This window comes from Anguilla anguilla, chromosome 9, assembly GCF_013347855.1.
Source record: "Anguilla anguilla isolate fAngAng1 chromosome 9, fAngAng1.pri, whole genome shotgun sequence".
NCBI lineage: Eukaryota > Metazoa > Chordata > Actinopteri > Anguilliformes > Anguillidae > Anguilla > Anguilla anguilla.
The window spans coordinates 49,029,394-49,086,030 of record NC_049209.1 but is presented as its reverse complement, the minus strand read 5'-3'; the positions used below and the strand labels follow the sequence as shown (position 1 = coordinate 49,086,030).

Genomic DNA, 56,637 nt, shown 5'->3' with positions numbered 1-56,637 from the left:
TCACAAGAACAGCTCCAGTCTTTAAGGGGAAAACTTCAAAATGGCCTCTATACTTGCCCTAGCAGGGATTTTTAAGTACTTCAAGGCAATGTTTTTTTTTCCATCAGATTTAGAAAACATTCACAACAGGTGCTACACAAAATGTTCATTTCCTCCAACCGGGCTGGACTGTTCCTTTCCTTTAACCGGGATAATGTCAAGTTCCTTGTCAGAGAAATCCCATCATCCTTTGCATCACCATGCCCATAAACTGTCTTCATCACGTTCACATGAACTACACCAGATTTTAAGTCACGCAATGCGTGTACTATCACATGCACGCACACAAACACACACACCTCACATTCTTGCATCATTCTTGCATTCCTGCTTGCACCATATCAACCGAATAAATCATTTTGAGCAATAATTATTGACACAGAACAGCGCATTCTTTCATGGAAAATAATAAAGGGACAGTTTCAGAACTAAATCTAATTCACGATTAAAAAAAAAAAAACATTGTTTCAATTACTGTATGGCGTACAATGCAGTATTTTTTTCAGGGAAGAATCTTTGCATTGCAAAGATAGATTTCCTTAGCAGAAAATGGCATCACACTTAAAACAAACAATAAAATGCAAGGGAAATGGCTTTGCTTCCATTGAAAAATAATGGGATTATTCCCCCTCCCTCTAATCTGTTTACAATGAACACATTCACGGTATTCCGTAATAACCTGTACTGTGTCCAGGAATCATAGATATGCATAAGCTAACGCTAGAATTACATTTAATTAAATGTTAAGTTAATGCAGTTAGCTTCCTGTAGAGGCAGTGGTATTACTACATCAAGAATTATGAAAACCGTCACTAAAAAGTGTGAAGGTAGAACAGGGTAACTCCTGACTTTGGCTTGACATACGCAAACAATGGTGACTGTTTTTTTTTCTGAGGCGAAACCTTTGAAATTGCATTGTTTGTGCATCTTTGCTAACGAAAAAAAAAAAAAAAGAAAGTCCCACAGGAGTCAAAATCGAATAACCCTTAATCGAATTTTCTACGAGTTGGGCATGCCAAAAAGTGTTCTTGTTTCTCTTGTTCATTTGAAATAAAGACAGTTTACTTTGTCTGCTTAATATGGACATTTAATGAGATGAAGCTAATGTTGATAACCCTAACAATATCTCAGCAAAGCAGTCATCTGAGGAATCACAAATCTTATGGTCTTTACTTGGGGGCTTTTTTTTCTCTTGAGGCGTAAAATAATAAAGAAATGTACAACCAGGGTGCTAAATATCATGACAAGATTGCAAGCGCATGGCACACATATGCTGAACGAGGATTGTCTTCAATTGCTACGTGCGTTAAGGCCATTAAGCTGGTGAAGCCAGACATTATAGTGCCACCCAGTGGCAGACATAATACAAACACTCCAATCGCACTACTTGAGAATGACAAAAATTTCTAATCGTTTGGCGGTACCTGCTCCTCAAAAAAACGTCTGTGGTGGTCTTCCTGGAGGAAACGGGCAACGAAAACAAAAATGAGGAGAACAAAGGAAGGTAATGCCGAACGCATTCCCTAATAAGCACCGACAGTGTTCTGGGGCAAGCCTCTGGTCTTCACCAAAAGAAAGGAGAATAAAAGAAGAGTGCTATGCTCTTTTTTGATTAGGGGAGTTTTCTTGCTTGCTGCGGGTTTGGAAAAATGCTAATGTGCGTAGTACGGGCGTACGTACGTATAAAAGAGATCCTTTTCCTGGCTGGATCTTAGAGCTGGGCACTTGAGTGGGGGTTTGGGGGTAGGTGGGGGGGGGGGGGGGGATGTTGATCAAGGCAGCTACTTCGCAGTTGTCTTTCCGGGGTCCCAAGGCCCCCCCTCCCACCTCACTGGATCTGAAGGAAGCTATCCTTAGGCGCGAAGCGGACCTTGTACTTGTCGAAGAGCTTGACCAGGGAGGCGATGTACATGGTGTGGTACTGGTCCACCACTTCCTGGCTGGGCTCCTCGATCTTAGGCACGGTAATGGGCTCTCCCACTGAAACACAGCCGTTCAAAAGCCGTTAAAAATCTCAAAATTCAAACAAAAAAAAAATACAACTGAAAGTGCACTCGATGGTTATTCACTGAGTTGACAGTTGACAACATTGGCTCATGCCTGGCCTGATGCCTGTAGAAGATTTAAGTTAAACATTAATTTGACCTTGACCTTGGTCACTGCAAATATTGACCGTGGACCGCGTTGACCGCAAGACTGCTGTGATTCATCCTTGAGCTGCTTGTTTAATAGCTATTTCGAGAGCAGCACACAAAGAGGGGTCCTGATGTTGTCTAATATGGTCTGATATGTTCTAGCATGTAAATAAGAAACACACAGAGACGGGGTGGTTCTGCTAGAACCATGACAAATATAAATGTCCACCCTGTAAGAGCTATCTTCCAGGATGTCATTTTCTATCAAAAACATCTGATTAAAACATTTGATAATGCATTTATGAATCATACATGTATATATCAGAAGCTTACTACAAAAACTATAGGCCATTGTTTTTATTTTGTACTGAATCTATGTATGGTTTTTTTTATTGATTTTGGCTGAGTTACCAATTGTAGCATAGAGGAACACTGTAAAGGCAATGCTAATGTTCGTAATTGATTTTTCACAAAAATGACAAACAGACAGGTCTATCTCTCTTTAAGACAGGGCCCCAGGTGAAGGTTACTCACCGACAGCAGGGATGGGTTTACCTTACAGCACCAGACCCAGATAGAGGTCATTCACCGTCAGTGGTGATGGGTTTACAGACCCAAGTGAAGGGCACTCACTGACACTGGCGATTAGTTTAGCTTAAGGCATCAGACCCAGGTCAAGGGTACTCACCGACAGAGGTGATGGGTTTGCAGGTGAATGGTACTCACCGACAGAGGTGATGGGTTTGCGGGTGAATGGTACTCACCGACAGTGGTGATGGGTTTGCAGTAAGGCACCAGGCCCCAGGAGTCCTCGGAGAACAGGCCGCAGCCGTGGAACAGGCAGGGCGCGAACCCCACCAGCTTCTGCAGCTTCCGCTGGGCCAGCCTCCACCAGGACCCCTCCTCGAAGATCACCTGCTTGTAGGCCTCGTTTTCCCCGAAGGAGTACACGGGCACCAGGTCCGCCCTGTCAGAACGCGGCGCGGAAAATTAGGGGCTTCCCTCAAATACCGCCAGGATCCAAAGCCCCCTGCTGTCTGCGACGGCACAGCAGCCTCACACATTCACACTGACCAATGGGAACAATGGCCACACAATGTATCTCACACAGAGCCAGCTCGACCCAGGAAGCCACATAAACAGCTGCTTAGGACCTCCTGGCCACCAGGGGGTGCCATAATTATTCTAAAATACATTATTCATAATGTTGGGCTGGGGGGCTGCCAAATGAAATCCTGCTTAGGGTCTCTCAAAGGCTAGGGCTGGCACTAATCTAAGGCAGGCTACACACAACAAAAAAAAACCACCACACATCACAGCTGCAGCACCAGTTTTCCCAGACTTCCATTCGGCAAATGCCCAGTGCCAGACGAACTAAACATTTCCCTGTACAAACAACATCAGCCTAAGTGGTCTAAGAATACTTGTGAGCGTCTTGTGAATGCGGAAGACCAGGGCTAAGTTGCTTTGGAAAGCATTAGCTCGTAATCTTCTTTGAGCCTGGAACATTCTGGATTTCCAACGGTACGCTGCCAGGCCCTGCTCTGATTCATTTTTGTCCAATGGCGAAGAAGCCGAAATATCGTTTCGTCTCAGAGATCTTAGCACTGGCACAGGTTTGCCGGGTCATTCCCTGTAACCCAAGGCTTAATACAGCCGAGTCATAGTGCTTTATCCCCACGTCCTGCGCCAAGGACGGAGTCACGCTTCTGGTACACACACACACACACACACACACACACACTCACACACACACATACACTGACACACGCACTCACACACACACATAGTGACACACACACACATACAGGCACGCACTCACACACACAGACACAGTTCTCAGAAGGGTCAGCCAGTGTGAATACAGTGGCTGTTGTTTTGTTTTTTTAGTTTTTTTTTTTCCACTGCAGTCTTACCCCTTTTGCAGGGCCAGTTTCACGAATCCCTTGCGGTTCTTGAGGGTGACGGAGTTCATGCCGGGGGCGCAGTTCAGGGACTCCGCCGCCCCTCCGATGACGATGACCACGGCGTTGCCCGTCCCGTTCCGGGACAGCATGTAGTCGATGGAGTTTCGGTTCACCGGACAGATGCCTGCGTTAGCATAGCAGCAGAGTTAGCGGTTGCGAAACCAGCAACGCTTTCTAGTTTTTTCCACCGTACTGTATCGTTATTTACTGATACATATTCCTATTAATGTACATAAAGTCTTAACAGTGATAAGACTTTATGTACATTAATGATTGATATTGTATTTTTTAGTATCTTGAAATTGGCTAATTTGCTCACGTTCCACGCACTAGAATTTCACGCTAATAAGCAACGGCTAGCATTTTTAGACCTAAAATCCGAGTTTCCTTATGCTTAAATAAAGAGGGCCAAGGGAAGCATTTTCGGAGCAATGATCAATAAGCAAACAGGCCAGATTTCGACAGCCATGCGCGGCTGCATTGACGTCAGCACGTATAGCCGGCAATGTCCGTTCAGTTGCACAAAGGGACAAAGCTCAGAGTTAGACAGATTAGCGTTTGTCAAGGCAGCAGTTCTGTTCGCGATTCATGATGTAAGGCTCAAGTCCTTTTTGGCAGTGACTAAGTGGCCCCAGATATGGTTAATGTAGTTCTTTACCGGAAATCCGTCTGGAAATATGTCACTCATTGTGTCTACGTCTAATTTAATACAATTTTAATGCAATTTTAATACAATTTTAAGATGGCAAATATCTGCAATACGGGTGCAGTCACACCCTCAGAGAGCGGCTCAATTGTCACCGGTTCACCGAGGGATTCCCACGATTCCAACTCACCCCCGGACATCAGGTAGTCCCTCAGCACTGGCATCCGAAAGTTCCCCGCCAGCGTTGCCAGGGAGGGCCGGATTCCAGGGAATTTCTTGGAGAAGCCCGTGGCCTCCGTCCCGAAGTTGCAGAAGGCCCCGAAACAGAAGATGCCGTGGGGGTGGTAGCCAAAGATGTAGTTCCGGCTGGGCAGCAGGTTGTGCGTCTTAATGAGCTGGTGACACGAGAGAGAAGGCCAGTGTGGCGTTATCAGGCTGCTTCACTGCAGGAATCCATCCACAGTGGAGAGTAATATATACTGCACAGTGCAGTTTGTAAGTGTTTGGGATGGTAACACAATTTTTTTGTTGTTTTGGCAGTTGGCACTGTACTACAGCACATTGGATCTAAAATAAATGAACACCAGGTTAAAATGCAGACAGTCAGCTTTAATTTGAGGCCGTTTACAGCCATTTGAGGTGATCCGTGTATGAATTACACAATTACACCTTTTTTTTTCTTTTTTCTTTTGGAATTCCCCCCATTTTAGGGGACCAAAAGCAACTGGACATTGGCCTGCCCATGCTCAGCTCACGTTTCTTGGCGAGCTGTGTCTTGTTGCATCATTTGTTAATGTACAATAAAACAAGCAAAAGTTCTAGGGTTGATTCTAGACCTGCCATTTATAACTGGAGTCCATAGCTGTTGATTCTCTACATGAGGACCAATCCTGTCTATACCGGTAAAGCAGACCATAATAAAAAATCAGACATAGCCAAAACTTTGAGTGAGTCAAAATCACCGGTTTGATACATTGTTAAGAAGCATGAACACAGCGGTGAGCTCAGCAGTAACAAACAATTTGGTAGGCCAAAGGAAGACCACTGTAGTAGATGACCTAAGAATACTTTCAATTGTGACCAAAAACCCCTTTTCAAGTGTTGAACAGATCAGGGGTCCCCCCCCCCCCCCTCCCCCATGTATGCTGATTTTCCTTCCAACCGTTACTGCACTACCATAATTTTAACAAGCTGTCTATTTTTCTAATTATACACTTTTTATATTCAGAGGGATTATTTACCCTCTGAAGCCACATTGTGTCAGAAATAGCTATGCATTCCATACAGAACAGAAGTCCCACGTTTCCCATGCTATTGTGCTTATTGTGCTATATTGCAAAGAATAACATAAAGAGGCTACAAAAATGCCTTAGCTCATCAAATTAAAGGCTGGGGTGAATCAACAGGCTCCTAATTGCTGAAAGTGTGGACAGCCCGGCCACTGAAACAAACCATTTGGTAGATAATGAGGAATTCGAAGACAGAGGAAATGAAACAAGCCAAAAAACTGCAATGTGCTAACAAGTTTGAGGGAAAAAAAACATGGAAGAACTTAAGCACATGTGTTCAACAACCTTAATTAAGCAAAAAAATTGTCTGTTATAAAAACGAGCATAAACAGGGGTCCCCAGGACGAAGAATTAACCACTGTCTTAGTTCATATGTCTACATTAGACAGGGAATCTGAGCTGTAGTCACATATAGTTCACCTTTAAATTGCTTCTCCTTCAGGTCTGTTATCAATGATTAAATAAATATGGCTCATTAATCTGTGTTCATGTCAAACATAATTACAGATCTGGGCATGACTAGTTTTGGAACAACGCCATGTCACCAATATTTCTGCAGGTCAAGTAGCCACGCTTTCCCGGACGGTCTCAAAAGGATGGGCTAGAGCCAGGTATCTGAACGGTACACACGGGAGAAATTACGCATGCTTATCACAAGCGACCCCTTTTCTTTTTCTTGGAACTGGGACAACGTTATCGGGGCACTGATACGCCCTATCTGTGTACTCGTGCAATAAACTGGCAGATCGGTAAACAGGGATCTGGTTCCCTACCCTTCGCGAACACGGCTGGTTGGGCGGCCAGCTGAATGTACCCTTAACCCTTTAAGCTGTGGGATCACAGTGTCCTTACCTGAACACTCTGATGCTGATGTCACAATCACTACTGATAATTGAAAGCGCAGAGGAGTTCTAGAACACTGGAAACATTCCAAAAAAAACCAAACTTATTTTCAAAGGGTTAATGATGATGCATTCCTTCAGGCGTGAGGATGGAAGGAATGTCCATTTAGCCTACTTAAACGCCTCAGCCAAATCACCTGTGCAAAGTGGCGGGGGGGGGGGGGGGGGGGGGACTTAATCCGGTGAGGAGACCTACCGCCACCCGCCACTCAAGTAGAAACTGATGATGCATGCACACAGAACGTGCACCGAGCTAATGACCTGTGCACACAGTCCTCAGCAGCAAGTCAAACAAGCCAGTTGTGAAACCACTTCACTGCATTAGGTGTCGAACAGGTGCCAGAAAGGAGGCAGAGCTGAAGCAATGGGAAGATGAAATTGCAGGAGGGGAAAAAAAAACGGGGAAGAGAAATTTAGGGACGGCAGACCTGCGTTTGGGTCACCTCTCCCCAGCCAGGCAGCCAGCTGGCAGCGTACCCAAAAAAAGTTGCACAAACTCAGGAACACTGAGCCATAGATCCGGACTTTGATTCCAAAACACAAAAAAATAAAAATAAAAAATGAACACACCAGTGTCACTGAATGCACACATGCCCAGCGACTGCGCTAGCTTGCTGCCTAGGCAAGTCAAACACCGATACCCACGGCGGACCGCACCAGGATGTTCACGGCGGCCATTTTAGCCCCCGAATGCTGACCGCAAATTTGCACTTTCTATTGCGTGTTTCCATGGCAGCCACAGTCATACCTGTGATCTCACAGACTAGCAGAAAATAAGGATCTGGCCTTATCTTGCCAGTGAAGTAACCGCATAGCCCAACGTAGGGCACGTACAGGGAGAAGGAAGACAAAGTTCGAGCCCAGCTGACAACACGCAGCTGATTTCATCTGTGTTAGTCATCAACACATCACAAACAGGAAAGCTGACCTTTACCCTACCCAGAATAAATGATGCCTGGAACGTGTAAAATCCTATTTGAATATTTTCTGTGAAAAGTGTCACAAAAAAACCATTTCTTGAAAATAATCTTTAAAAAAGTTACTACTTGCAGTTTTAAAATATGCCACAGAATTCTCCTCTCGGTGACAGAAATGCAGTTACACAAACCAAAAATGAGGAACTGGGATTACTTCATTTAAAAAAAAAAAAAACTCTCGGAAGTACAGTTTCACAACGCTTTCTCTGGGGCGAAAGGGACCCTCAAATCGACCCCGCTCGCACTGATTCTCCCGGCTGTGTGGAAACGCTGGACAGGCGATCGCCCACAGCCGAAAAAATGCCGGGCCGTTAAAACAGCTCGCCGCTGGAAGCCGGGCGGAGCATCTGTCCCGAAATTCACCCCTTTACCAAGAGGACATCGGGGCTGGGACGGCCAAAACAGTGACGGCTGAGACCGTCGCCAAATGACGGAAATGTTTAACCATGCCGATCAGACGGCTACGACAGTCACCATTTCCTTCCAGACAGATGGGTATTTATAGGTTGGCATATTTCACTTCCAGAATATAATTTGAATATACAGGAACCACTCTTGGTCCTGATGGTCGAACCCACCCCGACTTGTTCTAAAAAGACTGTACCGATGGCTTTGTTGCGATTCGACCGAGATTTCTGCTCTCAAAGCAGCTGCGTTCATGTGCTGTTTTTTAACATACCTCCATGTCCAGAAAAGGACAACACATTCTATGTTACTTTCAACACAGTCTGAGTTGAAAGAGTTGAAAAGTCTTCCTTTTGTAACACATAAATTGTATATTTGAAACACAAAAGTCGTAACTTTGACTCAAAATGCTTTAAAGGTAACACAAAAGTAATGACACAAAAAAGGGTTGGAAATTAACATATCCTTTTTGAGAGTGCACACACCAGTCTACCCTGCTCTGTGTGACAGGGGACCCATCTCTCTAGTTTAAAGACCGACCTCTGATACAAGCTTCCAGGGAGCAGAGGAGGCACACACAAAAACAGCACCTCACCGACAGCCCTCTCTCTCTCCCTCTCTCCTATCAGCTGTACAAAGTCTACGGGGCTGAATTAAGCCCCGCCCACCACCCCTAAACCAGGCAGCAAGGTGCAAGGAACTGCATGGAACAAACAGAGCTAATATTGGATTCGGGGACTGAGATAGAGTTATCTTTTATCTCTGCCAGACTAGGAACTGCTCCAACAGCATAATCAATGACTCCAATACTCTGCACCTTCACACACAAAAAAACCAGATAAATAAAACAGCCCCGATCTTGCTTAAAATCCTCGGTGTTCTTTACCCGTGCAGGGAAGATAAATCAAACCCAGAGGGGCACGAGGACCTGGACAAAATTTTGGATGCTGAGTCACAAAGGATTCAGATCCTCACCTGGTGGAATTCACACGGGGTTTCCCTAGAAAGTAGTGTAGCTATTCTACTCCGTTTCTATTCAAAATAATAACTGCTTACATTTTATTTGTCTAAGGCAGGGATCTCAAAGTCAAAAGCCTGGAGGGTCGTTGCATCTGCTGGTCTTTGGCATGTTCCTGCACTTAAGTGCATAATTTGGGCCAATGATTGGGTCAAAGAGTCTGCACACCTTGTTTCCAAGGTCTAAACTGGCAGCCGACTGAAGGGAAATCGCAAAAACCCGGGAGAGACGGCGTCCCTCCAGGACTGGAGTTTGAGACCCCTGGGGCTAAGGGATTGGTGCACATTTTGTTTTTGGCGTGGAAAAACGTACTCTGATGGGGAAGTAGTCTCTGAAGTAAGACCAGACGGTCCAGTTTCTGACCCACGAGGACCGGCGGCCACCTGCGCAGACAGAGAGGATGAGAGAGAGAGAGAGGGGGGCGGGGGGGGCGTCTGGATTAATAAACCGGAAAGTGCCTCAAAAAACAACCGTAATAAAAGCGGACCCGTCTCCGAACAAGTCCTGTGTGCGCGACCCCCGTCCCGGAGGACGTGTCGGGACGGGTGGGGCGTGGGTGGCTTGCCTTCTTTCGGGGTGTTCCAGTCGAAGATGAGCCAGGTGGTGTACATGGCGGCAATCAACCAGCAGTCGGTCCAGAACATGTAGATGAGCAGCACCGTGCAGGCCGCACCTACGGGGGAACCGGAGATGTCAATCAATCAACCAATCAACCAATCAGTCAATCAATCGATCAACCAATCAATCAATCATTCTTTCAATCATTTAATCAATCCATCTTTCTTTAAGTATAGTGTCATGCACAAACAAATATTATACTGTATACTTGTTTGTATGTGGCATTGTTTAATCTTCTACTGAGATTCTTACAGTTGAAATTAATTATCCACCGTGTTCATTTCAAATAAGATTCGGCATTTTCACCCACACGAAGTATGGCATATTTCATTTGAGTGTTATGGTGTTGAGCAGATCCAAATCATTGTATCTCTGTGATAGGTGACACAGCCTTCTTTTTCTCATTTGTGATTCAACATATTCACATGTTCTTTTTCTTCCACGGACATTTGTTCTATCTTTTTCTTGTGCCGTTTATCAGAATGAGAATCTCATACGTGAACGTCCTTTCTATAGATGTTTGAAAGCGAGATAAACAATCTAATAAACCTTTTATCCGAACGAGAGTGGGAGTTTTAACCAGGAAATGACGCGAGCTGTGCTCACAACTTCAAGAAAAAAGGGCAGCATTAAACCAGCAGAAATCTAACGGCCAGTGCTGTTCTATTCATTCAAAGTATGAGGCGTGAAGGAGCAGGTCAGCTGTTTCAAATCGCTCTGAATCGGGATCTTTGATGCCATTAAAATCGGACTCTTTTTCCTCACGGAAACGACGATGCCGTTCCAAACCACCATGCGACAACTTTCCCTGATGATGACGCGGGACAGGGGCGTCGTACGAGGGGAGAAATTTAGGAAAGATTCCAAGGGCCCTAACTGACAGGGGCCCTCAGAAAACTGCACAGGAGTTCTCCTGGTTTTTATTTTCACCTTAGAATCTAAAACCAATTCAGGCCCATAAAAAAAGGTGGGAGACTATTTAACCATCATATTTAACCAAGCAGAATGACAACAAACACCAGTAGACCCTGCTGCTCTCCAGGATAAGGGCTGTCGAATTTCTGGCCGATTTTGCAATCGGGAGGGCGAGGGCGGCGCGAAATCCCGAAACGGACCGGCGCGGGTCGAAGCGCCCCTGTCGCCGAGGGGACGGACACGCCCCCCCGAGCGAGCTCTCACCCAGCATGAGGAAGGTGAGGACCCACTGCAACACGGAGATGACCTGCAGGTGCTTCTCCACCTTGGAGCGGGACAGCCATGGAGCAGAGGGCAGGTCCTGCAGGGCCGAGAGGATGCTGGAACCGGTGCCTGGAAGCGCGGGGGGGGGGGGGGAGGGTTTGGGTGGGGCAGGGGCAAGGTGGGGTGGAGAAAGGGTAGGGTTCAGAGAAGAGGGTTGTTCAGAGCAAAACACTTTTATTCTACGGACAGACACTGACATTTGCAATTCCTTTAATATTAGTCTAACCTCCTAACAGTCAGAAAATGCTGGAATCAGAGATCACATCATTCTGGTTAGCTAATAAATAACAGTTTGGGATTTACAGAACTGTCTATGTTACAGAAATTCAAATCTAAAACGTGTTTCCATCACTTTACTTTCTTTCAGAAATGAAAGCCCAGCTCACCATTATACTTGAATTATACTTGCACGCACACACGCTAATATTATACTAAGATGTAACGCTGTCACGGCTGCTAAAGAGAAAACTAGCAAGTGCTGGCTACACGAAACGGAACTTCTGACTATAGAAAATGCCAATGCTCCGCGCTAGACAGAGCTGCCTGCGTGCCAAACGTCGGACGCGCAAAAGGTGCGAATTGCACGCTGTTTTCTTCGAAGGTGCGCTGCGCCGTTCGGATAGATTCTAACATAGCATCTGTTTACGGCAGGGATTAGTAAACAAGCTCTCAGTCAAATCCAACACACTATTCTGAAGGAACTGCTATAGAGCAAGCATTCGTGTACTTTTCACTAAATGATCACATGAATCCAAAAATGTAGACAAATGAATCTCTTCGCTATGTTTAAACGCACCCATCTCCAGAACTGAATATTTAACAAGTATAAGCACAAGTATAAGTTTGTAAACATCTCAGTAAAATATGAAAAAACATTAAGTTTTCTGATGTTAAAAATATGGAGGAAAGATGTGGGTATGTTGTTAATATTCCAGAATGATATCAGACGTGAAAGCGGATTTGCCCGTTCATTTCGGGACTGAGTGCATGCCATGCAAATATCTGCACAGACTTTTAGGCAACCGTCCTTCACATTGCACGAGACAGACAAGCAGGTGACAGTTTTCAAACAACTTATTGATTTGGTGAGGGGGGGAGGGATCTGCATTTAAAGGCAGCATTTAGCATTGGTTTGCTTTCTAACAAGCTACAAACTTTTGTCGTTACAAACAAAAGATTACTGTTACGCAGGCTTTCTGTGATAACAACAATATAATTTGTTACAATTAATTCCGACAAACAGTATGCCTGAAAAGTTAAGAGCAGTTCGCCAACATTTTGGATTCAATGACAAAAGTTTATTCGTGCCAAGCATTCAGAATTCACAAGTTCGTTTGCAGGCTATTTACTGTAGCTTTAATGATTATGTGGTAGGCTGTCGCGAAGTCCAGGTCAAACGGGACACACAGGCTGCAAGTGAGCGAACAGCGCTGATGCCATATTGCCGAAACCTTCGGAATTTCAACCAGTTAGGCTACCGACTGCTGTTAGGTATGTTTAAAAAACCTATAGCAACCGAGTACTAGTCTACAGTAAATAGGCAAAACACATGAAACGTAAATAAACCACTTGTTCAATTTCACGTGATCTGATCTAACTAAAGAGCGGGCTCTGATATCTGACACTTGAGCATCAACTCCAGCTACTAAGTTAAATACACTTATGACAATTCTTTATTTTCTTTATGTATCCGAGGTAGAGCAATCCATGGCAATTGACAGTGATGCATAACGCAACTATGAATTCAAACAACTATGAAATAGCCCTAAGAAAGGGGGGAAAAGACTTCGATGTCTTACCTCGCAAGACACCGGAATACGCAGCAAGTATTGTCTTCATATTTCTCCCGCGAGACAAACTAAATATAAAAGACGCAAGAATACTTGCTGCTTCGAAGTTGTGAGAACCTACAGCACCTCCGGCATGACCGCCTTCGACTACCTCCAGCCACGCTCTGATCGAGGATTTAACCGGCGTGGGAGGAGCTTGGAATCCGCGTTGTGGTAACTGTGGAGTCTAAAAGCGTGCGGTGAGTGACTGACTTGAGACACGGGCCCTATAGTTCGGACAGTTGCCTAATGTCCAGAAAACGCCAGCGGGGTCTCTCTGAAAATAATATAGTGTCAAAGGTGCGCAGGTTAAACCAATGAGATGCCAGAATGAGTGTTTTGACCGCATAATTTATTAACTCCGCCAAGGCATGGGTGTTGATTAACTTCTTGTTTATTGCAAAAACAAATTTAATTTACCTACATCATAAAATGAGTCATAAACTTTATATATTGGAGAATATATAAATCAATAGGCTATACACTACGCATGTTTCTAGAAAAGCATTCTTTACACTCGTACATCCCTATATGCCACATATTGCGTAAGTATTTGGACAGTGACACCATTTTTGTTGTTTTGGCTCTGTAATCCTGTGCAATAGAATTTTAAATAAAACAATGAACGTGAGGTCAAAGTGCAAACGGTTAGCCTTAATTTGAGCATATATGCATCCATATTGGGTGATCCGTGTAGTAATTACAGCTCTTTTTATTCATAGTTCCCCATTTTAGGCGAGTATTGAATAAGTGTCAATGCCAATTAAGCAGGCCATCATGAGGCTGTAAAATCTGGAAAAATCAGAGACATAGCCAACATATTTGGTGTGTCAACATCAGCTGTTTGGTACACATTTTAGAAAGCAAGAATGCACTGGCGAGCTCAGCAGTAGCAAACAACCTGGTGGACCATGGAAGACCGCTGTAGTGGATGACCGAAGAATGCTTTCAATTGTGAAGAAAAACTCAACAACACCCTCCAGGATGTAGGCATAGACGTGTCCAAGACTACCATAAAAAGAAGACTACACCAGCATAACGTCTGAGGGTTTCCCTTAAGTTGTGACCCTCTGGTATACCTCAAGAATAGAATGGCTATGTTAGAGTGTGATAAAAAAAAATTATTAATAATACATTAGTTCTGGAACAAATTCTTATGGACAGGTGATATGAGTAATAACCTGTACCGAATTTATGGAAAGAGGAAAGTAAGGAGAAGGTAAGGAACTGCTCATGATCCAAAGCACACCGCCTCATCGGGGTGACATAGCTCAGGAGGTAAGAGCACTTGTCTGGCAGTCAGAGGGTTGCCGGTTCGATCCCCAGCCCTGGGCATGTTGAAGTGTCCCCGTGCAAGACACCTAACCCCTAATTGCTCTGGAGAATGCGAGGCATCAATTTTAAAGCGCTTTGGATAAAAGCGCTACATAAATGCAGTCCATTTACCATTCATCTGTGAAACATGGTGGGGTTAGTGTTATGCCAGCGTGTATGGTTGCCCCTTGGACTAGCCCATCATCTTTGATGATGTTGTGACTGCTGACGGCAACAGCAGGATGAAGTGCACAGAAATATTTGATCAGATCCAACCAAATGCACTCGAAACTCATTGGACGGCGCTTCACCTTGTAGCAGGGCAATGACCCCCAAACGCCCTGCTAAAGCAGCTGCAGTGCTTTCCAGGGCCAAAAACCAGACTGGCCCATTCAATCACCCATCCTGTGTCCAACTGAACATGTGATTCACTTGCTGAAGTCAAGACTTGAAGACGAAACACTTCAGAAATAAGCAGGAGCCTAAGATGACTGCAGTACAGGCCTGACAGAAAATCACTATGGAAATCTGTGTGTGGCAGACTTCAGACAGTCATCGAATGTAAAGAATCTGCAAACAAGGCCTTACTTTATTTTAATTTGTCCAATTACCTTTGTTCCCCTAAATGGGGGGCTATGTATAATAAAATGAGCTAATAAAATGGATTACCTTAAATACCCTTAAATTAGAGTTAATTTAAGGGTAACGCAATAATAAGGCTTGATACTTGAATGATTGTGAAACACAAACCATTCATGTGTTGGACACAGTCAGTGTTGAGCAAGCGCAGTGTTAGACTGCTACTCAGATACACTGACAGTAATGTCACACACACTATGCTGAAGAAGTCAGAAACTCGCAATAATACTGCAGTGAAGAACCTGTCACCTCTGTGACATCACATGGGGGAGTGTGTCGCAAATGCTGTCACCTGATTGGTCACACGGTGCAAATATTTTATTAAGGTTTCCACAGGCAAGGATGAGTGTTTGTTGCTTAAAATAGTGCTCGATCACTATGTGTGCTTTATCTTCGCTAGATCAAATAAGATGGCCTGCTATGTCTAAAGCATATTAAAATGGTGTGATGTTATTTAAATTGTATTATTTATGTAATTTATAATGTTACACATATAGTATATTTGTGATTTTTTAAAAAAAGAAATACATCAAGCGAGGCTGCTGAAAAATTAATAAAAAGAAAATAAAAATTTTAAAATATTTGTTATTCCAAAAAAGATAATAGGAACACCATTAAATCGGGATCTCAGTGGTGTTCAGTAAATTTCACTGGAAAATATGAGCATTTATTTCAGGCTTTTTGCGCGGGTCGGACGTGGAGGACATCTTCGGGGTGAGCAGTGTGTGATTTCAGAGTGACCAGCGGGCAGTGCCAGGAGGGTGACTGTACGTCAGCTGTCAGCAGGATTGCACAAGACCCCCACGGTGTCCCGTCCAGGTCTGGCTCCGGACCGTAACCTTCACAAACTGACCCACCCCCCCCCCATTTTATGACCCAGACTGGGGCATTAATGGGCGTGCGTGATGGAAAGACGGTTTGAGGGCTGACCTTTTAGTAGAACCCGAATCTGATTTATCCGGTGTCTCAGTTGAAATACAATGGCTGTAATATCTGCACACAAAAGCATAAACAAACAAAAAGGAAACAATGCAAAACAAACACTCACTTAAGGTGTCCCTCACCTTACATAGTGTTGCACGTTCCAGGTTGATAATTGTCCCGCCAAATATTTAGTCAAGGTTCAAAGGACTGCTCAAACACTGTAGATTCGGATGAGGAAACAGAGGCTGTCTAGACGCGGTATTGCTGAAATAAATTGGATTCGTAGTTATTGCAGAATCGAGGGAGCATTTGGCACCCCTCAATCGCTGACCTTCGGGCTTATTTAGAAATCTTTGCAGTTACAGTTTCACCAAATCCCTTTGACCCCCAAAGGCTAAATTTAGAAATTTCAGCACATTTTATCTTGGCATTCAGCATTGTATGTACATTTTCTGTCAGGTAAAACCTAACTAGTCAAGATGTATAGTTTCTAATCAGCAATTCTTTATTTCCTTGTGATACATTTCCAAAAGTCAAAATATCCCCTTTCTATCAAACACAAAGCCATTGATTTCATTTTGTAAAGGGCAAAAAAAAATGAGAGCTTTGTTATTTCAACATGGCCTTTTTTTTCAGCTTACAGAACGTTGATATACTTATCACGCATCCTGCTGATAAATCTTTGCGTATGTGGTAGGAATGTACAGTTTCTTGTCTGGGGGAGGAAAATGTGGCTTAACATATTGCCTGCACTTTGCACTTGTTTCAGAAACATTGCCCGCCTGCCTCCACATCTCCCGCCTGTTGGCATTGCCAATCATTAGACACTTGATCCACATTTTAAACTTGCAAAACTTCAGCCAAAATAGAAAATATATGAAAGGGCTTAAAGCAATGAAGAGAGCAGGGGGGGGAAAAAAAACATTAATCCACCTAAACAGAGAATACAACAAAAAGTAAAATGTGCCTTTTAATTTACAGACGGTTGTTGAGTTTAAAGTGCAGCCCTGATACCCCTTTTAACCCCGTTTTATCTGCTGAACGTCCCTCAGATTTTACTGCCCAGGCTGTACCAACCAGACTCGCTGTACGTACAGTAGAATCCTGGCCCGTGACACGTGGTAACCCTCTGCAGACACACGCAGATGTTTGAGGCGCAAATATATAGATAGACGCACATACTGTATGTAGGCACACAACCGTTAAATGAATAACCAAGACACACTGAGGGGGGAAAAAATGCCTGGGCACTCGGGTGCAGTGGATGTAATAGTCATATGCATTGCATCATTCTAGTGCAATGCAATGTATATGTGTTTATTTTCAATATCCATTATATCCATCCATATGTTGATATTAGAAGAACCCCTCGTACGCATACATCCATACATCCATCCATCCATTTTCCAGCACCATCTTGCTTATTCATAGTCAGGGTTGCATGTGGGGGGAGGGGCGGGGCGCAGGGGGGGGCTTGAGTCTATCCCAGCATGCACTGGGCAAGAGGAATACACCGTGGGCAGGTCACCAATCCCTCCTGGGCCCTTGAACCCAGGACATGAGTTATCTTTATACACAAATGCTGGGACAGTGTGCCAGTGTATTTGTCTTTACGCTGGTCCAGGCACAGGTCTGTCTATATACAGTATGTTGAAAGGTGGGCGATTACTTTATTTAGTTTAAGAAATTATTAAGATATTATTTATGTGTTCAAATGAGACTAGGGCTCTGTTTCTCAAAGAAGGATTACTAAATTAGCTGAATAATGAAAAGCACCTAATTAGGAAAAATTAAGAGCTTGTTAAAATTCTGGGATTGCAATTGTGGTTGTAACCAAAACCAGCATACACAGGGGGTCCCCTGGCCCGAGATTGAATACCACTGGTTCATAGGTCTATGCCATTTTTGCTTATAAACCTCAAATTTGCATTTTATTTATGCGTTCAAACTTGTATTTATTCTTTCATTGCAAGTCTCTCTGGATAAGAGCTTCTGTGTGAATGTAGTGGAATGTCATGCACAAGCCACACTTCCCTTTGTTGGCTGTGATGTGCGGGTGGGAGTTTGAACACTGTCCACCAGGGGGCAGTGCTGGCCCTTCCCACAGGTATGGCAGCAGGTGTAACTCATTGTAATTGCTACAGCTGCTGTCTATTCCCCAATCATTGGGGCTTATAAAAAGGCCGAAGGGAAGGCTGTCTTCTTGGCTTTGATGCAGGGTGAGGTTTGATGCTCTTTGTGGGTTTTTGTTTTTGGGTTTTCCCCTGACTCTTTTGCCAGCCTTCCAGGGGAATTTCTGATCGGCATTTTATACAGATTTGTAGCGGTTTTCAGTTTGATAAAGGGGCAAATAAAAGGCCGCATGGCAACTTTTATTTCTTTCCACTTTGTCGCATCATCATGTGACGCCAAGGGCCCTCCCCTGCATGCGTCACATGGTTACAGAACTTTCCGGCACAAATCGGTGTTGCACGGTGGCGTGCTGGTGTGTTGGAAACCTTGGGAAATGGTCGAACATGTAGACATGATGCAGGGTTAATGGTCAGTCTGGGTGTATGTTCACAGCATTGGGAAGGTCACAAATACTGAACTGAGTATACAGGATCTCATTCCACATGATGAGTTAGTGATTTAGTAGATAATACTGTATATTTTTTTTTTCCAGAATTGATTGAAGTCGAACTTGCCTGCTAATGCATTTAGCAGATTTTTAAGGTGTAGCATCATGGTAGGTGGACGTTGTATAGAATTGAATGGAAAATGACATGCATATACACATGCATACATACAACTAATTATATAATGCTTGCAATACGAATGCCTGCTCACAGGTAAACAATGGAGAATGTACTAAAAGCCATCTCTGATCTGTGGGTATGATAGGCCGTCTGGCGGTAGTGCCCCTGCATTCCCCATATACGAGAAGACGGCCTATGAAAATACAATTATATTCCCTCGACAGGGAAGTAAAAAGCAGCAAATGGAGAGCACAAAGATTATTGCAAATAGAGAATGCTCCTGAGTATTTTCCAGAAGTCTTCCATGTAGACAGGTGCCGTGGGACTCGCTGAAGCATGAATGAGGAGTGGAGTCGGGCAGGTGTGCTCCCTGCCCTGTTCACCGAAAGCATTTGGGAAGCTGCTGGAAAGCTTTGATTGTTTTTCCGTCGGCTTCCCATCTGGATCATTAACGGGATCAAAGTGTGCGCTCCGCGGAGGTCCCGCGCGCAGGTGTGCCTCTTTAGACAAGAGCGCGCCAAACGCCTTTCGGATTTCGCCAGCTAACGGCCAGGTATCGACGGCGGAAATTGATACATTTTTTCGTTTCAGGAAAATTTCAGGAATTGCTACGGCAGATTGGACGCCCTCCACGGGAATTCTATCCCCCTGTCCGGTGGCTGCGACTCGGATGCCTTATTGCATGATCTTCCGCCAATTCCCTCAAACAGCTGGCAGGAGACAACAGCTGGCGTTCGCCGGCTCCAGCTTCGAGCGGTGGGACTGCTTTACAAAACGCGCTCGCGGCGGCGATTTCGTTTGCTGGATTTCGGCCAGGGTTGCTACACGTCTGGTCGTCCCGTCGTTGCCTCCCTTGGTGGGTCAGAAGCCGTCGAAACGGTTTGGTGACGAGCCACGTTGCAAACGATGCATTTCGATATTCCCTGCTCATAACTAAAATGATAACGCAATCAAAGAATCACAGATTATTTAAACTGTGATCAAATGATAGCTACTATTTAATATTATTTCACAAAGAGCTGAAAGTAGCAAACTGAGTCTTTAGGTGAACTGTGTGCCTGTGTTAGTTGCACCCAGTACAGGTAAAGCGGTTCCATTCGGTTCCGTTAATATTGCACGTTTTATGGAGACTCTGTCACACAGACACTATACAGTGGAAACGATTTGGATACTTTGTTTAAAAAGAACCAGGCCAGAATCCCCTAAAAGAAAACTGCCCCGTTGGAAGAAAAAATACTGAAAGCAATCTCTAGAAGATGCTTCCTGTTGAAGATAAAAATGCTTTTCCCTGCCGTTCTTTTCCTGGTGCGGCAAAAGAAGATTTGGCCAGGTCTGTCTGAAAACAGGCAGCTGGAACTTGTACATTTAATGGTAATTTGTACGTTTAATTGCCACGCAAGCAGTTTATGAAACCGATATGGACACAATTAAAGAGCTCAGTGACCGACAGAAGCTCTCCTAATGATCAGTGACCCCTCTGCACATGCCATGGACATTTGCTTTGGATACCGAAATAGACCCTTGTCTGTTGGCTGCAGGCATGCAATCTCGCCTAAACTGCGCGAGGTCCGGCAGCTTCCAGGCCACTGGTTCGCCGGTCACACCCCCCCCCCCAGTCCCACCCACCCAGGTCCCACCCCCCTGCCCCCCAGCCGAACTCCTAAGGACACTGGGCTGAGTTTCGCCTATCTGCCCGTACGTGCCAAACACAGCGTCCTGGGATTCTGTCCCCACTTCTTTTATTTTTTTTGGAATCGGTAAGGGGATATCGAGCCAGACTTGCTGTTTGGAAATACTTCACTCCTGCTGTAAATCAAATCAAACAACGGTCTTGCAAAAACACTGGGGACGGTTGCATTGTGTCGCGGACGATGCCAAACCAGAGGAAGGGCAGTGTTCCCTCGCCCTGGCTGTCACTAATTGCGGAGTTGCCCGTTCAAAAGCAGCCGCACAAGAGGCGGACGAAACTACTTAATACCGTCGGATTTATTATCGCATATGCATTGGTATTTTACAGCTCTCACACTCGGAAAACAGTTCTGCTTTCTTGGAACAAATTTTCAAAGAATCGTAAACACAAAATATATTTCAAAGTGGTTTTGTAAGGTGTTAGAAACATGTAGGAAAATTGTGTTATTTGGCAAGCAGCATTTGTTTAAGCAGCAGTTTGTTTGTGGGAAAATACCATAACTGCAGTGTGAATTTCTTCCAAACTGATCGGGGACAAGAATTCTTTGTAGAGGGCAATGCTCATGAAAGTTGCGTTCGCACTTGTCGTGATCTGCAAGCATTTTGCAATAGCTAGCAAAGACAGTGTCACCTCTATGAAGATTAATGAGGAGGTATCTGGCTTTGAGAGCTGGCTCCCCTTCATTGGTTTAAGTGTAACGAAAGCATCCCACCCATGAAGAACTCCATACTTGTGTACTGACGTATCACACTTTAATTTAGTGCTCACAATTATTGAGAGGGATGTCATGGCATTATGTCCGTGCACGTACTGCAGTGCTCCTGTCCTGCAAACTGTCAAACAGAGGATTTCTGAATTAGAATTTTGAATTTAGCAGGAGAGAGTGAGAGAGAGAGAGAGAGAGAGAGCAAGAGCAAGAAAGATGAAAGCTATGAAACAGCCTTTTTCTGGTTATTATTCAGGTTTTTTTTTCCCCCGAAAGACTATACTTAGATGGGGAAGAGTTCAAAGCAGCATGAAATTATATTGACTATACAATCAGCTCAGAAGTTCGGCTATTTTAGGTGGCAGCTAAGGGTGGGGTATTTACAGTGTCTGCGAAAGGGACACATTAAGGATCACATGAAATAATCAATAACAAGTTTCTTGCTGTCAACATCATCATCATTATCATCATCATCATTGTCATAATTAAGTAATGCATTTCCTGATCGTTCTCTGTGAGTCCCGAATGAGCCCCCTTCCAATTTCAGTTCCGCGAGAGCGGGGGCAGGGGTCCAGCCTGGAATACCGGGAACGCGGAGCGATGTGTCAATCACACTAACGGGAATCCCGTCTGGAATACCGCGAAGCTGATCCATCGTGTTTCTGGCCCGGTGTGCCTGAGGAGGAGGATGAGGGTGAGGAAGAGGAGGAGGCGGTGGTGGTGGTGGTCCATCAGACGAAGGTGAGGTGCTTGTCCTCGGGGACCCCGAATTTGCCCTTGTGCTCCTCGAACAGCTGGGAGAGCTCGCTCATGTAGCGCTCGTGGAGGTCGTTCAGCTCCTCGTCCGTGGGCTTCTCGTTCTGCTGCACCGGGATGGGCTTCCCCACTGCGGAGGAGAGGGGGAGAAAATTTGGCCTGGGGCACTCTGCATAAAATAACTGCACAGCAATATAGTCGAGCAAAAATATATATTTCAATTTGGTATGACAAACACGTTGTGCAAAAAAAAGAATTGCGCGTAAAAGAGGTTAGACGAGACAACGCAAGAGCAAGAACGTATCAGCTCGTGCGTTCTTCAGCGCTTCGGTGCAGAGGAAAAAAAAAACCACTCCTCGGGCAACCCCCGCTCGCCAACGACTGAGGGAGAGCGCACGCGAGCGGCCCGGGGTCAGCCCACCGCACACGTGCGCCGCCGCGGTCACATGGTACCGGCCGAACAGCGTAGCGCGCCGCGGCTCGGCGCAGACCCAGCGTCCTGACCCGAAAAAAAAACCCTCACCGCTAACCTCTCCAAAAACGAGGAAACCTTTCCCCCCCCCCCCCCGCCGGGCTGCCTTTCAACTGACAATCGGTGACCTGCTCCGATCGATGCGCCTCACGTTTCACGAGGTGGGGGTAAAAAAAAAAAGAGTTGTGGTTTTGCCAAACCGAATGACTCATACAGACTCATTTCAGGTCACAACCGTCTGGGAGCCAGGGGGTTTTGGTAATGCCGCAATTTTAGGGGGATATTCACCAGAGCAAAGTAACCTTTGAATCTTTGATGATTACAAATAGCACAGATTCTTTTTTAAATATCTATCAAAATGCACATTTTCAAAATGCATAGCTTTCTAAAAAAATATTTTTTTAAAGGATCCATTGATGAATTGCTTGATATAAACTTGGTGCTCAAAGAAAATATCTATATTTATGCAGGACAAACAAAACAAATCTAGAATCAATTTCATTTCAGTTTAGTCAATTCAAGAAATGAAGTGAAATTCCATGCATGAATTGGAAGAAAAAAAAAAATCTCCATGGCAGCCTACATTGTGGGCGTCTTCCAATTCGCTCGATCGGATTGGCTGTCTGTTATGTTTGGACGAGGGATGGAAACCGGCGGCCAATCGGGACGAACGGTCGCGCTACTCACCCACGGTGTGGATGGGCTTCCGGAAGGGCATGAGCCCGAAGCTGTACTGGAAGACCCCGCGGGCGTGGAACAGGGGCAGCGAGACTCCCATGAGCCTCTGCAGCCGCTCCTGGACCCATCGCAGCAAAGTGCCGCGTGGGTTGTCCACCTGGTTGAAGAGCTCATTCTCCCCGAAGGAGAAAACGGGCACCAGAGGGGCCCTTCAGGGAGAAAGGGAGACAGAGAGGAGGAGAGACGGAGAGAGAGATGCAGAGAAAGGAAAGAGAAAAGTGATCGTGTTAAGTCACCTGGCTGTGTGAATATGTGTCATCCATTAGAAAGAGAGAGAGAGGGTGAGAGAGTCTAATTAAAATTATGATGTGCGCAGAGGAAAATACAAATACCAGTTTTGATCATGTGCACACTTTACTTTTTACCAATCAAGATTTTCACTGATATTATTTCTCACAAGTGGATTGATCAGAGTTCACTGTTATTGTCACTGTATTTCTTTTTTTTGTACATGTATCAAGAGGGCTAAACCAGCAGACTGAAGCAGACAGATGTTTTGTTTCTAAGATGGCTGCATTCATATTACACAATACTGATTGCAGTGACGCAGTCAAACAGCCACAAGCAGATTTACGTGACCATTCTCCTTCCCCCACAAGCAAGCCTGATGTCACAGGAAGTCCCCCCAAAGGCTCCTTCTCCCCCCCACAAGCAAGCCTGATGTCACAGGAAGTCCCCCCAAAGGCTCCTTCCCCCACCACAAGCAAGCCTGATGTCACAGGAAGTCCCCCCAAATGCTCCTCCTCCCCCCCCCCCCCCCCCCCCCCCACAAGCAAGCCTTACCCATGCTCCATTGCCAGTTTGATAAAGCCCTTCTTATTGGCCAGCAGCAGGGTGTACGCGCCCGGGCGGGCGTCTAGGGCTTCCGGGGCCCCGCCCACAGCGATGACCACCACCTTCCCTCCCTCCGGCCGCTGCAGTAGGTAGCTGGCGCTGTCCTTGTCCGAGGGAACCAGACCTGGGGCCGTAAAAACAGGAAGGGGGGGGGGGGGGGGGGCAGCTTAACGATCCGTTTAGGGACACACAGAAGGGATAATCAATGGTGTGTGTGTGTGCCCTGCGATCGATTGGCGGCCTGTCCAGGGTGTGTTCCTGCCTCTCACCCCAAAGCATGCTGGGATAGGCTCCAGCACCCCCCTACCCCCCCCCCACGACCCTGCCCATGATAAGCAGGTATAGTTAATGAATGGATTTTTTGAGATTTTGACATTTTTTAAAAGCCATTTTGGCATTTTCAGTAAATTCATGATGCTGCATGCGTCATTGATGAAAACATGAAACCAGTCCGATATAGGAGTAGTGGGTATACTGGGCTGTTTAGAAAACCTCTGCCATATTGATTGTAGCTTTTTTCATACATTTGTGAGGTCTTTTTGTAGTTTTTTTTCCCATTGTAAGGACACAATTCAGCGTGGTTTCCCCCCACCTGCAAACATGATGTAGTCCCTGAAGAAGGGTGCCCTGAACCACAGCGGCAGCATGAGGAGGTGGGGGGTCAGGCCGGGGTACAGCGAGGGGAACCCCGTGGACAGGGTGCAGAAGTTGGTGAAGGCCCCGGCCACCAGGATTCCGTGGGGGTGAAACCCGAACACGTAGTTCTTCCGCGGGTCCAAGTCCGCCGTCTTCACCAGCTGCGGCGGACCAGGAAGAAGAGGGATTACTTTTCGGGAGTACTTTATACCTTGTGCATGTTATTTTCTTTTCACTAATCCCAAGTACTAAGATATGACAGCTAGCTGACATAGAAAGACGTATAAGGCATTGTATAGCTGTTTTTGGTCATGTGACTTATGGTTTAATGTAATAGGATCCCACCAAGCCAAAGTAAACTTAAACATGCACTCTCCCTTGAGTTACATGCATGACATAAATATAATGCTAAAACGCATTTTTAAATTGATATTCCCAATGCTTTTTTGGCTTTATATGCAGACGAGGTACATGTAGTGTGCTAATGTTTTCGGTGCAGATTCACATATCGTATATCGTTAAATGTGACGCATATCATGAAAAAGTATTTAAAAAAGTGATATATGCTGCCAAAAACAAAAAACAAGTTGCAAAACGATTCTCTGTCACTCTTATTGGGTTTTAAACACGCCTATCAGTTGTTCCCAGCCAATCACGAGGTAGCTTGAAGCAGGCCGTGTGTCCCAGGTTAATGATTGGCTCTCGATCCGCCTTCAGCCGGATCTTGTGTTTACAAACACATCAGAGCTTCCAGGGCCTCTCTCTCTCACAAGACAATCAACCAATGAATTCTTCGGCTTGTTTAGGTCAGCAGTCCGGTGTAAAATACACTCTGCACCATTCCAGGTCATTCAGACTGTTGTTTGTGAAAGACTTTATCACCGTGGATTCAAAGGGCAAGATTATCCAAGGATAAAAAAACAAACCCAGGAAAGGTTTCCTGGGGTTTCCAGTCCCCTGTTCATCATTGCACCTTAAAGAATGACAGGGTTAGAAAAAAAGATTAAATAGCTGTTTGTGATCTGAATGTGTTTGATTGGAGATTTTTAGGTTGATCCCTCCACTTGTTTGTCCTTTTAAACATTTTTAACCTGTCTAGGATTAAGAGAGGGATGCGTTTTTGCTTGTGATCTGTTAATTCTTAGTAAAAGGAATTACAGGAGCAAAATGTTTGATTCTTCATCTACATGTGTCTATTTACCACATGCTCTTATCCAGAGTCTTGTACAGCTTACATTTTCTACATAAAAAACAGTTTATACAGTGTCATATACACAAGGGTACAATGGCAGTGCCTCATATCGATATTGAACCCGCAGTCTCTGATTTACAAGATCCATTCCCTAACCATTATATCACACTGTTGCACATCCACCAATAAAAGATTGACTGTATTGTTAGCTAGTCAAATACATCTACCAATAACAGACACTGGCTGCATTTTAGCCAGTCAAATACATCTACCAATAACAGACCCTGGTCGTATTGTTAGCTAGTCAAATACATCCACCAATTACAGACAAGGGTTGCATTGTTAGCCAGTCACATACTTTTATTTTGCAAATAGAAGAACTTTGAGAGCCCCCGTTTCCAGCTTTCCTGATTGGTCGCACTGCTGTTGCCATGTCTCCCAATTCTTCTATCATGATTTTAAATGCAGTCAGCCCTCATAGAGCTTGCATTGTATCAGAAACCCGCACATTTCAGATTCTGTAACAGCCACTGATTGGTCAGGGGGGCCAGGGCGCCGAACGGCCGGGGTCGATCACGGATTAATAATGAATAGCAGCCTCGGCCCCAATCAATTTGCACAGAGCGCATCCCTCCGTTTATTCACTCCTTTCCTTTTCTTTTCAAATATTTGTTTGTTTTTCAGCAAAAAAAACAAAACTTTTTTCTCATTTTCTATCCGAATGATGCGTAAAGTCACACGGCAGGGAATTCCCCCCCCAAACCATCAGGCAAGTTGAGATGTGGGAATTTGTTAAGGGTGGTCACAGGGAATTCTGGGATATCGCATCCTGCTCTTTTGCCTCATAAAGTTAACGTGCATTTAAAAGTTCAGTTATTTCATAAAATAAAATATTAATTTGCGTGGCGGGTAATGTGAACATATGGCCCCCTGCAGGTTTCCGAGGAGTCAGCGGGCCCTGATCTTTCTGCGTACCTCACCCTCACTACCGCACGAGTAAACAAGACGTGTGTAACATCGGAGAAAAACATCTTCAGGGGCGTTATCTTGGAATGTTTTTCTCCGTGTGTGAGAAACCTGTTTTGACCCTTATACTGTCAGAGGGTCAGCATTACTGTATGTAGACGCAAGGTCAGAAGATAAGATGTGATGTTCTGGGATGGGAGATATCTCCGGACCTGCGGCCAACTCGTTATATAAATTGATTAACACCGCTTCCGTAGGTGTCGGCTGTAAAATATGGTACGGCTAAAGATGTACACACATGCAGATATGCTCACACAAACTCATACACTCGTCTGCACGTACACTCACACACAGACTCAATCACACACAGTTCTACATCGTTTACTTCTTTTAGGCCAAAAAATGCCACACTTACACAAACACGAAGTGAACTTAATAATCACAGTACGCTAAAATAATCCAGGGCGGAACAGGACTGGAGACTCTGTATGTTTAGCGCTGAACCACTACTGGATTGCAAACTAGTAATAATAAAGATAATAATTCTACCTAAGTTTAATACTCTTGAAATTCCCTTATGACAAGAAATTGATAACTGGAAAATAGATTGACAAGTGGGACGTGGTGTAATATAATGATTAGAAAACAGGGTTTCCAGTTTCAGTGCCCAGATAGGAAACAACTATTGTGCCTTTGAGCAAAGTGCTTAATCTGCAAGGCACTTCATCAAAACCGGACAACTGAAGATATTTGCAGGACATCACCTTTGTGTAAAGAATGTAACTGTTAATGACAGACACACAAAGCTGAATTTCCCCCAAGCCTCTATCCCCGTAGAAACCAGAGCGGCCAGCGCTAGGCCTCTAAGCCTCTCTCACAGAAATCCCTAAACAGCAGCACGTGTGGCTCTGGATAAGCACAATCCCCGCAGACTGCCCTGTTTTTCTGTCGGCCAGTCCCGCTCCTCTCTGTCATTTTCGCCCCCTTGAGGCAATGATTGGCTGACGGCCATTACAAAGGCTAAAGGTCAAGCTCACGTCTGAACAACAACAATGATAAACTACCAATCTGTTTAAGAGCCTGCTAACTAACACACGTCTTTTAGAGAGAAAAAAAAACTACTACACAGCAGTATCCATTGATACATTGCAGTACAGAGCAATTGATACATCGTGCAATTTATTAGCTTAGCAGAAACACCGACTGTGCATTTAGTTTCACACATAAACCGTATATTCATTTTGGCACATAATCAATTTACACAGCTAGGCTTTTGCTCTTAGTTTTTTGAGTGCCTTAAGTGTGCTTTTTCAAAGGTACTATGATAAATCAGAGTCAAAAGTGGGACCTGGAAAACATACGGGGATAAAAGCCAGGACTCCAACCGCCATGGCATGCTGTAAGACTAAATCTATTGCAGTTTTATTTAATTATGAGGAACTGTTGACATATCCTGGAAAATTATTGACCAAATCTTATGGCCTAAATGAACAAGAACTAAAAGAATACCAAAATCTAATGTTTAACAATATGTCTCAATTAATCACATGCTGGAAAGAAAATTATGAATTCTATGTTATTCATATACAATTATATGAGTTACATAGCAGGCCCTCGTCAGAAAGCAGGTTTTAAGGAAGAAGGTTCTTTGGGTTATTCTTTCAATTTGACTGCACTCCATGTACGGCATTGACATAGCTAATCTTACCCACAAGATGGCAGTGATTAGCCAGAAGGATACACTTTTGAGGCTCATTGCATCAGGTAAGCGAATACTCAGGAGAACATTATGACATTGTACTGTTTATACCTCCCAAGGCCATATACTCTACTCTACTCAATGTGGAAAAACATATGCACCCACCCACCATCGCCAGACTTGCACCAAACATTATCCTGGTTAACAACTAACCAGTAAATTCTGGAAAACCCCTTTCCAGGAACATGAATAGACAGCTTGACACGTTGGCAACAACCGTAGCTATCTCTGTTCAAATTAGGTTTTTTTTTTCTTTCTTGTTTTTGGTTTTATTTTTCTTCCAAATAATGAATCATTTTATATCTCCTCTTAAAAATGAGCCTGCAATTATGTTTTTTTTTTGTCACAATAGCTAAACTGTGACCAAAGATTCAATTATATCTTTCTTTCTGCATAAAGGCAGCAAATTTTGGTGAGTGAGCGAGTGAATATTATATCAAACTGTGTTCCTCAACAACCAGCAAGGACAATATACGCCAGAACGATCGGTTTAATGATCAAAGACGTTTGCGAAACATATTGATCAGGCCTAAGGGACAGTTCTATTCACTTGTTCTACCTGTGTGTTTGTGCACCTTTTGAATTTTTGCTGTGTGCCGTTTGCAGTCATACTTCCTTAAAAAATTATTGACTCTCGCGGCACGGTTTGCCAGAGCTTGCTGAACGAGGACGAGAGCGTTTTCCCGAGCCAGTGTACAGAACCGACACCCTGTGAACCACGTAGCTAATGGTGAACCTAAAAAAAAAAAAACCAACAGATGTGAAATCTGGGACCAGATAAGTGCTGACGGAGGCTGGCAGGCCCTGGAAAAGCCAAAGTTCTGGATCCTGCCAGGACATGGCAACAGTTCCATGGCAACCATTCCGTGGCCTGGCATGGCCCTGTCGCCTGGCACGTAAATGGGACTCCCAGGCCAGCCTGAAGAGGGGAGGAGGGGGGGTGGTGCTCCAGACATATCGCAGTTGCTCAAAAGTCCAAACTGCAAAGGTTCACCATTCCCGCTGAGGAGAATGATAACTTGCGGCAGGGAGAAGGGTGGGGGGGGGGGGGGGGTGGTTCTTAAGGAGGCTCATGATGTGTTTACTATTGTACCGTTGCCTCAACGGGAAGTCGAGAAAGAGGATCAAAATGTTCAATTAAATATTCAATACAATATTCAAGTCGATATTCAAAACGTTGCAGACAAGAGATTTTAAATACTTCTAATGTGTAGAAATTACAGAGACACACACACAGACAGAAACACACAAACACATTTATAAATACATATACGTGTGTGTGTGTGTGTGTGTGTGTGTGTGTGTGTGTGTGTGTGTGGGTGTGTGTGTCTTAGAAAGACTTAAAAACATCATATGATGTTTTTTTTAATTCCCTCAAAAAAGAGATATCTTTGTGACCTCCTTTTTGTGTTTTTGTCAGCTGATCTTCAGTGAAGCAACATCACAAGACATTTGTCAGTCTTTTTCTAAACAAGAATGCGGAGTGTGTCTGTGCACCGCGGGAAGTCCAAAGACAGTGACACAGCAAAAATTAAGTCTGGAAGAAACAGCCACGGAGAAGAGCCAGCAGTCTGTGACTGTGCATTTACCCTGGGAGGAACGCCTAGGGCTTGACTAAGGAAGAAATTATTATCTTTTCTACAAATTCACCAAATAACAGGGATAGAAACTTTTACAGGCAATCAAGAAATCAAATATGTCACCATTAGAATAACTTATTTGTGGGAGAAGGACCTTTTTGGTACATGTCAAAACACCGGTCAGATATATTAACTTGCTGCACTTAAAGGACATTTGCAAGAGGCTCTGTTGTGTCAGCAGTGGAAACAGACGCTGAGGTTGTAGTTATCTGAGACTAGACATGCCCTCAGTCTACGCCAAATTAACTTATTATGCGTGATATAACACTATTGAATAGCAACATTTTACATTTAGAACAATAATAACTTTTACTGCTTGTGATCTGTACAGCCATAAATTCAATAGAAAAAAAAATAATTTATGATATGATATAATAATTTATATAATTTAAGGTACTATGTGTCCCAAGGATATCAGATGCACTAGCCATGTGAATATTTAGCCACTGCCTTAGCTATTGCAGATGCATGAGGTTCCTTGTTCTGGGTGCCACTGAACTGGATTTGCATTAACTTGCTGAGTCAGAGGAAATCTGAGTCTGAGTCTGAATCTCACAATGGACCCATTAATCTTTAACGGCTGACCAGCAGCCTGGAATGATATTCCGGAGATGTTGGCGTTGGCGTCTTGTGGAAGAGGCAACCCAACAAACAAGCACCTACTGGACCACTATTGGCGCTAAGTGTTTGATACGAAAACATTTTCATCCATCCCAGCCTACTCCATTTGGCCTGATTGCCACGGCAACGGGGGGGTGGGAGGAGTCTGCGCACTGCGCGTCGCCTGTCACTCACCCGCACAGGGAAGTAGTCCCGCATGTGGTACCAGACGGACAGGTCGCACAGGAAGTTGAGCCGCCTCCCGCCGCGCGAGGGTGTGTCCCAGTCGACGAACCACCAGGCGGCGTATAGGGCGCTGATCAGCCAGAAGCGCGTGAAGAGAAGGACGAAGAACAGCACGATGCAGCACGGCGCTGGAACACATTACCCTCGGTTAGCCAGCAGAGGGCGCTGTGGTACAGTGAAAACGAACGAGAACCTTCCTGCAGGACTGCAGAGCCTGCACTTTATATTCTTGGTGGGAGGGAGGAAAAATGCAGGAGCAAGGGACCTCCCCACCCTTTTTTTTAAATTGGAACATTTTTTAATTTGGAAATTCTGGGGATTCCCACATTGAAGCATGGGAAGGGAACACAAGAAATAAAGCATAAAACTAGTGAGGTTAAGCATAAAACATCTGTGACACTTCCTCTGTTAGACTGAAGGGGGCGCTGTGGTACAGTGGTAGTTTAATTTTAAAGCCACTGGGATAAGGAATCTTTTTCTGCAATAAAGATCTGACCCACAAGGGCCATAACAATGTTACACAAAAAAACAGTCTAGTCATTTATACTGCCTCTAGAACATCAATCATAGATCCATCTCATCTGAGATCATTCCCTCTTGGGAGATAACGTTGTGCTGTATTTATTTATTTATTTGTTTGTTTGTTTGTTTGCACAGATAGACAGAAAAGATAATGAGAGTGAGAGAGACAGACAGAGAGAGAGAGAGAGAGAGCTTGAGAATCAGGCCTGGGTGGGCTTGTGCGATGGCCAGGAGGACTACAGAGAGGGAGAGAGAAATCGCAGTGCAGTCCCTCCCCTATGCTGTCCATGAGAACCCAGAGTCCACTACCTCAGGGGTCCCCCATATTGATCTGTGAGGGTTGTGGTTTCCGCAGGTTTTCACTGTCCCACAGCATTTAATCACTTTTTTAAAGTCACATCAATTAACTTACCTCACCTGCAGCCTGCATGATTTTCTGATTGTCAGGTGAGGATGAGAACCAGCCGAGCCTGCGGCTCACTGGGACCAGGGTCAGGCACCCCTATGCCAGGTCAATGTCCACGTGCTCAGGGAGGTTTTAACACTTAAGGCTTCAGTGACAATGGACCTGGAGCCATGGCAATCTGGCACTCTTCGCGGCGAGATACAAAAGACTAACCGTGCTGTTCGTTCACACGGAGACACACCCTCCGCTGACCTTGCATGCGGTAATGTTGTCCTTTAGATAATCTGATCTACACAACACCAAGAAGGCAAAACTTCTAGGGTATCAAGAATATTCACATTGTGAAAGAGCCCCAGTTGCACAGAAGCATTTTAGAGAATCCTGAGTGACAAATGCATTTCTAGGTTCTCCTAATAGCTCTGTTTGTCCTTGGAATAATGCGATACACACTCCCTGTGTTCCCTGTTTTCAGCACACATTCCACACACACACACACACACTGTATCAGCCTAAGGAAGCAAGAAAAAAAAACGAAAATCACATCAACACCTGGAACAACCTGAGACTACCGCAGGAGCAGCAGAAGCCGCGGGACGTTAGCGTTAGCGTTAGCATTCGCCACCCGAAGGAGCGCTCGCCCCCCACCGGTCGAGGCCCGTCCGACCGCGCCCGGGTCACGCCCCCGGGTCGCGCCACTCACCCAGCCCCAGGAAGGAGAAGACCCACTGGAGCACGGCCGCCGTCTGCAGCCTCCGGGGGAGCGGGACGTCGGGGGGGGCGAATTCGATCTTCATGGCGGCCGGCCGGCGAGCGGAGAGAGAGAGGAGAGCCGCGCGTTCCCGGGGGCGAGCGAGGCGAGGCTCCGCTCGCGGTCCAAAGTCTCACACCTGTGCCGCCGAGGTTGCCTTATCTCGCCGGCGATCCTTTGAAGTGCGCCATTGCTAGTCCCCCAGGCGGACGATATCTGCCGCCTGTGACCTACGACCCCAATTACACCGCGTTTCCAGCAATGTTCTGACCTCCGATGTGCAGACTTACAGGAGAGATGCAATCTACGCAACAAAATAATTATTATCTTAGTAATATATTTGTTATCAGGGGGCAGGCACTAATGCAGTGTAAACCTGACACCATAGGTGAAATATGATTATGATTATGCCTTCCACTCTTTTGTTTGATTGGTTTTTGCTGGTAATGTGATTGTGACATCATAATGTGACTGCGACATCATGCAATGAGGTGCTACTAAGTGGCTGGGGTGTAAATGGTATCAAATCCGGACAAACCAGCATTGCCCAGGGATGGTGGGCGCGGTCGGCAGGTTTGTCAAGGTCTCATCATACAACAGTGACCCCTTGTGGGTGATGGGCCACCTGCAGCTCACTTGCATCCTGCTCCGATGCAGTGATTGTGCAGCTTTTGCAAAGAAGCAGCCATTTTGGTGAACAGTGCCTCCTTGTCTATTTTCTTCCTTATTTGGGCTTTGGAGGGGGTTGGAGCAGTGAGACCAGCCCAGAAGAACATTTGGACATTCTAAATTAAGAAATAACAAAAAAATCTGGGTTAAAAAAATTGTTTGGAAAAACCACTTAGTCATTCTGTCTACAATCTGGTCTACTGTACATTCCAATCATGTTAATAAATCAACCATTGGTCCCTTAATTAGAGAAAGTCTCCCGTTTTGTTAAAACCATCGTTAGTTCACTCATTTTACTTTAATGCGTATATTGAGTACCTCATTTTGTTAACATGTGCAGTATGCCCTCAGGAACATGTGTTAAAATGTCTATTATATTTTGTTTAAAAAATCTATGCGAGGCTCATTCTCTGAACCATAGATGTCAGCTAGCGCTGAAGGGGAAATCTGCACATACAATCACAAGAACACCCACAGCACTACTTCAATAGCTCCCTTTTCCCCTAGAATTGTAGCCTTGGGACCTCTTACAGTATCTTCATCATCATAAGTGTAGATAAGATGCAAGATCATGTTCTTTCAGTGGAAGAATATCTCAGGTGAAACAAAATCTTTCTCTTGTTATCTGAGACACACGCTTGTGCCTTGTGCCTCCGTAAATAAGCAAGATAAATTAACAAACTGCATTGTTTTCACATGACTTCAGTGAAACCTTAATGTCTCCAAAAAAAAACTACTTGAGCCAGGGTCCCTCAAATTCTTTCATTTTTCGTTATTTCTGCAAATATTCCTACCAGCCTATAATTCAAAATATTATGCTAAATGTAAGGAAAAGTTAGGAATAGACTGATATATAACCACATGCCTGGAATTGCAGAGAAGATGGGTGGGGGGGGGGGGGGGTGGTTTGACATAAAAGACCTGAACCACACAATTTCATGAGTTTCATATCAGTTCAGACAATTTGTGAAATTAACTGAATTTAATTCATTTAAGATTTTCACAAAACAATGGCATTTTTGGTCTATATAGAAATATTATTATTATTATTATTATTATTATATGGTGCACGAACTGACTTGAACACTGTATTACAAGCTTCATGGTAAACTCGTTTAAAAATAGCATAGTTTACATTAACATTTTGGTATGTTCAAGATATTTACTGTTATTGCTGGTTTCAGCCTGAAAATTTTTTCCGTGCGCTTTTAAATCAAACACGCGATTTGACGAGTGTATCACGTGGCGCAGTTGCCGAACAGCGAGTGGTGGAACGTCCGCGCGCGTCCTCCCACTGCAGGCTGCGCGACGATGAAAGAGACCAGGTGATATTTCACTGCTCAGATACCGAGCATCTTCTCCTGGGGATGCTGAAGCGAAGCGGGCGGGGTCCTATTCTTGCAGTGTTATCCTTTTTTTCCCACTCGCAGCGTAATGTGCAAGACATCCGAGCGCGGACTGTGAGATCTGAGGACGTTTGAAGAAACCGAAATTCGACAAACTGGGGAAATATTTCCGTTTTTGTTTCACCACTCCTTTGATCCGCCATGGAACCATAGTCTGTCGTTCTGGGGCAATATAAAATAAACTTGATTTCAAGATCCAGCTTCGCGGACATATTTTTTTAACCCATTGGTGGACAGTTTGGGACCACAGAGGTGTGAGGATAGTGAACAATTTCCCGAATTTTGATCTTGGATTTGAAAAATTAATTAAAAGCGATATAGGCTATTTTTGCTGGTTTAATTAAACGCCATAATCATGGCGTGGCCGTGCATCTCCCGGGCTTGCTGCATGGCCCGCTTTTGGAACCAGTTTGACAAAGCTGACATTGCGGTGCCTTTGGTTTTCACCAAGTATTCCGATGTGTCCGAAATGCAGCACCTCACTTTGCACCACCAGCAAAAGCAGCCGCCGCATCCCCAGGCGCGGGCGAGCGCAGTCGCCATAGAAACGCAGCCGTCCCATAGCGACCAGGAGGCAGTAGCCAAGGCGGCGCCCGCGACGGGTACCGCTGCGCCCGACGAGTGCTCGGGCTCATCGGTGATGCGCCAGGACTTCAAACACTGGAAAGTACGTCCCGAGCCTAGTTGCAAACCCAAGAACGAATATCACGTTTCCGAGACCCCGTTTAACAACGAGACGCAGTATCAGAAAGATTACAAGCCGTGGCCTATTCCGAGAAGGGGTGACCATCCTTGGATTCCCAAACCGAGCCCCGTGATTTCTGCGCCCGACGACCGAGCTGCACAGAGATCCAAGCATGCCCAGGCGCCCGCGGAAGTCGACAGCGGGGTGGAGAAAAGCGAAATCGCCGACAAGGTGCAAGAGAAGGAGATTATGTCCGGTGAGAGGAAAAAGAGACACGGAAAGAAAACTACAGAGGAGAAGGTAGTTGTAACTGCGGCGGGAATCAAAACGGACGCGCAGCCTCAAGATGTCCCCGTAGAGGGCAAAGGGAGGGCCGCCGCGGACGCGGTGAATCGGCAGATAAAAAAGGAAGTTAGCACTGGGAGCTCGTATAGGTAAGGCCTCGTTTCCTGCTTAGTTGCTGTAGTCTCTTTAATTCTGCGTAAACTTGCGTTGGTACGATCTAAAGGTTGTGACGTTCGTGGAAGGTTTACTGCACACTTTACAGTCTTTCTGCTCAATATTATTTGCACCGGGCTGAAACTATTCATTTGAAATTCAGAACTACATTTGTTTTCAGATGTTAAGTCCTAAAAGCTTTTTAAAACACCATTTTAATACGAAATATCAAGTTAAATGCATACATATATGCACATGATATAAGTCAGAGTTTACCTGCCAGTATTTATCTTCATCAGACTCCTGATCTGTTGGGAGTCCATCTTTAGTAGTCCTGCATGTGAAGGTCAAGAAAACAGCGATAAATCCATGGTAACAGTCCCCCAAGCCCGTTCTAGGACCAGAATATGGCAAATCAATAAAGAATAACCCTAAAACACGTCTGACCTTCATCAAGTCCTGGCCCAGGGGTCTTAAGGTGCGTTGCTATCGATTGACGCTTTCCATTTAAAGTAAAACATGAATTTTATGTTCCAGTTTGTTTAGTCTGGAGGGTAATTATAATGGTGTTAAGAGCAAGGCCTGCAACAAAGCACGTGTTAATGAGGTTTGAATGAAGAAATTAAGTGCTGTTTTCAGTTTTCCTGTGAGGAAACTAAAAATTTCAGTGAGAATTTCAATGATGGCTAAGTTTAACTGACAAATTATCTTGCAAGTTGTGAAATGTGATTCAAACTTTTTATAAAAAAGAATAAAGAGAGGTCAGAGGGGGAGATACACCTGCTTTTCTACATGCAGCGAAAACATTTACCGACAAAAATGTCATTCCAACTATACCAAAAAGTTTGTTTGTTCTATAGATGTTTCACAGTGCATTTTCCAAATGAATCATATATGGTAACACATTTACATATATATATTTATGATCCCCTTGATCATAACGTATATGCATGGTGAAGAAGAGCATAACGATTAATAGAAGTTCTCAGCATTTTTTATCAGAAACACTAAGTACGGTGTGCTATATTCACCTAGATTAACGAGGGTCAGTCGTGAATGCAAAACGGCGGCACTACCGCGGCTCGCGAACGGGCTCTGGCGGCTTTCTCTGTGCGGTGAAACGTCGGAGCCGGTCGGTGGTGGGTTGATGACCCGGCAGAGCGCGGCTGATGTCTCCCGGGGACATGCAGTATGGGCCCAGCTCCAGCTCCGCGAGTAGGGATGGGGGAAGGGGGGGGGGGGGGGGGGGGGGGGCAGGTTAAGCCCAGGCCAAACGAGCAAGGGGGCGGAGTCCGGCGTGCGGCCCCCTGACTGTGTGTGGAGCGAGCACGTTTGAGGGGCTTTTATTTCCCCATTTCAATGATGTTTAAAAAAAACGTTAAACTGAAAGCCTTTTCTTGCCCTATACCACTTGTGAGGCAGCTCATGTTCAGATCTCAGCTGGGAGAGTGATGAGAGTAATCCCTTTTCTAAATAAGGACAGGGTTCGGAGTGTTTTCATTTGCATCTCGTATAGATCTCCGTGACAAAGGCGAGCTTACAAGAACCTCAAAGGCCATTAAGTAAAATCCCAAAGGCACTGTACCTGTTATACCCCTCATTGTTACTTCACCCCCCCCCCCCCTCCCCGCCCTCCATATGATGCACAGCCTTCAAAATAACACTGACAACAGTGTCAGAACTGAAGAATAGCTACTGGAGAACCTTTTATCCCAGTTGTCACTCTTCTTCTATACTTATAACCAGAGTGATTGTTTTTTTTGTTTTTTTTTCATTTTATCTTCTTTTATTTGGAGCACAATGAGGATGTCCCAGCAATAAGACACTGGGAAGTGGAAAGGCTGTATTAAAAAAAACAGAACATTGGTAAGGTTAGTGAACTGAACATCCTGAAAATGACTTCTGCATTTTTCTTATAGGGGGGTGGGTTGAAGAACGCGGAGCCAAAGCAGCCATCTTTATCCCCCCCCCACCCACCCCCATTCACATTAAGGTCGATTCATTAGGTCTACGGTGGCCTTGCGCCTCTTTCATTCTTATTACTAGCGTGTCCCGGACTGCACGGTGACACACTGGTACATTCGCAAGCTGTTCGCCTGCTGCCCGTCACTGTTGCTCTTTGGCAAGCCATTGTGCTCTCCGCCCTTTGATTGTCTGCACGGCGACTGGAACTGACTCTCCACCACGCTGTTTATTCACTGACGGGCGCCGTCACTCGGGGGGAAAGGTTGGCGCGGGTCCACAGCCTCTGCGTTTTGTCTCCGCGGTCACGCGTTAAAACGCGATTTATTCGCCAAAGAAAGGAGGCAGTGTCACGGCTGGCGTACTGTGTTTTTGACTTTGGGCTATTTTTGGTTCTGTTCAATGAGGCGCTTTATTGTCCCGACCGGTGTATACCTGGTAAACATGGTGCAAACTCACTGCTACCGGGGCTCCTCCTAACAAACAGATGTCTTTTCCTCTGTCCTGTTTCATTACGTTTTCGTTTAGGCACTCTTATCCAGAGGGAATAAGGGAACAGTCCGTCCAAAAAGGATATCAAGAGGATATCAATATTAAGAGGATATCAAGTTATTAATGTCGCAACTGCTAGTAGCAACCGCTACATCAAGCAACGCCATAATGCTAAATGCGCATTGGAAATTTTGTGGTTTAAGTAACATGTGATTGAAGACCTGTATGGTTTTAGGTAGCATAATTAGGGTTATATATGGAGAGCTGTGTCTGGAGATAAATACGTATGGCTACAGACCAGAGGAGGGCACATCCTAGTTTACCCAATGTATGATCGAGTTATAAATAAGATTAATGGGAGATGGCCTGTTGCGTGCGTGCGTGTGCACGCGCCGTGTGTGTGTGTGTGTGCTTTGAAAGAAGTCGGTGGATTCATCAGTAATGTGGCCTGTATCTTTCTTTTGGGAATAGTGGAGCCATTTGTAACGCTGTAATGTGAAGGGTTTCACATTGCGCTGTCGCCGGGGTTGTTTTCCCGAAAATGAAACTAGATGAATCTGGGATGTGCTCCACTGTGCGCACCTCGTTTTATGGGTGATATTAAAAAGTCCTTTGTTCGTAGTGTTCTCAGTCATTGACTTGACAATATGAAAAACGGCCAATAAATGGGGTTCTGTTAAATAGTTCTGTTAAATAGCACCCGTCGCACACTTATATAAAGCCTATTCAGATCGTAGTAAATGTTACATAATTTAGTCTGTCGGTTTGGAATAAGTTCAGTAAGTTTTATGAGTGCTGTGGCGGTGCAGTTGCGAAACATTTCGCAATTAAAACCGTAAATGGCAAGGGTTGAACATATTTGTGGCCGCAGAATCCATCCTATAACTAACGTGTGTAATCCTGAGTTCCTTGGGTAAATGTAAAAGTCTTTGAGTTTGTGGTGTGGTGCAGTGCACTGGTTCTTGCCTTTGCACGAACCTGTTCACATGCAGATTCACTTGTTTCTCTGCTCATGGACCCGTACAATCAGTGATTCATTTCATGATGCAATTATTTGAAATGCAACTTTAATTTATTTTAAATTTGTTTGCAGACACATTAAAGACATTGAAAGGTATCTGAAAATATATTTGAGTTTTTGAGAACACGTGTGGCAGAACTGCATTTGAAATAATTTTAAAGACGTTTAAACTTAACATTTATAATTTAAAAAAAAAAAAGGTGTTGAGACATGTACACCAGGATTACGCATGGTTCCTAGACCCTCAAAGGCATTTGTGATATTTTCACAAAACATGAAATGCCATATTACTTTAGAATGGCATGCTACTGTACATAAAGTGTTACTGGGGGATTACTTTCCCAGTTCATGTGTATCCCTTTAGTTTCTGTTTGGCCCTGTTTTAATTAATTCTCCAATTACAGTCGTTTTTCTAAAGGGATGTTTTTAACTGTAAAGCCCTTCATTGTTCACTGGATGTTTCATGCAAGCCACGGAAGAGTACAGGACCTCATAATTGTCCTTTTCTCTGCAATGGCGCACCCCGCACAGGATTATGACGGGGTCTACGGTAGTTTCTGGCTCCTCGGTGTACCTGGGAAGCCTGTTCACGGGCGTTCTCTTCCTGAGTGGTGGTAAGAAAGAGCCGCGTGACGGAAACAAAGAGAGGACGTTAGCGCTGTTGATTTAGCGCACATGTCATCTCCGCATTTTGAAAGCGAGCCAGCGACTGCATTCAGCCCCATTATGCAGTGACGGGGATGAGAGACGAGCCGCGGTGAATGGCTTAACGAGGCACGATGTGTAATATTTTGTCGTTTTGTCGTATATATATATATATTTCTCTTGCGCAGCAGCGCCTTCACAACCAATCCCTTCGAAGTGTTCTGAAGAGCTGTATCCGTGCTGCTTTGTTAGTGTGGTTTTTCTTTTTATTAAGCCAGAGGGAAGCCACGTCCATGTGAATCTCGGGATAAAAAAGAGGCTGGTGAGAACAGCCGTCTTCAGAGTTTTGTGTTTTCACACGAGGCAGCTATGGTGTCCGAGTCCAGCAGGTCACCGCTCTCCGCAACAGTAACACCTTTGTATTCCCTCCTCTTTTTTTCATTTCTCTTTTAACCCCCCTGATTTTCCCACCAGCCCTTGATATAAGAAATGACTTTAATAAATAATGAGCTGGGGCCTCAGCGTGAGATCTGAGCGATACAGTAAGTGCAGTGCAAGAGGTCTCCATCACCCCCATTCCGAATTTAATTCGGGTTGAAGGGGGAGCGTAAAAACCTTTTCCTTAAAGACTCTTCGTAGCCAGTGGCTACGCGATCGCGCAGACGGACTTCTCGTAACCCGTGGAAACCGTGTGACCGTTCCGACGGTTGGGCTGGCCGTCAGTACCCCGCCAAGACCGCTACGGTACTGCTCGGCTATGCGTCAGTGTTTGACAGCCGAGCGTAAGCCTGTGTTACTCCCGCTAGAAGGATGCTCCGGCGCTCCACGCCGTGCCTTTGACTGCCGTATCAGCTGACCTCGCCGCTTCCCGTGCCCACAGGTGCGCTTCGGTTGCACAGAATAACGGCTGTCAGCAGTATATAAATTGTCTTCTGCGCAGCGGATGAAGGACTACCATTTCTTCGGCGTTCTCTGCGCAAACAGCTAAAGGCAGCGTTCTTATTGATGGTACACAGTGCAGTCCATTAAGGAAATAAATTTTACTGAATATATGCGTATTGCAATAGAATATATTAAGATATTGCAGTGCTTCACAATATGTGGCGAATATACGAATAATTGTGTGCAAATTATTGTGCACCTGTTCAAAAAATAAATGATGAGCCAAGTTGGGTTGAATGGTCTGTTCTCCTCATCATGTCCCTTCACGTATGTTGCAATATATTATATAGCCGTTGCCTATATTTATCATGTTTTCAGATATATTTACAGTATATTGCAGTATGTTCCATGTCTGGATTTCAGGTGTTAAATGAGCTCGGAGGGTTGACCTTGGGGGCTCTCAGTGCTGGTGTGTAGTGTAATCTGCCCAGCACCACACACTCTGTTCGTTGTGCTGTCTCAGGAGATCGTCTGATCACACTCCCGTCTGCACTCAGCACAGCTCGGCCTTACCGAACCCCTACAGAGCTCCACCCCCGAACGTGAGAGTTTCCCCCAGAAGGGTTCTCTTCTCCGAAAGCGTTGCTCAATAATAGATGTGCGCTGTCAGGGAGGTGGGCTGTTTATTCACCCGGATAGCTGGTGAGTAATGTCCCGGGACCCGGCCCACACTTACCGCTTCAGCCTCTCCGCGTACCGCCATGGAATGTACGGCGGCGAACCCGTCCGAGTCCGGCCGCAGGGAACGCGACCGCGACTCAACCTCTGTGAGACCGCGGCTCGGGTGCGATACGCGTTTGGGTCACGTCTGGCTCAGAATCCTAACGCCGTGATAAACATTTAATGCAGCTGGGTTCAGCTGGGCCATTTTGGTCCCAAAATTGCAGTGTCACAGAAACCTTACATGTGGTTGGTCGCATTTGGGTACACTTGCCATTGCCATTGCTGACCTTTAAGTGCCTAAACTCAACTGTATTTGACCTGGAATATTCTGCTATCTGGGCAGCCTCAGTTGTGAAATACAATGACAGTGCAGATGTTACAGAGCAATGATAATGGTTCTTAGAGAAGCCAGTAGTTTGGCATTTAAAATGTGCGTGGGACTGCAGGTATTGACTTCTAGGAACAAAAATATGAAACATCGATACTGTAGTTTAAAAAGGCTGTGTCTGTTGTGTTGCAGGCTGTTGACATTTGCTTTAGCACACGAGTCCACCTCAGCATCCACCAATTAGCAACGTTAAAATCATACGCAACCTCTGTTTAACTCAAAGACTTCCATGATAAAAATTACCCGCTGCTGTTGCACTTATTCTAAGTGTCTAAAAAGGACGTCAAGCTGTGTTTTACAAACATTGTGACGTAACGCAGTGCCATTTTAAATGTGCACTGCTTACAACTTGTGTGGATCAGGGTTATGTCTGAACGGTTTCATTTTGCCCACACTGCTGTTTCAGATGAATACTGTAGACCTTTCTGTGTAGTCTGCTCTCTCCATCAATCTTGCAGTTTCTGGGGAAATCTCCCATGGTCTACCATATAAGTGGTATCGTGGTACAGGACACTATTATGCAGCTAATTAGATGGAGAAAGGATATTATTTTGCATATTATTCATTTGCATATTTGCTCCCTGTTGGCTCCCTGTCAGTGAACCAGGAACACTGGATGGATGTGTTTGAGCAGAAGTCTTCTGTTCCAGGGGTTGTCAGGGAATGACGGATAGAAAATATCATTAGAAGCAAGAGCAAAAGAGATCACTTTCTCCTTCTTTTTTTCGTAAAAGAAGGGCAAAACATTTACCTAACGTTTTATAAGCTGCTGGTCTAGTTTTCTGGGTATCGATCGACAGCAAATGTTTCCACTGGACGGGCAATTGACTTGAAGCTTTTATGTGGGCTTAACCGTCAGCCTAATTCCAGTAATGGGTCTGTGGTGCTGTGGGTTGCCCCGGACGCGGTCGTCACGGTAATAGTGTTACCTAATCACTGTAGTGTAGTAGCACGCATCACTGACAGAGGTGATAAAGGAACTCAAAGAGGATAATCTTTTTTTTTTTTATGATTTTTTTTTTAATGCTGCCTAGATTTTGGGCATGTGACTTGCGGGGTGGGGGATGGGGGCGGGGCTGAGATGGAATGAGAATGTGTGCTGTCGCACAGCCGCAAGGTCAGTACAAACTTGTGTGGTTGGTACCAGGAACTTGTGTGGGGGGAGGGGCTTAATATACAGACTGTGCTGGAGGTGGGTGGGGCTTACCGGAATGTGGGCGTGTCCAAGCGGTCCCTCTGTCCTTCCCTACGTCAAACCTGAGGAGTCATCTGTTTTTGCAGCGGTGATGCGCAGACTGTGCTGCACGAATGCGCCCTGCATAGGCAAAAATGATTGTACCAGCGCAACAGAAATCACAGGTGATTTATGCAGTGGCCGCATGTATTCATAGCTTCAGTGCAATACTACAGAATGATGAGCCATGCTGAAAGAATGCTCTTGTGCAGTTTTTTTTGTTTTCAAATAAATTAAATTATGTTGCTATTTCTTGTGTTGCTAGTGTAAAAAAATTGTACACATTTCATTTTAGCCCACTGTAATTTGTTAAATAGTCAGCCTTAAAATGATTGTGATTTTCAGAGCAGTCACAAAATGTGAGAGCACTAAATGCAATCAATAAACAACCACCCACCAAACAAAACACACACACACACACACACTCTCACTCTCTCACACACACTCACATTTATTGGCCGCAAGGTCACGTTCCTTGTATCTGCGGATCTTCATGCTAACCACAGAAAACAATACGATGGCCAGTTCTACCGAAGTCCTGTTTTCATGCGACAGACACGCAAATGCATTTGTTTGCACATTTCTACGTTCAAAAATAAACGTACACAGCACTTACTCTGTATGACCTCTCGCAGTGTCTTTACAGCTGTGTGGAACGCCTGCCAAGGTCACTCAAGGTCACACTGCTGACCCATTCAGTACAGCAGTGCTGCTCATGTATTAAAGCCCTTGAGCTGCTGGGTGCAGTGACCTCACACAAGGTCTCTCAGATACGCCTTATGCATGTGCCACCTCCGCACTTTATTGACCGCTGCACTGCATCGATCATGTGTGTGGTCTTAGTCGTTCTTGTGTTTTAAATATTTTACCTGTCCTTGAATGAGGCAAGGCTTGTGACTACAAATTCCAATTTGTCTCATACAAACTGCTTGAACTTGAACTACACTCTCAGTAAGGATGCGTTTAATATCCAAGACACTTCCTGTGTCACTTTCATCACGTTTCGTGTTAAAGTTACTACTTTCGTGTTACAATTCATGTGTCACGAAGGGGGACTTTTTAATGGACTGTGTTGAAAGTAATGCAAAATGTGTTGTCCTTATCTTGTCATGGAGTTATGTGATACATTATGTGTTGATTTAAACATCATTTAAAACATTTTTAACGCTGTTCTGAGAGTGTACTCGAACTCGCAGGTTAGAGATGATGCCACCTCTGCCCCTTCTTCCCAGGAACGAATTCAGAGCCTACACAGACGTGAAGCCCGTCAAGGCCATCCGAGCCAAGTTCCAGTACCACCCCCCCGACGAGAGGGCCTGCCTGGAGACCAGCTACAGCGCCACCTACAGGGGCGAGCAGGGCAAGCAGGACGGGGACCCCCGAGCCCAGGACCACAGGAGGATACGGAGCCTTTACAGCGAGCCCTGCAAGGAGGCCAGCAAAGTAGGGGACCCACGACCCCCCCTCCCTATCCCCACACACACACCCTGGCCCCCAACCCAACCCCACACCCCCCACCCCGCCCCCCTCCCCACCCCGCCCCTCTCACTTCCTCAAAGCCGAAGGTCCTCCATTGACAGCTCAATGAGATCTAGCTAGCTATTGAATGAAGTGCGCTCTGTTAGGCTTGGAGTGAAACAGGGTTGGGCAAACCTGACGTAAGTGCATTCACATGAGTTATATAAGCAACAGTGTGTTTGTTCCCTCTTATGTTCCTGTTATCGCTGCAGGCCAGAAGTAGCTGTGCTCTGTCCCTGTCTCTTCACCGCTGAGGTCGTTAAAGTTTGCGTTGTTCTCCGGTTGGAGCTTAGCACGAAATGCGGGTGGGAAAGGGAAGTGTGGGGGTTCTTTTTGGCTGGAGCGCGAGACTCCTGCCCTGAGGATTAAAATCCCTGACGGGGCGATGCTGTCGTACCCCATGACACGCATGCTTGAACCAGGCTGAGAGTGAGGATTAAAACCTGAAGCATTTTAAAAGGGACAGTTTACTTCCTGGAATTTTTGGTGTTGTTCAGTTTCATTGCCTGTATTTGATTGGCCCAGGCTGTTGTTACGTGCGGTAAAGGATATCTCGAATAGGCTTTTCTGATGACCTGTCTGCTTTAAAATGGAGGGTATAGAGGCCTTCACTAACTTGCAGTTCAAAGCAAGAACATGCACTTCCAAGTAACTCCAAAGCAACTTGCATAATACGTCTCAAGGTTGGACATGTGATGTGTGCATAACCTGATTTCTCTTGACCCTGTGGAGACGGAGGGGGGTGCATGTGTAAGACATGAAGACAACACGAGGACGAAGTGTGTTGTGTGTCAGTGTGCGTCAGTGTGTGACGGTGTGTGTCAGTGTGTGATGGTGTGTGTCGGGTGTGTGTCGGTATGTGTCGGGTGTGTGTCGGTGTGTGTGACCGGTGTGTGTGATGGTGTGTGTCGGGTGTGTGTCGGGTGTGTGTCGGTGTGTGTCGGGTGTGTGACGTTGTGTGTCGGTGTGTGTCGGGTGTGTGACCGGTGTGTGTCCGGTGTGTGTGTCGGTGTGTGTGTCGGTGTGTGTCGGGTGTGTGACGTTGTGTGACCGGTGTGTGTGACCGGTGTGTGTCCGGTGTGTGTGACCGGTGTGTGACCGGTGTGTGTCCGGTGTGTGTGTCGGTGTGTGTCGGGTGTGTGACCGATGTGTGACCGATGTGTGTCCGGTGTGTGTGACCGGTGTGTGTGACCGGTGTGTGTGACCGGTGTGTGTCCGGTGTGTGTGACCGGTGTGTGACCGGTGTGTGTCCGGTGTGTGTGTCGGTGTGTGTCGGGTGTGTGACCGATGTGTGACCGATGTGTGTCCGGTGTGTGTGACCGGTGTGTGTGACCGGTGTGTGTCGGGTGTGTGTCGGGTGTGTGTGACCGGTGTGTGTCAGCACCCCTTCATACGGGCCCCTTCTCTCACCCCTCTGTAGGGCTTTGCTGAGGCTGACAGCAGCTCGCTTGTAGATCCGCTGTTCTGTCAGGTGTGTTGTCCTTCTTCCTTAAGGCATGGGGAATTACCTGCTTTAGCCCACCCGGGAACATTCCGACCAGGTTATCTCACCACTTTTTTTTGTTTTAATTATATTCGGTAAAATACTTTATTTTTCATTGGAAACTAAGTCAGGGGCCAAGCCCAAGGCTGGTCCAACTGAAACATAAAATATGTTGTGGATACACTCTCAGAAATAATGGTATAGGGGAGGTATAAGGAACAAATTTCCCAAAAATTACTCTGCAAGTAAAATATAATCCTATTTGGGTACTAGTAAGTACCTTTTACATGCAAAAAAGGTACAAATGAATCATGTATTGCTGGCTAGGGGTATACGTTTATGTACCCATAGAGTACCACCCCACTCTAGCGACAAGCGTTTGTACCTTTTTGGGCACTTTTTCGTATCTGGTTTTCTATGAGTGCATGATCATTATTGGCTTTCATATCGTTTGGTTATTCGTATCCCCATTGGCTATCGCCCATGTGACAACTCTCCTACCTGGGGTCACTTCCTGCTTTGCAGGGGTTTGAACATAAAGTGATCATTATGGCATAGAAAGCGTAGCATTTTCCTGCTTTTTCATACTTATTGAGAACCGCATGCCGTGTGGAACCCCAGATGGAAACCGTCGCTTAATTATTTAAAGAATCTAATCAAGGTGTGGCAAAAAATGAAAGTAATCAACAAGCACGATTAAATGACTGATCGCTAATTGCTGATTGCCATGCTGACATCACGGGATAATTCAATACGGGAATCATTGTCATGGAGATCGTTAACACATTTATTGATTCCGGTTTTTAATTAACATGCACGGGATGGCATTGAGAATTAAAGGACGACTCCAGTCAATATCTATGAATTTATCTGTAGTGGAATATATTGCAATATATTGTACATTTTTGGATTTTTCACAGCAGTTTGGTACAATATCTGAAAGCAGCCATATATTTTCATATTTGCTATATATTGTGGAGTACTGCAGTATCTTGACAGTAGGCATTATTTCAATATGTTTTTGGTATTTTTCATTTCTGTAAGGATTTAATGCTACAATAAGTAGGTGGCAGCTTGAGCAACAATTATATCAAAGGATCATTAGACCTCTCTGCACATTTCTGAAAGCTGATCTTTCTGTCTGTGTTCTGTAATGTGTAAATGCAATGTGGGATTTAGATGTGTTACTACCATATTCCTGTATCACTGGAGTTCTCCTTTAATGTTTTTAGTTTTTGTTTGTTTTGCAGTAGTATGCACATTTTTTTTTTTTTTCCATTTGTACTCTACAACTACAATGAAGCAATTCTTTGGCACTCGTATCAACGAAATTGCTTTGTTCCTTGTTGTACTGAAATTGATTGACAGCTGTGTGATGCCAGAACATTCTTGGCACTGAGGATTCTGGGTCTACAGTGACCCCCACAATGTTCTTTGGCTTGAAAATGAATGTAAACCTATTAAGGTGTAAGAGTAGAGATATGTGATTAGAATGTTCTGAACTGAACATTCTAATGCTGATGTCACAATCACTACTGGTAAGTTCTAGAACACCGGCTTAGAATTTTGGAAAAAAAACATTCCAAAAAAACCTAGTCTTCGAAAGCCGGTGCATGTGAGTCTCGGACAGGGGATTCAAATGGGCCTGTTGTACTTCCTCAGGTGGACAAGCCCAGCGTCCCCCGGGCCAAGGTCAAAAAGGCGACGTCGTCGGGCCACGGCAAAGCAACGAAGAAGGCCAAGGAGAAGCAGCCCGTGTCTGTGCGCGGCGCCAAGAAAAAGGCGTCGGAAAACCGGCCAGAGCCCAAACCAGAGGAGGGGGACAAGGAGAAAAGTAAAGAGATGAACAACAAACTGGCTGAGGCAAAAGAGTAAAAACCATTGCACTTCTATTCTTCTTCTGGGAAAAAAATAAATAAAACAAAGGCTGCAAAATTAATTAGAGGGTTCTCATCCCCTTAACCTTGTCTCTCTATCTTTATTTCCTATCTGTCTCCCTCTCTACCTCTCTCCCCTCCCTTTCTCTGTCTCTCTTTCCTATCTCTCTCTCTCTCTCCCACTCTTTTCTCCTCTATGCCTTCTCCTCTATCCCCTCTCTTTCCATTCTCTTTCTTATCTCTCTCCCTCCTTATCTCTCTCTCTCCCACTCTTCCCTTCCCATTCTCTCCTCTCCATCTCTCTCCCCTTCCTTCTCTCCCTCTCTCCCTCTCTCTCTCTGTCTGTCTCCTAGTTCTCTGTAATCAGAGCGTAGAATGATAAATGTCAGGTTTATTAATTTATTTTTTTGACATGACGTATCGCTTCACTGTCGCACGTTGCATCAGTTCGCCCAGCACGAAGGGGGGGGCGGGGAGTGCGTTCATCCGCCATCGCATCCGCTTCCTCCTCCTCCTCCCCCGACCCCCCGCTCATTCCACGGTCTCCATGGCTACCGCCCCACTCGCTAGCCAATGGACGCTCTGCATTGAGGATTGGATGTTGCATGGAGCTCTCAACGAGCAGATCTGTATGGCTGGCTTGCGGCACCTGCTCAGATTGTTCTGTTTGTATTTATCAATTTGCTTTTTTTGTATTGCAGTTGAACCTCCTAAACTCAGGGGGCGCTGTCACAACCAAAAGCCAGCTGGATTTAAATCCTGTTTTAAATTTTATGCAAGGTTTTTTTTTTTTTTTTAAGATGTTCATATTTATGTTAGATGTTTATATTTGTAGGGAAAAAAAGCTTTGATAAATGTGAAGTGTTTGGAAGTGTGCTGATTCCAGATCAGCTGTTCTGTCTGCAGTGCCTCCTGTCTATTCCCTCTCGAACCTGAAGGCACTGAACTGAGGACAGAGTGAAAAAGGCATTGCATACTGGCACGTCTCTGGTGCTTTTCAGGTCTTCCCTACACGCCCTAAATATGCATTTTATGTATAGTTCTTCAGACTGTGTAATTTACTGCTCCGTTAAATTCAAACCTTTGGCCTATTGTGAAGTATTTGAGTGTTCAGACATTGTTAATCCCTAAATGGCCTATGATGGCTACATCTGCATTTTGGACCTTTTCCGTATTGAATTGCTCCAAAGGTCACACGCTGGTCCGGGGCCTAATCGAGGATATCAGCTTTCATGGGTCTGGTTGCCAGGGAACCAACTCGGTTACTGTAACAGGATTAGCCCTTACTGGATGTGCCCGCCTCCTTTGGAACCTTTGATTAGTGATAGATTCTGTCATTCTCGTGAGGTGGGCCCGTCAGAGTACGCTGTGATCAGAATGAGCACGTCGAAAATTAAGTGGGGAAAAATGCAGCGTGTAGATTTTTTAGGGAAATTGTAATTGAGAAAATAAATAATAAACAACAACAAGGCCATTTTTTACACTGACGTGATTAAGCTTGACATTTTAGAAAAAAACGCTAGAGTAAGCAATGAGGTATTTGGCTATCGGATGATTCCAGGCTGGGGGGAGGGGCCTTCAGCATAGGCCATATGCTGCACAGTCAGAACCTGCAGTGGACCTCCTCAGTGCCGCCCTCGCAGTCGTAGTCACAGTCTGTCCTCACTAACGTGATTTACGGGGACTGTCCCCGAGGACCCCTCTGGACAAGCAGATGGGACCCCCCCCCCCAAAAAAAAACAAAACAAAAAAACACACAATGAACACACTGTGGTCTCTAGATTAACTGTGAGAAGCCACAGTCAGATGTGCTCTGTTAGAACTGGTTTTCATTTATATGCATTATTTGTATGATGATGGGGGTTTTCCTTTCTTCTGTTTAATTGGGAGGGGGGGGGGGGGGAGGGCGAATGACATATCTAATGGCTTTTGTGAATTTTATTTAATTTAATTTTTATGTTATCTGAGCTCCCCCTTGCTGATGTGGTAAGTTGAATGCTGTCAGCATGGAATGCTTTATATGTTTACGTGTTTATAATGATGCTTCATGCTGCATGGCATTATCCTGCTATCTCTCTCTCTCTGTGTCTCTCTATCTCGCTCTCCCCATGGTTTGGGCCATAGATCACAGCTTTTTCTGGGAACTGCATGTGTAGTGCGAGGGTGAGATTTGAAGAGGATTTTGAAGGTTTTTTTTTTTTTTTTCCTGAGCAAACAAAAACGCAAACGCATTCGACCAAATTCACATTCTCCTGGGCTTAGGTGGAAACTGAGTCAAATGCATCGCTGTAGATACTGCCGGTGGCGTATTTATGAAATAAATCTTCCTTGATTCTGAGTAAAAGAATAGCTGTAGCTGTTGTCAGACCAGTGAAATGACTAGCTTCATGGCTTTGGCGTGTTTTTACCTTCGTAGGCCTACGATGTTGCTTTGTTGCCATCGATGTGTTCGTTTAAACTTAAGCTGTGCATCTTTAAACATGGCCGCCCCAAGGCGCTGAACTTCCAGTCGGCCTCTTCACAAGCTGCTCAGCCCCCGTGGAATTCTGGGAGAATAAAAAAGTGTGCTAGTGACAGTGCTTCACGGCTTTCGCTTGATTGGAGCATCACGGGCTCTGCTGGTGGGGTAGGCCCCAATAGGAGAGCGCCTGTTGTGTGGAAAATGTTCCCTGGTCTTTATTGGCTCCCTTGCTTCCTGTCTGTGATGTCATCCGTCGTCATGGTAGTCTGCCTCTCCATCTCGCGTGCGCGTGGGTGTCTTTAGTCTCATCGTGTGGTGTGCGTGTTTTGTGCGTGTACTCCTGGCACCCCCAGCGGGATTGCCCCCGCCCCCCCCCCCCCCCCCCACCGCCACTCGCTCGAGGGGTGGGCGTGTTCTGTCTCGGGAGGGTGAGGGCCACCTCATTAATATTTTGCAGCCTTGGGCTTGTCCTGCGTGGTCAGGTTGGTCATGTTAGCTTGCGGAGCACACCGAATTTGGTGCTATATCTCCCCCCCACCCCACCCCCCCCTTATCTCCATCGCCCCTCTTATCGGGTTTTGAGAACGATTCGAAAAAAAGGAAAGAGCAAAAGATAAAAAGAGCAGAAAGTATAAAAAGGAGTTGTGTACTGCAAAAGTTCTTGTGACGTGGTTGTGTTCTCTGCTTGCTACTATTTATTGAAATTATTAATAAATTCAAAAGCAGTAAAAAAAAAAAGAGTGTGTGGATTCTTTTTATTAAAGAGGGGGTTTCGAAAGGTGTGACAAAAGTTTGTTCTATCGCCTAGTCTTGCTTTAGTGAAGAAGGTGACATGGTTATATCCACATGGAAGAGAACTGTGCAAATGAAAGCAGTTTTATTTTTGCTGTATTCAGATAATGAATTCAATTATATGCAAACGTTTTCACAAATCGACTAACACATTCTGGAATAAATTCTAGCATCCTTCAAGTGCCTGCATATTGTTACCAATTGAGTGCTGGGAAATATATATACATATATTTGGCTTATGTCAAATATATATTCAGGGTACCTGCAATATGCATGTGGAAGGATGCAAAGGACTATATTCCAGAATTGAATCTCACAATTCCACCACAGTATCACAGTATTCAGTTGGGAAACAAAACAGAAAGTAATGTAAAGAAATGAGGACAGACTCGATCAAATTGGAAATATGAAATGTTTTGGTGACTTTCAAAAAGTTGGCTTATTATGACAATTCAACAAATTCAAGAGCTCAATGGAGAATATTAGAATAAAATAATTTAACATCTGCTGTGTTTCGTTGACTAGCCATTTATAATGATGCCTTCAGTAACTGCAAATGTAACTTCAGTGAAAATGTTGTGAAGGACTATGTTTTTCAAACAATGCTCTCTTTCTTTCTCTCTCTCTGATTGGCTATCTGATGGGGTCATATCATTTGTTTTGAGAACAGTGCCATGATAAATTGAACTTCGTTTAATTAGTAACGTTCTGATTCGTTTGAAGGGTCGTGCTAAAACACTACATACAGCTCTGTCAGCCAATCCAAGACATTGTTTGGGTTCAGACGTTAAAACAGCATCTATGGCGCTGTACGCTATCCAATGCAAGGTAATCCAATCATTTAAAAACATTCATGTGTGAATTTGAAATGTGCATTAAGATAAATCTTTTTTTTTTTAAACAGTATACTTTTATTGTCACGCTATTTCGATGTAACTTTGTTTGCTTTAGTTTTTATTGCAGAATTACTTAGCAGGATACAGGAAGCCCCGAGGCTAAATCTTTTATAATCCGAGCAGTGATGTCATATCCTTGCTGGAGCCTATTTCTCTTCCATATGGAACCTTGATGAAACATTTGATTGTTAGTCTGAATGCTTGTGGCTGGGTATTTCTTTTCTTGTTGTTGTTGCCTATTTTAGTTTCCTGCCCCTCCTACCCCCGCCCTCTTTCCGAGGGGATCATGGGAATTGCAGTTAACTGTTAGCCGTGCCACTGGGAAATCACCCCCACCTTCTGTAAAAATGCCTTTCTCGCGTATGACAAAAAACTAGGTCAAGGGAAAGCCAAGCGTAAAATGTCTTGAACGGCGCATGCTGATAAGCAAATCACATGACAAGCTGTGTTTCTGCTACATTGCAAGTGTGTAGCTTAACCATGCAAAAGCAAGCATATAATGTCACATGGCTATTAAAGAATACTGCTGGAAGAAAACAAATGCTAAATGCTAAATGCTAAAGCTGATTAACTAACGGCTGAATCATGGAAATGCAGACCGTTTCAATATCAGTATTATATTTCTGAAATTATATTGTTTGATTGACCCTGTCTTGTTTGAATGTGATTAAATATAATCTGAATATGAATATGAATAGTTTTATCATAATTAATAAATATGGTTATAATTTTGGGTTTTGTGTATAAATTAGATCCTCTAATGACATATCTCAAATCTTGTGTTTGGGTGAAATCTATATATTTTTTTGGTGTGAAGTGGCTCAATTGCTATCAACATTCACTTAATTCATTCAGATTATATTTCCCTTCAGTATTGCTGGTGATGCCGCATGAATGCCCTGTGACAATTGGCTTACAGTTTCCCTCTCTTGCGTTTGGCTCTTCAAATCCTAAATTATTAAATTCTTGTCTTTCGTAAATCTGCAAATTTAAATCATGCTTTGGTTTTGTTTCAGCCAGTTTTTTTTTTCTTACCATTTGCTGATGCTTTGGTTTTGAAGCACCAGCTTACCTGTACGGGTGTGGTTTTTGGGGAATGATTTGTCAACAATTAGTCTTACTAAGTTTTAATTTCTAATAAAAGCTGGAGGCGCTGCAGTCCTTTGACACAGTTACGATGCTTCCTGTTTAACATATGTAAACAGGAAATGGCATGAGCACAGATGGACACGAACATATTCTGGGGCATAGGCCTCCTGTTCTGAGACAGCGACAGTGCCCTTTTAGCTGCAGAATTTATTTATTTATTTATTTATTTATTATTGTGAGCATATGCTCCCTGAAATCTCTGAAGGGCCCTGAACAGGAAGTTAAAGGGTATCTATCACTGTCCTATTCTGTGCAGTTCTGGACCCTCTAGAGTCTTAAAGCACCAGCCAGTCACAGGCCGTTCTGCAGAACTTGTCACAAATGTGCCGTAAAAAAAAAAAAAAAAACGTTTCATATTTAGTCTCTCGTCTCTCTTTTTTTCTTTTTTTGTTTGTATTTAACTATGCGCTGCTTTCCAGAGGCCCAAAAGTCGAGCTTTGTGGACCCAGTGATCATCCCCAGGGTGCCGTTGGAGGAGAACCAGAACCACCGGTGGAAGGACCAGAACCACGGAGGGGGGGGACCGTAGTGCGCTTCGCACCCGATGTGAAGTAAAGCGGGACGCACCCGCAACCTCTGCACAACCCTAGGCCCCGCCCTGGCCACACCCCCTTCGCCCACCACGGGGGTTTAGGAGAAGGGGAGGTTGGACTGTATATATGTACGATGTACTCCTGAGTTACTCTTGAAATCTAATTAAATTTTTTTTTTGAATGACCATGAATGAGCAGTGGGAGAGAGAGAGATGAGCCGGAGAACATGTGCGCATGTTTACCAGCAGCAAACGGTGGGTTCCAGAACCTTCCATCTCGACCACCGGTTTGATCGATTACAAAAAAAAAAGGTGCTATGTTTAAATTATGATACACACGTTGATTTAAAAAAAAAAAAAAAGATGAAAGTCTAGCCATGTGCATTTTACTGTTAATTATGTACTGTAGAATTGCTACACCAAAAAGTGCTTCTTTAAGAGAACTGGTACTGTACAGTGATAACGTAAAATGCAAATAAATCCATTGTAAATAATTTCAATAGTTGATCTTTTTTCTTTGAGGTTATATTCTAGAAACATGAACCACTGCACCATCAATTGTTCAGTGTTGTCCGGTTGCCACTTGATTATGGAATATACTGTATGTTACATTTTTATATGATACACATGTGGTTTACATTTTATATTATTCATAATGAGTGTCACTTAAAACTCAAGTGTGCACATGATGAAATGTCTGTGAGAAAACTATTCCAGAGGATTCCAGTACAAGCCTTGCTCAGGATTTTATGCTCCTGGCAAAAATGAATGTAGCATTCATTGAGTTTACAGCTTTTCTGCAACTTTCAGTGGCCAGATGCCACGATGACATGGTCTACATCTCTGCACGCAATATTACACACCTCATCCCTTCCCCCATCACAGGCAGTCAGCAGGCTGCCATCCCTTTTCAGCTGGATTTAATAAGACTGCCATTTGAAACACAATGTATCCTACAATAAGTACAATTTTGTCCATAAAGCCCACTTTTATCTTTGACCTCATTTTCCCCAGTGTTGTAGTTCCTGAATCCTGCTTCCTTTGTCTGTAAACGTGTAAATAGAGGCCAGTCCAGTGGAGCAGTATCTACACACAAAGGATGGATGCCATCATGCTGTCACACCGCAAACATCAACCCATTAAAACCACCAATCACAGACTAGGAACAATACATTTAAGGTATTATGGGTCTCTTCTGAGCTGCTCTTGTAGAGCATCTGCTGCAATCAAACGGGCAAACAGAAGAGGGTTTCAGGTGAAGCAGGCGTCAATAGAAGTTAAAATATGTAAAGAATCTCATTGCTGCTAGAGATGAATAATTGAGAGAAAATGTTAATTTGCTATGGTAGAGGTGCTTTGCTTGTCTTGGTAATCCCCCTGTGTGTGACCCTGTCAGAAGTAGAGTAGCCTGCTTCTGTTCAGCTATCACTGCTCATGAGCTGCCAGTAGAGGGTGCCTTTCCATTTTTTTGTAGATACTGCTTGTTTGTAACCTTTGTATCTTTGAAACCTGATGGAACAGAGAACGACTAATTCATTAGTCCGAGCTTATGTAGATTTTCCTATCAATTAATGGTATTGTTGAATACCTGACCATATCTACATTAATTTATTGTTTGCGGTATATCTGTCAGGGATGCGTGGGGGCTTGGGACCAAACGCAGAGGGCAAAAATACAAAACTCAAAATGGAGAACAAAATACTTTACTTAAACGAGGGAACAAGAGGGAACAAAAAGCCTCGCAGGGCGACCTTCAATAACGAAGGGAAACTACAAACGCAGGAACAAAGAATATGCAGAAACTACAAAAACACTAGATAACCAGGACATGGGCAGGAACACATGGAGCAGAGGCTTACGCACATACAATCAGACATAATCACAAGGATCCAGCACCTGAGTCAAGGGAGAGGGAAACTTAAATAGAACAGACACTGACGAGACACAGGAGGGCACCATGAACAATCAGGCCACAGAGAGGGAAGGGAAAATGAGACGAGCAGCAAACACAAATTGGATAATTGAAAATAATAATACAATTAAACAGGACAAAACCGAAGTGCCGCCATCTGGCGGCCCAACAAGGAAACACGCAGACAGGAACACCGGACCATGACAGTACCCCCCCCACCCACCCACAAGGGACGGCTCCTGACGTCCCAGGAGGCCGACCCGGGACTCGACAGGAAGGGGACTGGAACCAGACAGGGACAGGGATAGAACACAGGAACAGGACTCTGGACCGGACTCTGGACAGGGGCAGGAACAAGACTGGACTGGGCAGGACAGGAACTCAGGACTGGACAGGACAGGACTCAGGGCTGGACTCGACAGAAACTTGGGACCAGGACTCGGGAGCAGGAAACTCAGGAGCACACCGGACAGGACTGGGGCGAGGCAGACACACCGGACAGGGACTGGGGCATGACTAGACAGAAACACTGGACAGGAACAACGCGACACCGGACTGGTACATGACGAGACCAGAGAACTGGACTGGGTAAAGACCGAAACAGACAACACCACGACCATACATGAACAGACGCACACAACACAGGACTGGGCACAAGACAGACACTGAGCGGACTCAACACTACATGGAGCGGGGCAAGGACACTACACAGGGGTGGACCAAGACTGATAAAAAACGGACCGAGTCAGAGACGGGAACACCACGGGGACCTACAAAGACAAACAAAGGGACAAGCAGGCGGGGAGGCACACTGCAACACCGACAGACATGGTAAGCGACAGACAGACCGGGAAGGAGAGGGGTGATCTCAACTGACACACA

The 56,637-nt window shown here is 44.8% G+C and overlaps 3 protein-coding genes across 8 annotated transcripts in view; 1 reads left to right on the top strand and 2 right to left on the bottom strand.

Annotated features, from left to right (window-relative positions):
• The window catches only part of dgat2 (diacylglycerol O-acyltransferase 2), a 13,523-nt gene extending 208 nt beyond the window's left edge, over positions 1–13,315 (bottom strand). The window contains exons 1-8 of the mRNA XM_035433455.1: positions 13,035–13,315; positions 11,176–11,304; positions 9,944–10,051; positions 9,691–9,761; positions 4,978–5,182; positions 4,091–4,265; positions 2,939–3,141; positions 1–2,019 (exon numbers count right to left, since the gene is read on the bottom strand). The exon at positions 1–2,019 is cut by the window's left edge and continues 208 nt beyond it. Of these exons, the coding sequence (XP_035289346.1) occupies positions 1,868–2,019; positions 2,939–3,141; positions 4,091–4,265; positions 4,978–5,182; positions 9,691–9,761; positions 9,944–10,051; positions 11,176–11,304; positions 13,035–13,074 (1,083 nt within the window). The 5' untranslated portion in view covers positions 13,075–13,315 and the 3' untranslated portion in view covers positions 1–1,867. The remainder of the gene's footprint in view (positions 2,020–2,938; positions 3,142–4,090; positions 4,266–4,977; positions 5,183–9,690; positions 9,762–9,943; positions 10,052–11,175; positions 11,305–13,034) is intronic.
• Positions 13,316–20,647: 7,332 nt separating this feature from the next.
• Positions 20,648–32,719, bottom strand: mogat2 (monoacylglycerol O-acyltransferase 2). The gene is made up of 6 exons (XM_035432867.1): positions 32,543–32,719; positions 30,864–31,042; positions 24,468–24,672; positions 23,825–23,999; positions 22,991–23,190; positions 20,648–21,961 (listed from the first exon to the last, which is right to left on the bottom strand). The coding sequence occupies exons 1-6, from the start codon at positions 32,634–32,636 to the stop codon at positions 21,807–21,809; spliced, it is 1,008 nt and encodes a 335-aa protein (XP_035288758.1). The 5' UTR covers positions 32,637–32,719; the 3' UTR covers positions 20,648–21,806.
• Positions 32,720–34,541: 1,822 nt separating this feature from the next.
• On the top strand, positions 34,542–54,343 carry map6a (microtubule-associated protein 6a). Of its 6 annotated transcripts, XM_035435315.1 has the most exons (6): positions 34,542–35,784; positions 44,368–44,578; positions 46,074–46,124; positions 47,799–48,007; positions 51,990–52,094; positions 53,731–54,343. In XM_035435315.1, the coding sequence occupies exons 1-6, from the start codon at positions 35,021–35,023 to the stop codon at positions 53,864–53,866; spliced, it is 1,476 nt and encodes a 491-aa protein (XP_035291206.1). In that variant the 5' UTR covers positions 34,542–35,020; the 3' UTR covers positions 53,867–54,343. The 6 variants fall into 6 exon arrangements, with proteins under 6 accessions (XP_035291206.1, XP_035291209.1, XP_035291208.1 ...); XM_035435318.1 differs by lacking the exon at positions 51,990–52,094 and having other exon boundaries at positions 34,543–35,784; positions 47,799–47,970; XM_035435317.1 differs by lacking the exon at positions 51,990–52,094 and having other exon boundaries at positions 34,544–35,784.
• Positions 54,344–56,637: the final 2,294 nt, after the last annotated feature.

What these genes read in the sequence shown, in the direction of transcription:
- map6a (XM_035435315.1), top strand. Translation starts at nt 35,021, where the DNA reads ATGGCGTGGCCGTGCATCTCCCGGGCTTGCTGCATGGCCCGCTTTTGG. An exon ending in CCTGCAAGGAGGCCAGCAAA is followed by an intron (nt 44,579 to 46,073) that starts GTAGGGGACCCA and finishes ACCCCTCTGTAG; the next exon opens with GGCTTTGCTGAGGCTGACAG. An exon ending in TAGATCCGCTGTTCTGTCAG is followed by an intron (nt 46,125 to 47,798) that starts GTGTGTTGTCCT and finishes GTACTTCCTCAG; the next exon opens with GTGGACAAGCCCAGCGTCCC.
- mogat2 (XM_035432867.1), bottom strand. Translation starts at nt 32,636, where the DNA reads ATGAAGATCGAATTCGCCCCCCCCGACGTCCCGCTCCCCCGGAGGCTG. An exon ending in GGGACTACTTCCCTGTGCGG is followed by an intron (nt 24,673 to 30,863) that starts GTGAGTGACAGG and finishes GGTCCGCCGCAG; the next exon opens with CTGGTGAAGACGGCGGACTT. An exon ending in GAAGCCCATCCACACCGTGG is followed by an intron (nt 21,962 to 22,990) that starts GTGAGTAGCGCG and finishes TCTCCTCCGCAG; the next exon opens with TGGGGAAGCCCATCCCGGTG.